The sequence below is a fragment of the Pyrus communis genome, chromosome 6 (assembly GCF_041283825.1).
Source record: "Pyrus communis isolate YQ-2024b chromosome 6, ASM4128382v1, whole genome shotgun sequence".
NCBI classification, from domain to species: Eukaryota; Viridiplantae; Streptophyta; class Magnoliopsida; order Rosales; family Rosaceae; genus Pyrus; species Pyrus communis.
Window position 1 is genome coordinate 22,667,322 of NC_142570.1, and position 55,821 is coordinate 22,723,142.

Genomic DNA, 55,821 nt, shown 5'->3' on the forward strand with positions numbered 1-55,821 from the left:
CGTTGATTGAATGGGCATCATAAATGAAGGATTGTTATTCCCCGTATTTAATATTCTTGTGAAAAATGTAAACCTCTCTTTGCGAATTTAACAAAATGACTACAGTTTGACAAAAAAAGAAAAGAATAATGCTAGGGAAATAAGCACGTTAATCAATACTTAAGTAATAATTCAATTATCAATATCCACATAATTTGATTTACAAAGATTAATTTAAAAGTTTGATCTCCCAAACATTACCAAAAGTAAATATCACATATCATATCATGGTCAGAGACAGGGCTAATTTGGGTCTTTTGTTTGCTTCAAATAATCCATTAGTCCTTGTCCAAAAACAAAGTAATCTAGTAGTCCTGTGATAATCATTTATTTATGGCTTATAATATTAACATTCCACATATGTTGAATAAACCTTACATACTTAATACACCTCATATTTGCTTTTCCAATTGAACATTATCTTAAAACACCCCACATACTTCCCCTAATATCCTCACACCTCACATTCTCAACATACACATACATTGTTTTACATAGACCATGCATTTTCTACACACCCCACATTCTTCACATCTTATAATACTTATTTTTAATTATTATAAATTAAATTGTAGGAGTAAAAACCCTAACATCCTGCATGGTTAATGTGGAGAGAAGAAAATAGACACTTGATAGGCACCAATTGAATGGAATGAATTATATTGCCGTAATTCACCATTGAAAACAGTAAGTGCATCATGATATATGTCTCTGGCTATCAATTACTAAAAGGACCGAAGAATCGGAATATGGTTAGAAGTTAAACTTGACAGCACACAGAAAATATAATGCATGTTAACTTTTACAGAAGTTCCTAAGAGAGATGTATTTAGGTAATAATTTTGTCACTAGTATTTTGTGAAAATGCAATGCTGAAAATTTATTTAAAATTGTTGAAATTGGGAAGTTTGGTTTCCTGCGTTATTGGGTAGTATAGAAAACCAAAACACTTTGCGTATATTAGAAAACAAAGTAGGTATTTGGGGAATCGCAAGCGGGGTTATGAGAACCCATAAATATCCACAAGTACGTTAGAAAGGCTTAAATAACACAAGTTTATAGCTTAAATAATGCAGCTATTTTAGAAAGAAAAATTAGGCTTAAATAATTGCCGATGTTCGAATCACTAAAAGAACAAAAAATATAAAGTCTTTACTTCATGTGAAGTTCGAAAAATATGCATAAACAAGGTCTGCCTCTGATGAGAGTCGAAAGAAGAAAGATGGGCCGCCTAGGGTTAGGATTAGGATTCTTCTTGGGGGTAACCAATTTCTTGATTTTGGCCCCCTCTAAGCTAGTAGGATGGCTAATTAGTTAGTTAATAGGGGAAGGGATAATGATTTAGCGCGCTTTAGGGGCAAATGATGTAATGAAATACGTACTTGATTGGTTTTGGGTAATGGAAGAGGAATCGATGTTTGATAATAATGTTCAGCTTAGTGTCCTCTGGGATGAGAGAAGGTCATTTCATTCACACTGGGGGCACTGGGTTGCTGAGTTGAAGTTCCCCTCTGTTGATTGCGTCATTCCGCCATGGGCACGCTGGGATTGGGAGTTGTGTTTGGGGGAATGGGATTTAATTAGATGGATGCTGATTAATGGCGGCATAGCTCTGATGAGTGATGGTTGGAGAAGTAATCTCAAGTACCTAGATCTATGTATGGGGGATCCGAATCGGTGGTGCAAGTTTGACCAAAGCGCTAAGTGTGAGGGTAATTATTATCTCGGTATTGTCTTAATGTTTTTTAAAATTACTTTTTTCTTGTGAAATGTGGCTTATTGAGTTGATTGGGTTGTCTATCTCGTCAATCATTACTGCTAATTACTTGTGCTTGGCTAAGAGTAGTGTGGTCTATTTTTGTCTTCATTTCTTACTTTTGATTTTCCCAAAGGTTTGTTTGCTTGCATTTCTCTTGGCTTGCTGTCTATAAATGGGTTGCTGTTGAAGGTTTTTCTTACCTTTGCCTTGTGTCTGAAAACTAAGCCTTTAACCATCTTACCCAAAATGACTATTATCTCCTAGCTTGAAGCTTCGCCCTCCAGACACCCTAGGATCCCTTCCGATCCCAATTTACCTTCCTGGTTGAATAGATTCGCTTCTCCTCAACCTAGCCAACCCCTTGTGGTTGTTGAGGGTTCTAGAGGTACCTTTACTCTTAAGAGTGGAGTTACTAACGTTTCGACTAGTCTCTACTCGAACCTCAATGTGGAACATATGGAGAGTAGGGTACTCATAGGAAAGCTTGTGGGGAAGCAAATCGAAACTAGAACTATTAAGTGGATGTTAGGGCTTGCTTAGGGTTCGGGGGTCCAGAATCCCTTTATCTTGATCAATTTAGATACCATTGGTATGCAGTGGAGTTTACTGACCAAGATGTGCTTGAGTATATGTTAGACAATAGACCTTGGTATATTAGATGTCAAATTTTCCATCTGGAGAAGTTGACCACCTTTTTTTCATGATATGGAGATGATTTCTAGTCTTAGAGTCTGGGTTTGTATTCCAAGGCTTCCGGTGCAATATTGGGATGTTGAAATCTTGTAGGTGATTATGTAATATGAGGGCATTTTCATTAGGGCTAATGAGAATTTTTTTTTGGGTCTGAATGGTTTGTTTGTGAGGCTTGAGGTGGATCTAAGGCTGCCTTTGAAGAGAGTGATGGTTATAAATGATGAAGAGGATAACTCAGTGTTGCTGAGTTATGAGAAGTTGTTCAAAGTTTGTTTTTATTGTGGTTGAAAGAGGTCGGAGGGCCATAAGTGCCCACTATAGAGGACAGAGATGGGTGGCTGCTGGTGGATAGGCTATTTGAGGATGAGCCGCTAGTTTATCCGACTGGTGCTGAAATTTCTGAGGAAACCATGCAGGAGTTACATGGAGGAGTTATGCTGGTATTCCCTCAACCGGTGTTGGGGGAAGATGTGATCTCTAAAGATAAGGAAGAGCTGGAGGTGAGAGAACAACCTAGAACTCGAAAGGAGAATATGAGTAAAGGTTGAAATATTGTGGTTTCTAGGAAGAATAGGTATACTGGCAGGGGTCGTAATGATGGTAGGACTTATGACAATATCGTTAGGGGCAACAAGACTTGGGTCTCGAAGGCAGACTTAGTGTCCAAGTGGAGGCTTAATTGTGCTTTAAGCTCTGGTGCAACTGTTGGGGGTGGAGCTAAGATTACGTCAGATGTTGACAAGGGTAAAAACACGATGAAGGAGGATGAGGAATTCATGGAGGCTTAAGAGGAAAACAATGAGCAGGTGCAGTATCTAGGGAGTAGGACTAGGGGTAGAAACATGGGTAATGGTGATGTTGGGGCTAGCTATGTTGTTAAGGATGTTGATTGATGAAGTGTCTTGTCTAGAATTGCAGGGGGTAGGGCAGACTAGATTTTGTCCCTCAGTTTAAATTTATGTCTAGTTTAATTAAGCTTGATGTCATTTGTGTTCTAGAACCTAGGTCTGGTCTCAGTAAAATCTTTAAGATTGTTTTTTGTAAGTGGTTTAATGAAATGTTTTTTGTTGAAGGGGATGGGCAAGCTGGTGGGCTTTGCCTGTTCTAGCATAACCAAAACTTATCTGTCAATGAAATTGCCACCTGCTTCATATTTATCCATTGTAGTATTAAAATCTTAAATTCGAGTGTTAATTTTTATGCACTTTTACTTATGTCTTTCGCAAAAATGCATGCAATCTTAACTAGGGGATGATCTGTTGTGTCTCTATGGTATCAATACTAACTCATAACCTTGGATGTTGATTGGAGACTTTAATAATATCCTAAGTCTTAGTGAAAAGGTTGGGGGGGGGGGGGGATAGAAATACAAATGTGCACATGGTAAACTTCACTGAGTTCTTGAAAGTTGGAGGCCTTGTTTTTCTCCCTGCTTCTGGGGTTCCATTTACTTGGACTAATGGGCACAAAAATAACACTTTAATTTTTGAAAGATTAGATACGGTCCTTGTAAATGCAACCTGGTTAAATACATTTCCAAATGCTAATCTCCATAGTTATCCGATTTTTGGTTCAGATCATAGTCCTATTTTGTTAGATTGCCTTCCGAATAACCAGTGTAATGTTGTTAGACGGTGTGACTTCAAGTTTATGGCTATGTGGTTGAATCATACAGAGTTTATTAATATTGTTAAAAAGGCTTGGAGTATAGATTTTAATGGCAACCCTAATGATAAGTTGAAGGGGTTGTCTAGGAGCTTTGAAATCTCTGGCTAGAGTTTGGAACAATGAAGTCTTTGGTAATGTCCATGAAAGAGTGTGTGAACTCTTTGAGAAAATTAATGTTCTCCAAGCCCAGAGTATAAATGATCCGAACAACCTTCATTTACTAGCCGAAGAGGCAATGTTACGAAATGAGTTAAATAAAGCTCTTAGTAATGAGGAAATCCTTTGGGCTCAAAAAGCATGAGTCAATAGGCTCCAACTTGGGGATAAGAAAACCAAGTGTTTCCAAACAATGACAAATGTTGGACGAAAGAGGAATGAAATTTTGAAAATTAAGGATAGTATAGGGTTTTGGAGGTTGAAGGGGGAAGAAATGGAACGGGTTTTTGTGCAGGATTTTAAACTGTGTTTCGCTGGTCATCCTGGTTCGAATAATACTATAATTTCAAGTTTCATTGACATTATTGATTCTTGCATCACTAAAGACCAGAATAGGGCCTTGATTAGCCCTGTTAGTGATGACGAGATTTGGAAGGCTGTTAATGGCATTGGAGCCTTGAAGGCCGCGGGCCCTGCTGGCTTTCATGCCTTGTTTTACCATAAGTGTTGGGATGTTGTTGGTCCTTCAGTCATAAGGTTAGTTAAAGACTTCTTTACGAATGGATCGAGCCTGAGGCTAATTAACCATACAAACATTACGCTCATTCCTAAAATGGAAAATCCAGAAATAGTGGCTAATTTTAGACTTATTAGCTTGTACAATGTGACGTATAAAATAATTACGAAGTTGATGGTTAATAGACTTAAACCGATCCTAGAAACTTGCATTTCTAATAACCAGGGGCTTTTGCTCTGAATAGGTTCATTCATGATAACATCCTTATTGCTCATGAAATCCTTTCGTCTTTTAAACATAAAAATGGGAGAACGGGAGCGATGGATGTTAAATTAGACCTTGAAAAGGCTTACGATATGTTGAGTTGGGATTTCATTAGGTTGGTACTTGCTAGATTTGGATTCAACGATCATTGGATCAATCTCATAATGGAGTGTAATACATCCACCTCTTTGTCCATTTTGATTAATGGTAAGGCCCATGGGTATCTCTACCCTTCAAGGGGAATTAGGCAAGGGGATCCCTTGTCTTTGTATATTTTCATTTTATGCACGGAACCTTTAATCAGGCATTTTAATGCTCTAGCCTTATCTCCTAGAACTAGCGTTGGACTTCTGACCCTAGAGGTTTCAAGATTTCCAATTTAATGTTTGCTAACGATTGTCTCATTTTTGCTAAAGCGTCAAAAGGTGATGCTAGGATTATCTTGAATGTTTTGAATACGTTTATGTCCGCTTCTGGACAAAAGATAAATTTTAATAAATCTTCTCTCTATTTCTCGGAGAATACTACCAATCACGTTCGTAATGAGATCGCTAAAATTATCCAAATCCAACACAAAACTACAATCGGTAAATATTTGGGTATTAACAATATTATTTGTTGGAAAGATCTAGTAAATACAAAGGAAATTATGTTAAGAATAAAAAATAAACTAGCAAGATGGAAAGCTAACACTCTCTCAAGAGCTGGTAGAGTTACACTGATTAAGTCCAACCTTAGTGGTATGCCGAATCACATGATGGTGTGCTTTAAATGCCCAGATAAGTTTATAAAGATGCTTGATAAAGAGAACAGAAAGATCCTTCGGGGGAGGGAAAGTAAAATGAACCCTGTTGCCTAGAATAAGGTGTGCCAGCCCAAAAGCAATAGGGGTTTGGGGATTAGGAAAAGTGATATCTTCAACAATGCTCGTCTTGCGAAGCTTGGTTGGAAGGCGCTCATAGATGATCAGAATTGGTGGGTTCAATTAGTTAAACAAAAATATTTAAGGAGGGAGAATTTTATGGAGGCTAGGGTCAGGCACAATTAATCGGTGGCCTGGAAAGGAATTTTGAATGCGAGATCAGTTATTGAAAAAGTTTTACAATGGATTGTGGGAAATGGGAGGAACATTTTGTTATGGACCCACAACTGGGTTTTTCCTTTCCCTATCCTTAACCTTCTTTAAGAGGATCAGTTAACTTCTCTAGATTTAAGTCTGAAGGTGAGCCAATTTATTATGAATGGGTCTTGGAATAGAGCGTCGTTGAGTGAGTTTGTGGACGAAGAGATCACTAATAAAATATGTAGCATTCCTTTACCGCTCTATGACAAGCCTGACTCCTTATGTTGGGGCGTAAATGCAAATGGTACTTTCAGTGTGAAGTCTGCAACTTGGATTCAAAACACCATGATCAATGATGACTAGAAGAATAAGCTCCTAAAAAGAATGCGGAAGTTAAATATCCCTAATAAAATTAAGATCTTTAGCTGGCTCTTAATTCTAAATAAGTTTCAAACTAGGAGTAAAATTAATAAATTCATTAACTCGATCGGTGATATTTGCTTGTTATGTAATGTGTGCTTTGAAGACCAAAATCACCTATTTATTCACTGTGTGTACCAAGCAAGTTTGGATGTATAGTCCGAAAGTGAAACCTCTAGCTAATCAAAGTAATTGTAGTCTGTTTGAGTGGCTCTGTTCCCTTGATTACCATGATAATGAGACTTTGTCAGATCTTGGTTTAGCCCTCCTCATATGTTGGCAAACCTGGAAGATGAGGAATTTGTTTTTAATAATGCCAAAGCTTATCCTTCTAGAGTGGTTTTGCTGGCCTTTAACATGGCGAATGACTACACTGATGCCAATAAGAACAATCTTATAGCTAGCATGAAGCAACATGGGCTGATTAGATGGCAATCCCCTCGTGGTGATTTCTTCAAACTGAACTTTGATGGCTCTGTTAAGAACTCTGCGGCGGCTGCGGGATTTATCATAAGGAATGATCACGGAGAACAGGTGATTGCCGGAGCCAGGTCCTTGGGGGAAACTTCCATCAATGTTGTGAAACGTCTTGCTCTTAGGGATGCCCTTGGATTGCGAGGAGTACAGGCTTTCGGAAAATCTTGGTGGAGGGTGACTCAAAGCTGGTTATTGATACGGTGCAGGGCACGAGTGGTGTTTCTTGGCGGGTGAAGAATATAATTGAGGACCTCAAAAAAAATTGCTAGGTCCTTTGATGTATGCAACTGGGGCATCCTAACAGATTGGTAGATTTGAACCTTGTTCCTACATGACCCGATCAATTCGGTCAGGCACTCGTCATCTATTTTCATTGTTCAACTCTTTGACAGCACGAAAAACCATTGTTCAACTCTTTGACAACATGACAAACCAAAAGCTCTGCCCTCCCCTCTATCTATCCAAGGGATGGAAGGGCAGAGGCCTTTGGTGACCCCTCCAGTCAAGAATTTGGGCCTCACAATCACTAGCGAATATGCTTTTCTCTCATGCCTTTCTTCGTTCATGGTTCGATATTCTGGTGTCCTAGGCGTAGAGGAACCACACCAATCCATCCCGAACTTGGTGGTTAAACTCTACTGCGGTGACAATACTGTAGGGGAGGTCCTGCGGAAAAATAACTCGATACCAGGATGATAAAAAGCTTAACACCTCTCATTCTTATTACTTTTTCAATATGAAAAAAAAATTGAAAATGAAAATGTCGTCTTATTCAAAACCCCAATCCAATTATGAAATCCCTTCTCTCCTACTTCACACCTCGGAACGCACCGTTTTTATATAGAGAGAGGTGCTTTCACATCTCCTTAACTGGAAACGGCTGAGTACATCTCTTGGTCTCATGTGTTCTGTGAAGCAATGTTTGTGGTAAACACTATCACGGATGCAGGTTTTTAGCATGCAAACCTTCATATTTGGGATAGATCTTTACCGTTTGTTGCTTGTAGAGCTCTGCTTTTTTATTGTATTGGAACTGGGTATACTCAGAGAACTTCTCTTTAATCTATTGTTCTTGTTCATCAAAGATAAAAATATATATATATATATAAAATAAAATAATAGAAGTTCGAAACTTGTTTCTATTTTTTTTTTTTTTTTTTAATTCTCAATTAACATGTTTCTCGTTTGACTGATTAATGTTTTGTTCAACAATAAAAGATGAGAAGAGTTTTGAGAGCTGGAGAAATACCTTAAAATGATTCTAGGTGTATTTAGAAATTTCTTAATTTTTTCTAAGACCTAATATAGAAATTGTCATTGCATAACAGAATAAATATGTCATTTAATGTTAAATTTTAATGGTAGATTCATTCAACGTTATGTTATGGGAGGTGCTAATAAAAACAAAGAAAACTAATGAGTTTTAACGATAAATACAAAATAAAGGATAAAATGAATAATATCAAGTTTGATTTTTTAATGTAAAAATATAATTTTTCGTTAAAATGAGCAGTACCACTAGTTTCTCGTTAAAACTCTTAATAAATAAAAAAGCTTTTATTACTTATTGATCAACTAAAAGGGAAAAATAAGAAAGCGCTTTCCGAAGTAGGAACACAGGAAGAATGGCGAGCTCGACCGGAGGTGGAAACAGCAGAGGGAATACAGCAAAAGCCTTGGTATCTGATCAGATATCTCAGGCCGTACAGTCCACTTCCAACCTCCTCCACCTCATGCAGCAATCATCTCCTTCCCAGGCATACCACTCCTACTCTCTCTTTATTTTCTATTTCTCAGTTTCTCTATCACAATATCTATGCGGCAGAGGATAGTAAGCTTCAGTGGGCAATGGTTTAATTAATTTATGGGTCTCTCTTTTAATTTTTTTTTCGAAAATTAAACCAATTTGGCTTACTGTGTTTTGGTTAGATTTTGGGAAGGGTGCTGATTTGGTCGGCTTACTGGGTCTCCCTTTTATTGTTACTTTTCTTCTGAACTTGGTTATCCCATATACTGGTGCTGATTTGATCGGGAAAAATAAGATTAGTCAAGCAAAAAAGGGGAAATATATTTGTAAAAATGAAATTTTGGAGGAGATTTTTCGTGGCCCAGGTGGTTTACCTCAAAGATTGTACAATTTTGGAGGCAGAAATGTTATGAAAAACTATGTGTAAGAAGGAAAGCGGTCATTGATATGTATCTGGATACAAAAAACTAGAATTGGCTACAAAATAATGCCCAAATTATCAGATATGCCCTTCCTCCTGAAGGATTGTGAAACCGATACAAATAGTTGGCCAATCTGTAAAATAATGAAATGGTTAGTTAGAATGTGCAGAAAATGCAAGAGTTTCCGGGGGCCGGTTATTAATGATAGATTTTTGTGGAACAGGGCAGGAATGGGGTACATCCCAGAGAAAATTATCAGATGCGCCCTTCCTCATGAAAGATTGTGAAACTGATACGAATATTTGATGGATCAATAAAAGAATGAAATGCTTATTTACAATGTGCTTTTCCAGAGTCCGGTTCATTAGGATAGATTTTGGTGAAACAGGACAGGGATGGGTACATAAAAGTAGGTTTTTTAGAATGTAATCTGAATTTTCTTGCTTTTGAAGATGAGTGTTAATGTTTTGTTTTGTGGTGAGGGGTAGGGCCTTAAAAATGAACACATTGGGATGGAAGATGGGAGTGGAGGTGCACTGTTAATTGATTTGTGCTTTTGGCATGGTTCATATTTCACAGTTTTTGTAATTTTTGAATTATCCTTGGCTATCAACTTATCAACAACAACAACAAAGCCTTTTCCCACTACGTGGGGTCGGTTGTATGAATCCTAGAATGCCATTGCGCTCGGTTGGCTATCAACTTATCAATGAGATTAATCTCGTGAAGGGTTTCTCCTTCCATGTTCCCAAACATGAAATGTAACTATAACTATACATCATGATGCAATGAGAAGTAGTCATTCTCATCCTTAATTTTCATCTTATCATCTGGATACAGTAGTTACTTTGAACAATACTGGAAAAGGCTTACTACCATGCAGTATGTGGTGATAGCCATGGTACGACTTTGCCTTATTGGCCTACTGCACATGGTTATATTTCTGATTTCTTATATTCTGCAGGCCCAACTGATAAAGCTTCCAAAGAACCTTTTGGTCAAAACATCTACAATTAAGAATACTGGACAGGTAATTTGATTACTTTCACCAAGATGATACTGACGGTTAAGTCTAAACATTCAAGGTAAATTTCATTTTCCTCTCCTTTGTATGCAGTTGTTGGGGCAGATGCCTCGAGTGATTTCATCCCTCGATGCATATATGGAAAACGGGTTACAAAGGTTGTGCACTAAAACTCATGTAGGCTTTATTTGGGAAAACCTTTTATAGCATGCAGTTATATACACCAAACCCTTGCCTGAAGCATCTCCTGTTTCATCAGAAAGAGAAGTATATATAGCTAACAGTTCTGAATCTTGTGTCGTGTCATCAAATGTTTTTGTTGGTATTTCTCCTCTTAAGAAATAAGGAAATACCAAACCAAATTTTGGACATGCATCAATGTGACTTTGGAAGATGAATGGTTGTGCGCATCCTGTTTGTCTGTTGAGACTATTTATAATCCACTTGGTCATACGGCAATATGACTTCGCAAGATGGTGGGCTTTGACACCAAAATCTTGATAACTGATTTGATAAATGAGCTGCACTTTTTGAAATTTTTTTCATCCCAGTGGCCGCAATTGAAATGATGGAATGCAACATATTGCATTTTATGGGTAGTGATTGTATACCAAAACCATAATTTTAACAGTGTTGGTTTGAAGTGTTCCCCATATCTTTCCACTAGTAACAATGTGCATGGCATCTCCGTTCTTGCACCCTTTGCCTGATGTATTTGTAATTTTTGCAGTGTTCCTCATCTGCAAACTGTAATCCAGTTACTTGAAAACATGGAAAGCTGCCAACTTAGTTCTCTATCTCAAGCTCATGTCCTTCAAGAGGTTAAAATCTCCCCTTCTCTCTTTGCGTTAATACCTTTTCCGTTTTGGTTTGAGTGAAGCATAATAATTTTTTTCAAGGTTAGCAAATATTTTCTACCGAAATTTGTTCCATAAAATCCGTCAGTATTTAGTTTAGTCTATTCATTGCATAAGAACTGGATGCCATGTCCTTTTTTCAACTTCCATACTATTCTCCTCCCAGGAGCATGAGGTGGAAAACGCAAAAGTGGGCTAACATTCCCAACTGTGTACCAATGTTGCTTTACATTGGCTAACATTGGAAAGAAACATTCGGAGTTCTTGTTCAGAATGGTCAGAGTAAATTATATGTGATCTCAATGTACGTAAACACGCAATAGGATTGTGGCAGTAGATTCAACATGAAGTAATTTTCTTCCTTTTTATTAACATAAAGTCGAAAGAAACCACTTTGCTTGAGCAAATGTGATCTGTTACTCTTGAATCTTTTGAATTTCAATTTTATTCCTGCATAAGATGTTCAATAGATATTAGTTTCGTAGTTAGTTGCTCATCCGTCTAGTTAACCCCGTTATAATCCTATATCCGACAAGTCTACGATGCCAAACTACTGCACACCTTCGAAGAAACTGATTTATACTTTCAGGGTCCCTAGCTTGTTGCTATTCCTTTATCCTGGTTTTTGGTGCTTCTGTCCTGTAAGTACTTTGTGAGGCGCGCAATGTGCATTATAATGTCATGTGTAGAAGCATCCCTATATACCATAACTGGAACCACATTCCCTGTGCCTTTCACTTCTTTCTATCTGATTTAAATGACCAAGATTGGTTTACCAACTTAATCGTAGTAATGGTGCTCCTTACCGGACTAAGAACAGTAAGGCGGCAATGGCTGAAAAGACGATCTCTACTATTATAAAGTCAGACTGTCCCTAGTTAAATTCACTAAGGTCCTCCAAAATTATGTTTTACCGAAAATACAACCGCTTTTAACTTCACTAATTGACTTTGTCAATTTGATGCCTGATGCAATGTTTTAGTTTCTGTTTTGTTTGGAATGCTTGGATTTTGGTTAAAGAATATCAATGAATGTCCTTAGTTTCATAGTTATATTTCTTCATGTCCATCCATACAATAACAACCAAGCCTTATTCCACTCAGAGGAGTCAGCTGTATAAATCTTAGAACGTCACTACGCTCTGCTTTGGGCCAAATCTTCCGTTAGTTCCAAGTACGCCATATCTTTTCTTATAGTCTCTTTTAGTCTTCCTAGGTCTTTCTCCGTCTCCCTCCGTTTCCCTTCATCTTATAGTCGCATCTTCTAACTGGAGCACCTGTAAGTTTTCGGTTCACGTGTCTGCATCTGTAAGTTTTCGATTCACGTGTCCAAACCATCTTAACCGATTTTTTCTCATCTTATAACTTTGCCTATGTAAGTTTATATTCCGATGCCGGTCCCAGGATAAAGGAGGAGAGGGAATATGAATCCTTCATGTCCTTCCATATTCTTCAATAATTGCATTGGTGCATTGACAAGGTTTTAGTGTTAGATTCTGTCTAACCAGTTTATTTACATTAAATGTCTATTTCCCTGACTCAATGATGAAAATAGATACAAAAAAGGGGTCAAAATTTCATTGTAGTCGACAACTACGTATGACTAAGACCTGCAAGCTCAACTTGATTCCGAACGGCTTCGCACTCTCGAGTCCCGTGATCTCTCCCTTTCCAATGTCGGAACATGTTTCACGTTCGAATCCTCCCTCTCCCGTTAATCCGAAAACAAAATACTTGTAGAGATTGGAATTTAAGTGCAGAACATATATTCAGAACAAACTCACAACAGTCATCAGTTTTATTGTACTTATCAATTGAAATTTTGTGATTGTATCCGCTCGTGTTCGTATTCCCCTTTTCATGGTTGGAAAAAAAATTGTTACTGCTTACTAGTTTTGGCTTAAAGCCGTTTAACATATCGTACGTAAAGCGTACAAACAGCCTTCACTCATTGACCTGAGATTGAGCCACTGTAGTATCAAAGGATTTCTTCCTGACCAAAAGGCAAGTGATCTTCGAAGTCTGGCCGTGAGAGTTGTCGATTGTGCACAGAACAAGGTCGGGCCGGTGAAGCATGAGATTCAAGTGATCCTTTCCGATTACCAGTGCAGTTGCATCAAGAAGAACATGCCATGAGTTCCGGTGTGCTTCCGAAACCCAATGTAGCGAGTGATGAACCCCGTTTACGTAAGCTGGATAGGAGAACAACCCTTTGAGCTTGTGTTTACTTTTCTTCCTGAAATACTGGCTTAGTTGTGAACCTTTGATCCTCAAATCTAACCAAGTCTCTGGTGCCAAAATCACTTTGGCTTCCTTGTAACCAGCAAAATCCTTAATGCAGTCTTGTTCGCCGATAATGGTCATGTAGTGGTTTCCGCGATAGAATGGGTAGCTCTCCGCCACCAATACCATGGCGTCCCTGTAGGTTGGGGTGAAGAGAACAAGGTACTCATCATCGGTCAATCCGCAGTGCTTCAAGACCTTGTTTCGAGCTTGTATCTCGGGGATTGAGATGAAACTTCCTGGGAAGGAGCATTTCGTGGTGAGGATATCAAGCAACCTTGATGGCTCCAGCTGAGTCCTGTCCAAGTCGGGAAGGTTGCTTCCGGCGAATTGTGTCGAGGACTCCCTCGGTGACTTCAAGCTACCCCCTGGTGACTTCCTCTTGTCATCGGGCATGGTCTCGGCAGATTCTTCGATGACGCAAATACTGGAGAGATCAAACTGTTCTCCTTCAACAAGGCCAGCATATTGTGGGTACTTTGCTAACACGTACTGTTCGACATATTCCCTTTCTGTTGGTGTAATAGGGCCTGACCATCTGAGCTCTAGACCATCACCATGGAGGGTTGATATGGCCTCGGCTACAATGTGTGCAGGAATCATATTATGTGCTTTCTGTTGCAAGTTTAACCAAACAAATCCAATCAGATACATATTTCCTTTAGACATCTCAAATCAAACATATACAAGAATATACTGTCTCTACAGTGCGATTAACTGCACTTTTAAAGTCAACCATATCGTTCGTATAGCGGCAACTATAAAGTCAATGTATCGATAATATATCCGTATTTTAAAACCCTTTAGTTAACCGTACTGTAGAAAAATTCGAAAAGATATGCTTTGTGAGAGTTCAAAGTTTATGTACCTTAATAACCATACTTCTTGGTCTGCCTTCATCTATGTGTGGTTTGTGTATAGAAGCAAAAAGGGATTTCTTGCATTGACCTTCTCCTTCCATCATGGCCTACATTTGTTTTGTTGTCATATTGCCATTAAAATTGTTAAAAACTTTAAAATACATACATATTTAACACTTAATTAAGAAGATGATCTGGATTATCAATATTTACCCCAGAGCCTGCATGTGAAACAATTTTACCAGTGTTCCTCCCCATGCTATATGAATCAATTTTCACCACTGCTCATTAGACCCAGAAGACATCGAAGTTTTGAAATAAGAAGACAATATTAGGAGCACAAAGTTTTGTATGAAAAAACGAACTTGGCTACAATACATTCATGTACTTAGTACAAACACCGATTAATGATCAAAACACCACAAAATCTCTATTGACAGAAAGATTTAAGAAATGAAAGAATCTACGGCAAGGACAATACAAGAAAGAAGATCAAGGTATTCATTGGGTACTAAGAAACTAGGACAAATTAACCCACTAAGAAATGGACAAGCAGAACTCACTGAAAATTAATTAGATGAAAAATAATGAATGAATCCCTAAACTGTCTCCATTTCAATGGTTCAGATCACCTCAAAATTCACTTAAAATAGAAAATTAATTTTACCAATGATTTAATTCATACAAGTCCAAGTATGATACCATGATCAAAAACACCAAAAACAATGAAGCATGTTACCCTTATTTTCCAATTCAACAGTGCAAATCTAGATTTGAAAAAGCGCCAAAGCTAGTGTTTTTCAAACTCTTAGGGTTGTTTGGTATTCTATTTGAATCCAATTTTTTAAACTTAAAAATAATTTTCTAGTTTTAGGCCTTAAAAACTTGTTTGGTATAACTATTTTCAAAAATTGAACTCAAGACTAACTCAAAAATATAGTTTATTATCTAAAAACATAAAAAGTGAGTTTTTAGAGTTTTTAAACTTAAACTCACTCCTTTCTTTTCTCTCCCTCCTCCCCTCTCACTCCAAATCTATCTCTCTCTCTTTTCTTCTTTCTCTCTCCTCTTTTTTTTTTTTTTTTTTGTTTTTTTTTAACCTTTCTCGTCTCTCCTCCAATCTATTCTCTTTATTCTTGCGGTTCTTTCTCTCACTCCTCTTCCTCTCTATCTCATCCGATCCTCTCTCTTATTTCTCCTTCCTTCAATCATCTCTTCCTTTCTTTCCTCCTCCCTCCTCTTTCTACCTTTCCTGCGACCCCTCTTGTTAGATCTCTTTGTTTAGTTTAAGTCGTAAGATTTAAAACCAATCAAGTTTTTTAGTCTAAAAAAATTGTTTTCCTTAAGAAATGTTTTAATAAGGGATAAAAAATTTCAAATACGAAACAGACCCTGAATTAGTTTCTCGTCCGTACTAATCTCTTTGTTTTTGTCCCTCAATTTTTTATTCAATCGCAAGAATAAAAACTGGAGATGCGCATAAGGAGAAAGAAAGAAGTCCAAGCCGAAAACACACAAAATCCAGATGGCAAAAGTCTTAATTCATACGTTTTTATCAGTTCAATGAACCACTAAAACCCACAAACCCTAAATAGAAAAAAGTCTTAATCCACAACAGAAAACATAGATATAGTAAAGAGGTGTTAGTTCATACCTTTTTGCTAGGTTGACAACCCTTCTCTTAAACCTACAGAATTGGAGCAAGCTGAGCTCTGTGAGTTTGGGGGATTAGAGAGGTTGAAAAGTGAGCTTATACTTTTGAACCACTCTTCTGATGATTCTTCTGACCAAACCACACCACCTGTTGCTCATTGCTCAACATTCTCTGACATTCTCTTGCTCAAAAGGGTACGACCCAAAACTGTATCTACTAATTCCAGAAATAACCGAAATACAATCTCCTTAAATATAATTTTTCTCTCAGTATCTATTGTAATTGTAAACAAATTGTCAAAAGACAGAGAGATATATGCACAGATGCCGTATGGAGATGCCGTGTTTAAGAGATTACAAATGGACAAACTCAAAACTTAATTAGTCTTAATAATTATTTTATTATGCAAATTGAGATTAAAATAACAAATACATGTATATATGCCTTTCATCTCTGTGTCCGTGGTGCTGCCTGATTGGAAGAATGCAGTGGGAAATTGTATAGAAAAAGATGAGGTGCCGTACACCGACCTATATTTCAGTTTCAGAATGCATTTTTTTAGGGTTTGTTACAATCTGCACATAACGTCTCTGCCTCTAAAGTGATTAGAATAATGAGTTATTAAGAGTTTAAAACAATATTTCTATTTATTTAATTATTTCGCAATGGTTGAAGTTTACGATATGAAGCTTCCGTGAAGGTCTTTGTTGAAAGGGACTAGAGACTAGACAGAGCCTTCACTGGTTTGGTGAGAAATTTTCAGCACAGAGAAAGGTGATGGGTCAAATCCTAGTTGTTGGTATGAAAGTTTCAAGAAATTGAAAAATAGAAATTGATGTCAAACGGTTCACAAAATAAGGGAAAAAAATGATTTTCTCTTTGGGTTATTAATCATGTGATCACGTTTGTGTAGTACGATTTGGCAACTTAAACAACATCTTGGAGAGTAAACCCTAGATGTAGTAGCTGGTTATTAAGTTTCCTTCTTACGAATCTAGAATAATAGAAAACGGAGAAGTGATCAGTTAGTTCTCCGGATAGCCAAAAGTGAAGCGTAGACCTCATCATGCCATGCTTTAACGTGTTTGAAACGTGTGAAATGACTTGGAAATAAAAAATTAATGTTCACAGAGTACCCAACCTTAGTCATTCATTGGGAAATACTGCGTGTTGAACACGAGCTATATTATTCATCCGAAAGCATGGATTCCCATAACTTAATCCACATTTGGCACCCAATTTCAACACGGTTGTGTTGACCCTAAAAACTACCAAGCATATGTGGCACACAGACTGAGTAATTAATAAGCTAACTACGTCCTTCGGTTGTGTGCGGGGCGTGCCAACTCATCGGCCAATCTCGGCCGGGGAGTAAAATGTGTTGATGTGGCGTTGGGCGCGTTGCTGACTTCTTAATATTGCGACTGAGACCGAGGAAGGAACACGTCTCGGCCTTCGGGTTCTAAAGCCTAAAGACAAGGCTGCTAATTCTGCAAAGTTCACAAATCGTCGGCGCCAAGTTTGGTCTCGGTAATTATATTCATGAGAGTATAAGTACACAATGGCAGATCCAGGATTTTAAACTCGGGGGGTCCCAATAATAAAGATCAAAAAATTTATAAATAAAAATAACATTGAAAAGTTAAATACAATATATTTGATTCAAAAATCATGTGCAAAACAACATTACAAGCTATAAAATCCTAATTCAAACGTCCACAACGAGGTTTCATAGTCTGAAAATGTTCCATGATAGCTTCATTACCAATACATGAAAAACATCTTTCTCAGCGTAAACAACTAAGCTGTCACTCAACCATTGATCTCCCATTTTGTTGCAAAGTGGACCCTTAATGATATTCATAGTGGAAAATGCCCTCTCCACTGAAGCAGTTGCAACCAGTAAAACCAAAGCCAACTGAACAAGCAAATATACATATGCAAATGTTCGATGCAACCCTTTCTCCACCATTTTCTTAGCAAGCTCGTTAATCCCCCGCAATTAAGAAAAATCATTATCAGAACGCACAAAATGAATGTAAATATCAAGTTGATCTTGAAGTGCTGATCTATCTTGATCTGTGAAATCTTTAGGATACATTTGAGCAAGGCGAACAAGCTTCTCTTTATCAAAAGCTACAAATGAATCATTCGGACTCAAACATGCCAAGCAAATAAGCAATTCGGTATTACCTTCAGCGAAGCGATCATCTAATTATGTAAGTTGGAAATCAATGATCTCAAAAAAGAGCTTCACTTTGTAATGATGACGATTGGTCTTTCTTGGAGTAATGTAATTATAATATAAGATTGGGTGGGATTAGAAATTTAGGGTTTTGGGTGAATATAAGAAAGCTGGGGATTAGGGGGAAAAGCAAAGGAACGGAACGGGGGAAAGGAAAAGGACTCTTGGGAAAGATGGCCCATGTAGGGCTAGCCATATAGAATAAGGGACAATTGACAGACGGTACCGTTTGTCTCATTAGTTTTTAACCAAAAAAAAAATTTAAACAAATTGGCCAAAACACTGCGTTTTGGACCAACTTTTTAAAAAAACCATGTTTTCTTTCTTTTCCCCTGCAGCCCCGCTGTCTTCTTCTCTGTTGCAAGTTGCAACCTGCAGCACAGACCTCATGTTCTCGTTGAGGGGTCTCTCAGAAAATTTCTAACAGCATTTTAGGATCGCCAAGGGGTCCTGGGACCTCCCAGATCCCTCTGTGAATCCGCCTCTGTAAGTACATTGAACTGGTACCAGACTATATAGACACAAGCACTCAAAAGAGATAAATGTCTTGATGGTAAATGCGGTTCAGCCGTCAGAACTCTAAAATGTACTTGCGAATATCCAATCATAAAATAAAACTCGGCTTTCAATGTGCCGAGCCTAGTAACTTGGTAACACCTCACTTCGCCGAAAAGGCTGATGAGATGACCTTTTCCAACAAGGACTCGAAAATCCTTGTCGATCGAGACTTGGATATTATCCAATTGGCCTTGAAGCAGTGATGTCTATCCAAACTAAAGGTGCTCCTCGATCGGCTGATTCTACGGCTCAAGTGTTGTCTATCCAAACTGAAGATGTCGCCGGTTGCCTTCACAGTGTTGTTTATCCAAACTGAAGATGTGTTGACGGGAAGAAAGGGGAAGGGGATAAAATCTCAAAGGTTGCTGAGAAGCTTTGCGCATGGCAATTTGTGTGTCGATTTTGAAGGGCTTGAATGATGCACTCCCTTCTCTATTTATAGTAGCGCACCCCCTTCATGGCCGAACTAGAACTGCACTCGGATTAGAACTCCTCAACCCAATCTGATTAGGTTTCGGCCAATGCTAACCCCAATAGAACTTTGAACCAAGCTCCTTAATGATCCAGGTTCATCTCCTAATTTTAAGCATCTTTAGCTTTAAGACTCCTTATTGCACTAGGGTTCGACAACCTCACCCTTATCTAAACCAAACCTCCTCGCAACGGGATTTGGCCGACCTTGACTGAACGGCCCATGACAAGATTCTAGATGAATGTTACTGGCCGAGGACGATTATAAGCTCGACTCAAAATATTATTTTGGGCCCAAACAGGTTGATGTAAATAATTTTAGCCGTTCAAGTTTAATTAGACAACTTCAACTTAAGAAAGAAAATGACATAGCAGAAGTTACATATGAAAGGGATTACAAGTAGTGGAAGCCTTTAAAGGAATGGATCCCAATTTTTCAAAAAAAATGGGGACATCCTCTTAACCGTTAGATTTGACTTTAATGAAATCATGTCGTTGAGATTCTGTGGCCTGTGATTTAATCTCAGGCACATAATTTCATTAAAGTCAAATCTAATGGTCAAGAGGGTGTCCCCATTTTTTTTTGAAAAATGAGGATTCCTTCCCTTAAAGGGCATGTACAAGTCGTCACTCTTAATAAGTTTCTAGAACACTAGAGAATTAAGAAAAGCACTCGAATTTTGATAAATAATATAATAAGATATTTACAATACAACCCTAAAGTTGTTTATATAGTCTTAGGAAAAACCCTAGATGCAAAAGGAAACAAACGGGAAAATTACAAAATTCCGGACCTTCAAACTTAAAAGCCGTTTTTAACCGTTCAAACGTTGTAAGATACTAAAATCCATCTTTTGCCGTGTCGAAGCTGCAAGTTGCATCCGTCTATTCAATCTCTTTCCGGAAATGTATCACGAATCTAAATCGGACACAGAAAACCTAAGAACAGTATTCACTGCAGAAGCTACTAGCCCGAACTCGCAGGTCGAATCAGCCGTTCCAGCCCATCGTTAGAAAACAGTATAAAGAACTGTATGCAGATCCTGTCCACAGGTCGTAGTTTAATATAGTAATATACAAAGATTGCAAACATCAAATGAATAAACAAAACAAAGTTGTCCCCGGGAAGGCGACACGAGAGTTGGATATTTTTTTTTTCATATTTTTAAGACCCTCCTCCATCCATGCTCCATCAACCTAATATTGATTATTTACGTACAGTAAATGTTGTTGGAAAGATAAACAAAAAGATAATATTTCATGAATAACCATGATTAGGCAACAGCTCGTCGCTCTTATCTTATTAACTAAACAATAGTCTCCTGCAGAATAGCAACACAAGCATACAACAGCTGCTGCTGGTTTGAGTAAGATCCGTACAGACTTAACACAGTTGGCTCTTCTCGTAATTGTCAGTTTAATTACTTTTTATTAGATAGGATATATAGAAGCATTTTAATTTTTTTTTAAACGATATTATCTACACTAAGAAGTGGGAGAGTGGATAAAGCCTTACCATTGCTAGCAGTATTGTGGTTTAAATTCGCTTTTGCCGACAATCGAATGTAAGACCTCTCTTATATGTGGAAAGGAATATCACTAAACCGTAGTATTAAGTAACGCATTTTAATATTTAAAGTTTAAATATTAACCAAACTCATGTTAATACTACTCTTTCTTTTAAAATTTAGGTTGCAGATAATTAGATTTGTTGTGCGTTCAAGCAGGAGTTAGATAATGTAAGACAGCAAGTCTCGCAAGGACCGAACATATCAACATAATTTTCATTTTCTAATTTAGATATGGAAGTGGTAATGAAACAATAACCTAAATCTCAGTAGGACGCATTATGTGTTTGAATGTTCTAAGAAACTAGGGCTGTTTGGTATCCGCAAAAAATTGGGAGGTCAACAAAAGATTTCGCAGGGGTGGAAGTTAACGGGTTAGATTGCATGTAACACATAATAAACATGAGATTTAAGTGGTTGACTTATAATTAGGCTACATCTACTTGTTGGGAGCTTGGACCCGGCCGTCTCCCCCTTCTTCTGGCTGCCTTCTATTTGTAAGCCAATTTTTAGACAACCCTTTGTGGGATGTGGCCTTTGCTTGACCATCCTTCATTTGAGAGATTGTGCTCCCTTCCAAGTCTACCTCAAGAAGACTTCTTTGTGTAGTGCTAAGCCATGGTGATATAGCCTCCTCCAAGCCACTAAATAAATATCTCACGTCTTAGTATAAATAACTCTCCATCTAATGGTGATAGAGCCATGAGTCAACAGATCCTCCATCTAACGGTGACCTAGTCTATAGTCAACAAGTCTTTCCTCATTCGTGATGCTCACAAGGATGCGAAAAAGCTTCCTTGATTTAGGGATTTTCATGTGCAAAAGCGATGGCAACAACAATATCTTTCTTGGATCCAATTGTTAGTTTTCAAAAATGATAAATGTATCTAAACTGCTTAATACTCATTAGTTTGAAAAACAAAACAAAAAATTAGATCATAGAAGATACCTAAGAAACCCTAAAACAGAGAATTATGACCTCGTTGATCAAGTTACTTTGTTGAAAGACAAAATTAAGCATGATTGAAACTACTCCGTGAAAAGTTGATATCATCTCAATCTCAGAAAGCACAAGTACTTTCATGAAAATATCTTAAACTCATCCAAAAATAACTCTGCCAAAAGCAAATAACTCTACAAACCCGTCTTCCTTACCCGCCGACGCCTCCCTTTGGTCGAGGTCAGTGACACCCATCTCTGCCCGTCTTCTTCCCTATTCACCCTCTTCTCTCTTGTGCCTACTTTATTATATCCCTTCTTTTATATTTTTGGTCTAAAGCTTGCGCCTCAGTTAACTGGTCTCATATTTGGCTTCTATGGTTTTTTGTCACCGCAAATCCAACCAGCTACCTCTGCTACTTAGGTCATCTCTGTCAAGGATCTCCTTTAACGGAAAAAACATATAAAAAGTTATTCAAGTTCATGATCCTAAGGTGAAGAAATTATTACGCAATACTGTATTACAACGTTATATGTGATACTCCCGTTTAAAATTTGACACGTGGACTATTTTATCGGATTTATAATTTATTTTAGGAATAAAAGAAATTTTAATTCTTGAAAAATAAAAAAACCCAGCGACCACCATCGTCATTGATAGGATTTTTATCATCTACAAAAGTAGGGATAAAAACAGATGAAATACTTGCAAGAATACAAGGCTATTGTAGTATAGATGCTCATGCAAGGTCGTTCTCCTCAAAGACTATTTGGATAATTTATGTAGAAACAATTCCTAATTAAATACTTAAAATTAAAAATTGAGAAAAGAGATTCTGAAATTGGGTAATATTAAAAAACGAATTTCAATTAAAAACTAATATGACAAAAGAAACGAGTTTTAAATACCAATTTATAAAAGCACTAGGGTTCCACCATCACCTAGCAATCCTATGTATTTTTACCAATTACTTATGATCTACACATGCCACTTTGAAGGTTAGGTTTTCCTAATTTATATTCTACTTGGAACCTCCAACATAGAACGTATATCTGACATGCAACCCATCTGGACGTTCGGATCGAATCTGAACATGAAAGACTCATTATGCTTTATGAAAACCCTTTGAAAAACCATGCAACCCTTAAGACGTGGTGTTCATCTTAAGTGAAATTACAATTATTAATCACAAGAAGTCAGCGTCAATTTCAGGGAACCTTTCGACCAAAATTGCATCAAATTACTTTTCTAAAGATCCTAATGGTGATCAAGCATTAAGACAATTAGATAGTTTTAATCACGGTGATCAATAATTCAAAGTATGCATGCAATCGATCATAAGCAATTAAATAAAAATCACATATTCATGCTAAGGCTTAAGGCTTCACCCTAGCAAAAGTAATTAGTTACGCATATTCATAATTGAAACCATAGAAAATATTATTAAGAATAAAAGGAATGAAAACACCTTAAAGTAGAAAATCTCCAAGAACCCTAGTCAAGTTCTCTGTCTCCAAAGTAGCATAAAATAAAGTGTCCCAAGATTAAGAACGGCAAAGCAATATATTTGCTAAGCCATCACACAAACCCTGAAACATAGGTCTCTTATTCCAACTAGGAAACTAAATAATAATAAAATATCTTAGAAAATAAAACCCTAATTAAACTAGGATAATCTGCCAAGTACTTGTCCAGCCACGTTTTAGCCTCAAATCTCCTTCGAATCCGGCCCATAATAGCTTGTTTTAAAGATAAGAACGTTCTGAACACATCTCCAGAAGGCCACGAACCCATCCGAGGTCATCTTGGGCTCCAAAAACGCAAGTTAAGACCAAAACGTCACTATTCCAGCACTGCGTATCGCTCCTTTATTTTATCGCCAGAAGATCATCGCTTGGTAGAAAAATATGATATTTTGATACCATCAAGCAAAGTGACTCACAGTCGTCCTCCAACTAGAATTACTCCAAAATTCATCCATATGGTCCTGTTTTGCTCTAGAGGAAGTCGAAAATCCTATATTGAAAATACAATTCAAAGTATCAAAATTCTTCTAGAATATTAACCAAAATATACTAAGAATAGGGTAAAATATATAATATGAAATTGACTCATCAGTCCTCTCCTCCGAAAATTTAATGCTGGATTTTTAATATTTTTTAAGTATTTAATTTATTTTTAATTCTTAAAATAAATTATAAACCTAGCTGTGATAAATGGTCCCTGTGTCAAATTTTAAACAAGAGTATCACGAATGACGTGGTAGCACAATATTACCTAATAGTTTCTCCCTAAAGTGAAACTAGTTTGGAAAGTAAAGAGAGTCGCACGTGCTTGGTTGCACACTCACATTCAACCCGTCTCCACTGGTGTTCGGACAATATCGATTTAGGGCTCGGGTTTTTGAGTTTACCGTGTTTGGGCCTGAACTCTTTGTTGTATTGGGCCTTTTTCACTGACCCAAAATAAAAGGAAACCAAAAGTAAGCACGTAAACATTACAAAACCCGACCATTTCGTCTTACTCCTCCCTCTTCGACATCTCTCTCTAACTCGTGTTTGGGCCTGAACTCTTTGTTGTATTGGGCCTTTTTCACTGGCCCAAAATAAAAGGAAACCAAAATTAAGCACGTAAACATTACAAAACCCGACCATTTCGTCTTACTCCTCCCTCTTCGACATCTCTCTCTCTCTCTCTCTCTCTCTCTCCCCCCTCGTCTCCCAATTTGCTCAGAGAAAATGGACGCCATCGACTCGGTGGTGGATCCGCTCCGAGAGTTCTCCAAGGACAGCATTCGCCTCGTCAAGCGCTGCCACAAGCCCGATCGCAAAGGTAATTCAGTATTCGGGTCGGATCTGTGTTTTCTCAGAAGTTATATTCTTTGATATGCATGTGTAATTGATGAGATTTGATGGTTGATTGTCGTGTAGAATTCTCCAAGGTCGCGCTCCGGACAGCGATCGGGTTCGTCGTGATGGGTTTCGTCGGGTTCTTCGTGAAGCTGATCTTCATCCCCATCAACAACATCATCGTCGGATCTGTTTAGGTATTTATTGTATCTAATCAATTGCATTGATTGGTTTGCTTGATCGATTTATGATTTGATTAGGTTGTTTATTAGTTGGAAATCGGATTAATTTGACTTTGGTAATTGTTGTTTGTTCAATTTTATAAACGAATCGAAAGTTTCGATGAGGAACGTAGTGGTTGAGTGCCATATAGATACTTGGTTTTTCTTCTATGACAATTTAGTTGAAATGGTTCTTTAATGTTGAGATTTTTATTACTCTTTGTTTAGCTGTGTGCATTGTTCTTGGTTTTGAGTGTTTCACCCCATTATGATTATTTTACTGGTTTGGGACGGATAGCTGTTTCGCGTTGCATCGTGATATTTGGTAGAAATGGATGTGGTGAATCTGGTGATATGATCTAAATTGGGAGATATGCTTGTGGCACGATTGATTAGTTCAAGTTCTGGTGTTACCCTGTTGGTCTATTATTCTGCCTTATGTATCTTAGGAAATTGATGTCGAATCAAGGACAGTTAACAGAAATGTTGATGTACAAAATTGGTCCAATGTTCTTGTATCTTGAATTTATTCATATGTAATAATATATGTAGACTAGCAAGTTGGTTAGGAGTATTTGAAACATATTTCTTATCTTTCGATGTAGAATCGTATGTGGATTGGGGACTGATTTTGTTTTCCCGTGTGGTTGCAGGTCATGCTGAAAATCAAGTTAGACGGATGATAGGTGCAGCAAACCTTAAGAAAGCATTAGCTTTTAGTTCTCATATGCTCCTTGTTTCTGTAAGACCATGATACATTCACTTTCTATTTTTGGATGTTTGGGACCTTGTCTCTTTCTCGTTTAATCAAAAATTTTGTTGTTCTGGATTCGTTTACTTGCTTGATGATTGTCATTGTACTTTTTAACCAATAAAATGTCGGAGGGATGATAGTGGCTAAAACAATGGGGAAATGTTGAATGGGATGGGCTCGAACGATGGATTCAGTAGCACATTAGTCATGAAGTTTATACAGTACGAATTCATACTGTATGGCTGTTTTTCCTGTTCGACCGCGTTCCATGATAAAGATGCACTACGATTACCACACCACTAATGCACTCGAAGTGTGATTCAGCCGTTTCATTTCGTGATGTTGGTATACCGTGCAGTACATGCGTAGCGTTCGTGTTGCCCTTACAGTTGAGGTTAAGTCTAAGTTTTTTATCGTCGCTCGTAAGTGAGAGGTTTTGTGTTTAATTTTTGCCAGAGGTAAATTTGGACCATATTTTTGCGAGCCCTAATTCTTAAATATAGCACAACAAAAATTTAATTTGTAAAATTCCTTTGGTCAAGCTACTTAGTAATACGATCAAGTGGTATTCCTCTTCATTTGTAACCGAGAGGTCTTATGTTTAATTCTTGCTAAAATCGAATTTAAATCATATTATTACTAGTTTATTATTAGGTTAAGCCCACAATCTTTCCTTTAGTATAAAATAATAATAATAATAATAATAATAAATAAAATTTTCCTTTTGTCCGTGATGCTCTTTATACCTGTATCCTATCCCATCCGGTCTACCAAACAGGCTCTGCGAGTCAGCAAAAATGGTGTGGTCATCAGGACAAATATTGGGTTGGTTCTTTGTCTCGTCCTGTTAATTTTTCAATTTTTTTAGGGGACTATAGATAAGATGCTCTATAGGAGACTTCAACAACCATATACTTGTTGTTGATCCGTCTGTCATCTTCTGTTAGTCATTTATGTATAGAATCGAGGGTAGTTTTGTGCTTTGCCCCTAAAACTCGAGTTTAATCGCACTTTTTGTAAGTGACACTGCAAACCCATAAACTCGAGTCTTAGGCCCACAGCCAAAAAAAATACACTCTAACTCGAATCAGTTTAGTAGATGCAATCATGTCTATGCATCACAGTGCAAGTTCCATCCCCACTTTCAACTCACCAAAAAAAGTTGATTATCAGTCACAAACTTTAAGCTAAAAATTATTCCAAGTTAAATAAGAGATGCCAAAACTTAACAGACACAGCTGGTTCAAGCTAATACTAGCACATAAACTAAAAACTTTTACATACACCTCTAAATTACACTCTTACGAATGAAAAACAGACGCTGCGCAGCCCGCAACTTCAATAACTTGATCTCCCATCGCCCTCCGTTATCACATCTTTGAAAGCACCGCCGCTCGGAATCATAGGCAGGACATGCTCTTGATGGGGCACTATTACATCCAACAAGTATGGACCAGGAGTGTCCAACATTTTTTGAATTGCTGCTTTCAGATCTTCCTTCTTTGTCACACGGGCAGCCGGTATCCCACAAGCATCTGCAAACTTGAGCATATTTGGGAATATCTCCGACTCATTTGCCGGGTTCCCCAAGTAAGTATGAGCCCTGTTTGCCTTGTAGAAGCGGTCCTCCCATTGCACAACCATACCCAAATGCTGGTTATTCAACAGCATTATCTTGACTGGTAGTTTCTCCACACTGATCGTTGCCAATTCCTGGACATTCATAAGGAAACTTCCATCACCGTCAATGTCAATGACAACAGAATCCGGGTTTGCAACAGCAGCCCCGATAGCAGCAGGCAATCCGAAGCCCATAGCTCCTAATCCCCCTGATGTCAACCACTGCCGAGGCCGCTTGTACTTGTAAAACTGAGCTGCCCACATTTGATGCTGTCCAACACCAGTGCTTATAATCGCATTCCCATCAGTTAACTCATCAAGAACCTGAATGGCATTCTGAGGAGAAATGGAGTCCCCAAAAGTCTTAAAACCCAATGGGAACTTCACTTTCTCCTCTTTCAGCTCCGCCCTCCAAGCTGAAAAATCAAGCTTAACCTTGCTCTCTTTCTGCTCCAATATCCTATTCAACCCTTCCAGTGCCGATTTTACATCAGCACAAACCGACACATGAGGCTGCTTATTCTTTCCAATCTCCGCCGAGTCAATATCAATGTGAACAATCTTAGCCCGGCTAGCAAATGCCTCCAACTTCCCGGTAACCCGGTCATCAAACCTCACCCCAAATGCAAGCAGCAAATCAGACTTATCCACAGCATAATTAGCATAAACAGTGCCATGCATTCCAAGCATTTGGAGTGACAGTTCTTCGTCATTGCACGGGTATGCCCCGAGACCCATCAAAGTACTAGCCACGGGGATCCCCGTGAGCTCCACGAACCGCCTCAACTCCTCACTGGAGTTCAAACACCCTCCACCAACATACAAAACCGGTTTCTTGGACTCGGACACCAACCTCACAATCTGCTCCAAGTGACCCTCATTGGGGGACTTGGGCAACCTAGACATGTACCCAGGTAACTTAATGGGTTGATCCCAATTGGGAACCACAAGCTGTTGTTGCACATCTTTGGGTATATCAATCAAAACCGGGCCAGGTCGACCGGAGGTAGCTAAGAAAAAGGCCTCCCTAACAACCCTAGGAATGTCCTCCACATCAAGAACAAGATAATTGTGCTTAGTGATTGACCTTGTTACCTCAACAATTGGGGTCTCCTGGAAGGCGTCAGTGCCTATCATTCTCCGGGGTACTTGGCCGGTGATTGCCACCACCGGTATGCTGTCCATGAGCGCGTCGGCGAGGCCACTAACCAAGTTCGTTGCGCCGGGGCCGGAGGTTGCAATGCACACGCCGGGACGACCCGACGCGCGGGCGTAGCCTTCAGCTGCGAACACCCCGCCTTGCTCATGGCGCGGGAGGACGTTGCGGATGGAAGAAGAGCGCGTGAGAGCCTGGTGGATCTCCATTGATGCGCCGCCAGGGTAGGCAAAGACGTCGGTGACGCCTTGGCGCTCGAGCGCCTCAACGAGGACATCGGCGCCTTTTCTGGGCTCGTCAGGGGCAAATCGGGAGATTGGGGCCTCTGGGTCTAGAGGGTTGGTGGTGGTGGTGGCGGTTGTGATTGTGGTATCGGTTTTGGGGGAGAGGGAGCTGGAGATCCGGAGGTGGCGGAAGGGAGAGGGTTTTTGGGGAAGAGGAGAGAAGGGGGGGTTGAATCTGGAAATGGGGTGGTAGGATTTGGCTGAGGAAGAGAAAGGGGAGGGTTTTGAGAAGGAGTAAGAGGAGGGTGGAGCAATGGCCGCCATTGTTGGAGAAGCTGAGCTTGAGAGTGAAATGATAGTTTCAGTAGTGGCTGCTAGAGCAGGGAGACTCGTGGCCAAGGGATTCGTATCGTAGTTTCGCACTTATATTTCCTTTCAAAGGGAACGTCTATTTACATTTTCGTCCCCTTGTTTGGTCCAATTTATGATTCCATTTCTCTTCTGATAAGGAAAAAATGAATTACACGACAATTTTATCATTTTATATCTCCTTTATTTATAGTTGTTAAATTGAATACATCAAATGAAATTAAAAATTAAAAATAAACAAAAAGATATGTGAAATTAAAAAGAGTGCGTGAAAATCATCTTTTGATTCTTAAATCCTTTTTGTCTCAAATAAGCTCCTAATTTGTTCTTTTTAATTCTTAAAATGTGTTTAGTTATGACGATTAGTGACAAAATTTGAATTACCATTTAGTGAAAGACTACAAATTACAACCCTCAATTTTCCCGTAAAATTAAAAATACTTGTTTGTCTTTTAATGTATGATCAAATAAAACTACCAAGAGGATTTCTTCGAATCTCAAACCATGAATATCATAATTTGCGTAAAAAATACTGAAAGGAGAAAATTTGCTAAATCATGTACATGATTGTATGTCATAAACCCTCCCTCTTTTTATCTCTAAATTTTTTATAGGCGACTCTCTCTCTCTCTCTCTCTCTAAATTCCTAACAACTAAGGAGGTCGCAATTCATTTTTATCTTAAAGTAGTTACGTGTAAGTGTTGACATCACAGCACCGAATGGAGAAAAAGCAAAGTAGACTAGCGTCCAAGGATCTAGACATGTCCGTTGAGTATATTGAACGCTGCAGCACAGATACAATAGCCTAAATTACCACATAACCCATTGACATAAGCACACGGTTTCGACTTAGGAGGAAGAAGTTGCGAGTGCTCAAAGCAATATAGCATTTTGGTCTTTTTGTAAAATGTTATAAAAAGGAGAGAAATATAAGGGCATGTTTGTTATCCTGCTTAAAAATTTAAATTGGTCTTGAAACTAACTTTTAAGAACATTTCTTAGAAACAGTTTTTTTTAGGTTTCAAAAACGTGTTTGGCATTGAACTTAAAAACTATTTTTGATTCTAAAAATTTGACAACTTGTTTGGTTTAACTCTTAAAAACAACATTTTTTTTTCAATTATGTATTTGTTTTAAGATATACAAAACATATGAAATTAAACCTTAAACATACTATTTTGATATTCATGTGCTAATACAACACATATATGCTCGGTGATCAAATTAAACTTCAAGTCTTAGACAATAAATATTACATTAAAACATTCTAGAAAACCAATAAACTTTGAGACTAATTGTTATTGACGTAATCAAGCCACATTGATCCGGCTATGTGGTCTCTAACATCATTCATAAAATTGTCGTCATTCAAATGCATGTTTTCCCCTTCTGAACTTGAACCATCCAAATCAGATGATGAATCACTTTCTGAACTTGAACCAGTGTTGTCCACTTCATTTGAATCCATCCTATATAGACAAACCAATAATTATATTCACTTATGAATGTACAAAGCTAAAAGCTACATTCACTTATGAATGTACAAAACACATATATACTCAGTTCTATGTAGTATGTACTATGTACTCAATTTTCACGAACTAGATGATAAATAAAAAGGCATTTTATGCATGCGAATATCAAATAAAATAAGAGCAGTGTGACCTAAGAGTAACTCATTTACCTCTTCCAAAGACACAGGCATGATAATACGACTCCACGCAAGTCCACAGTTGAAAAGACAAGGTTAAAGGAAATCTCAAAAGAAAGGGGACATAGTTTTTGTATTGCAAAAGTCATACAAATTTACCAGAAAAATGAAAGATCAAAACTTAAGTAGCATTCAGTTCTAATTAGCTAAATATGTAATGAACAAGAAGAATAAGGGCAACCCTAAACCAACAAGTCTCCCGCTTTGCGAGGAACATAAACCCCCATGAATAACAAAAAAGATTGGAACTTTGCCTCCTATTCATTGTTCTTCATTCACCAAATTAACCCTTAATTTGTAACAGATTAACAAATTTAAAAACAAGATATTCACAAAGGCTCCTATTGAAATTTGTAGGTAAGTAGATGCTATTTGTACCAGAGAATCCAATGTATCTAATGAATAAAAACAAGATATTCACAAAGGCTCCTATTGAAATTTGTCAAGTTCGGTTAGATGGGAAGTGCTTCGACCACTGCACTCATCCCGTCTTTCCAGCCTTTGAACATGATGAATCAAATGGAGAATCAAAGCAAATCAAGGGTTCCAAAAAACAGAAGGGTACATGAGAACACAACTGAAAATCACTACCCTTGTTGAATTCCAAGGGTTAAAATCCAAATTGCACAATTTTCGACACCAAAATGAAAACGAGACTTCTCTTATTAAATCCAAACAGGAACTATCGCTAAAAAACACAATGTAATTCAAAGACCAAGTCTGTCATTAAAGCATTCACAGAGAAAATATGAAAAATTCATTTTTGAACTCAAACATTTGACATTTTGGCTACTCCAAAGACCCATCCAATGAAACAAGTATATCACATAATATTACTTGCTACATACATGTAGCAAATGTCAGAAATCCATTCTATGAAACAAGCAACCATATGAATTTTGTAACCAACCACATATTTACCATGTCAGCATAAAAAAAGGATATGAACCCATCAGCTAATTCGTGCCATCTATCAATTCAAGATAGCAAAAATCCAGCTTAAAAAGATGATTTTCAAGCTCGTAGCCATCTAATAAACAAACCCCACTTCCAAAAACTCCTCAAAAGTTGAGTTTGAATGGAAAAACGGATAGCAAATTATGACCATCAGACTAACAAAGAATGGATTTTTTAATACACTTTTCATGTAAATTAATCACAACCAGATGGTGGTTCCCAATCCTTTTCTGAAACTAACTACGTAAAATGCGAGTGATGAACAATCAAAGCATTAAAGCATGGTTTTTTTTTTTTTTCTAATATATATATATATATATATCAAAGAACAGAGAAGATGAGGAGGAGGACCTTGTTCGATGATCGGATTCTTGAGCTAATAAGGCTTGTCCAGAACGCTCTCCATCGAGAACGAAAACGACCGAGTCCGATTTGATGTCCTTGTGAACAAAAGCTTGTATTTGTTCTTCCTAGAACCGAAATCGATCAATTTGGATTGCGATTTGCAATGCCACACTGTCTCTGCTCCGCTGCTATGAACGTATATACAGTACATAAATGAATCGCACCAATTAGATAGATAAACTCAATTTCTCACAACCCAACACATAAATCCAACTTTCTGATCATTTTCTCCATTCCGAGGAACCAAACAAAATAGTAAGAGAAAGACCCATTACCTTGATTGTTCCTGACAGTGAAGAGAATGACCTAGTCTCATCCCCAATCAACCACTCAGAGATTCAAAGCTTAAAGCTATTCGCCGGAACCTTCACCCTACTGGCCGAAATCTCTTGGTCGTTCGTGGTTGGTGATGCGGAAGGCTTGTTCGTGGTCTGCGCGACGCAGGTCACTCAGACCTCCATTGCGATTTGAATCTGTGAAAAAGAAAATACTAAAACCTGACTTTTGTTGTTTTCAAATTATAATGGGCTGTTCTTAAATTTTTTTGAGTCCAGTTTTGCAAAATGGGCTTACCAAACGGGTTTTTTTACTTTAAAACTTAAAAATTGTTTTTGAGTTAAAAACTTTGGACTCAAATTCAATACCAAACAGGCCCTTTTAGCTCTTGTCCAGATTATAGCCCTACAAAAAATTATTTTTTAATGCACTGTCAAGTCATATTTATATATCATCTCCAACCGAAAGAGGCTATTTTTTAGCCCCTCAATAATTTATTGTTTTTTAAGTTTGTTCTTTAACTTTATTGGTTAATTGAATTAAACTATCATATTTATAAATGAGTAACTCTTCATATTTTTTATCTTTATTTATGTAATCTTACTAATTTTTCAGAATGCTATGTTTGTTTTGCTTGAAAAAAATAAAAAATAAAAAATAAAAAAATTGGATAGGAGTTTACAGAATGCAAAAAATTGAAATAAAGTGATGTAAGATACTATGGAAGGGTGAAAAGGATGTGAGAAATGGCTTAGATATTTATAGGGAAAAAAAAATAGATTTTTAATTTCATCTTAAAAAAAATCTCAAATCTAACTGCTAGTTGACGTCAGCTAGCATGTGTGCTACTGACAACTAGACCCAACTTTCGGGCTGGCTAGTTGGCTTCAAATGTCCAGCCTGATGACCATGGGCTAGAGTTTGGCCCAGTGGGTCCCCTTTTTTCTTTGGCTTGAACCTCCGGTAGAGAGGGTTTTTTCTTTATTTCGCGCTATAAAAGAGCCTATAGCCCTATGGCATGATCCATTTGAGATGACCTAACATTTTAAACTTGGAGCCATGTAAAGGGCAATCAAAACCTAACTTGGACCGCAATGCAACTACAGGAAACAACTTTTCTAGTGGCTTTTTATTCAAAATAGTCTATGAGATTGTCCACTGTTAATCATTTTGGTCATTATGTGAAAAACTCAGTTACATTGAAGATCACCAATTCAAGCAGAGGGGTTGATTTGACAAAAATACCTTCAATTTAATTGAGTTTTTTTACAGAATGACTAAAATAATTGACAATGAATAATCTCAAAAACCAAATTCAGAAGTTTTGAAATTTCAGGACAATTTTGTTTAAAACCTCCTTTGTAGGAGTGATGGATGAGATCTCCACCACCATCTGAGAGCCTATGACTTGGCAAAACCCAATTATAGAAAAACCAACCGTTGGATCACTTGAGAAGTTGAATTGAGGGTCGACAGCCACCTCACGTTTTACGATCAATTTCTCAAGTCAAACAAAGTATGCAAGTTGATCATCTCTTGTCTCCGTATCCCGATATAGTATTAGGCATCTGGTTGTATCTTGAAACTCGATTTTCCAAACTCTGAACCATCGCCGCCGCTGCCACAAGTGGCAGCAGTACATAGAGCCCACAACTATGACCTATTTTTCGAAAAAAGAAATCCATGTATTTTTTGAAAGATTTATTAATGTGTCGGGAATATGTTTGTTACATCAAGTGTAATAATATAATCAGTTTGAATTCTAAAAAAATTCTAACAAATTATATTATGACATTTGGTGTACTGAGTTGTGTTTTCAGCTATCTTAGCTTAGTTTTTGGAGATGTGATTGATTGATTGTTAAAATGTATTTGGCTGACACCTAATTTGTGAGTAGTGAATATCCAACTATTGGTTCGTTGTTAAATTGTTTGAGTTATGACCTATAAGTCAAATTTATAACATTAGTCAATGTAGCAACTCCATTTTATGTAATTAATAAAAAGAAAAAGTTTTAATAATCACGAGTTTAGCTTCATATTATGTCGATAATATCCTATGAATGAGTTAATCGGACTTAAATATGTGGAAACAAGGTCTTAAACGATGGTAGGGCAATGAAACTTGTATTTCATAGATATTTAGTCTTTACACAGTTTTTTTTTACTCTCATTACGAAGTCAATTGGACAATAATTGTCTGAAAAGGTATACTGCACCAAGGTTAGTATGACCTCATGCTACCATTCAGGGGCGGTGCCACCAACGAATTAGGGTAGTCTCAAGCGCATCCTGACTTCTGTGAAAGGTGTATGAAATCAACCAATGACCTCAAGTTTTTATTTGCAGAGGTGTGAACCTCATGGAAGAAGATGAAGCAAACGACATCATTAGGTTGCTTTGGTTTTGAATTTATTTGACTGTTTAATGAAACGATGAGTTTGGTAGGGGAGTTTTTAGAAGAGAGGTGCAATTTCATTTTAAATGGAAAAATCAACCCCACTACTGGTTTGATTCTCTTAGCTAACCCCCCTTTCTCCTTACTTGCAGACCTCTTCCCCTAATCCTTATTTTTCTACTTCTTTGTATTTTCTTTAGCCTTCCACAGTCTACCTCTTACTTGGTTATCTAGGTTTGTACATATTTTTCTTCTTAGCATTGAATTTAATAGAGGTTTTCAGTTTTGTGAAGATTACACAAATTGCATGTATTAACATGTTATGAATTCAACTTTTACACACACGCATATATATATATATATATATATTTATTTGTGAAAGGCTCATCCTCACTTAGAATTCTAGCTCCGCCGCTACTATTATTTTTAAAAATGTGTTATACCATTCACTCAATAAGTTATAGATGGAAACAAGGATACTTGAGCTTCAACTCCCATTTATGCTTACTCTTTATAAAGGAGTCTAATGAGATGGAAATAATACTCTAATTTGTCTTCACTATCTCTCTTTTTCTCTCTCGATTTTATAGTTTATTTTCAAAAATTTTGACAATTTTATGTTTTTTGCGTTTTTGATAGGTAAAGAACAGTCACAAAGAAAATGCCCGGAAGGGAGGGCAAGCAAAACCACAAAAAAAATTCAAAGTCAAGAGAAACACACCACAACGCGAACAGTTCGCCACAAGACCCAGCTCTCAAGGAAGACAAACTGACAATGGCAAGAACATCCTCCACGAAATTTACTTTACAATAATTGTGACGGAAATAGATAGTCCTGAAATTTGCAAGCCAATTTTGAATATTTTCTGCTGGTTTTTTAGGAGTGAGGACCCTTGCAGGTTTCTTTTGTGAGGATTTTTGGAATTCTCAAATCACATCTGTTCATCATACATCATAGGATAAGAAATCATTGTAAATTTTTTTATTTAAAATTAAATATAACCAGTACTTAACGAAAACTAATCGCACAATACACGATGAACGAATGTGATTAGAGGATCTGAAGAGGATCCTCTCTCTCTCTTTTGGGAGTTTACCATTAAACGCTTTGACTACTTTGGACTGATTTTTTTTTTCCACCATGAAAACAAAGAACTTTGTTTTTGGGCCTATTTGGTGGGCTGGGTAGGATTAGGTAATAGGGATAAAATTGGATTGACATGATTTGTAAGACAAACTTGTAACTCATAATGTCCAGTCATATTTATCTTATAGAAAAACCAACCGTTGGATCACTTGAGAAGCTGAATTGAGGGTCGACAGCCACCTCGCGTTTTATGGTCAATTTCTCAAATCAAACCACGTGTGCAAGTTGATCCTCTCGTCTCCGTATCTCGATAATAATATTAGGCATCTGGTTGTATCTTGAAAATCGATTTTCCACACTCTGAACCATCGCAGCCGCTACCGCAAGTGGCAGCAGTACGTAGGGCCCACAACTATGACCTATTTTTCGAAAAAAGAAATCCATGTATTTTTTGAAAGATTTATTAATGTGTCGGGAATATGTTTGTTACACCAAATGTAATAATATAATTTGTTTGAATTTTAAAAAATTTCTAACAAATTATATTATGACATTTGGTGTACTGAGTTGTGTTTTTAGCTGTCCTAGCTTAGTTTTTGGAGATGTGATTGATTGATTGTTAAAATGTATTTGGCTGACACCTAATTTGTGAGTAGTGAAGATCCAACTGGTGGTTGGTTGTTAAATTGTTTGAGTTATGACCTATAAGTCAATTTTGTAACATTGGTCAATGTAACAACTCCATTTTATTTAATTAATAAAAAGAAAAGTTTTAATAATCACGAGTTTAGCTTCATATTATGTCGATAATATCCTATGAATGAGTTAATCAGACTTAAATGTGTGGAAACAAGGTCTTAAACGATGGTAGGGCAATGAAACTTGTATTTCATAGATATTTAGTTTTTACACAGTTTTTCTACTCTCGTTAGGAAGTCAATTGGACATTAATTGTTTGAAAAGGTATATTGCACCAAGGTTAGTATGACCTCGTGCTACCATTTTGTAAAAATGTTTTATACCATTCACTCAATAAGTTATAGATGTAAACAAGGATACTTGAGCTTCAACTCCCATTTTGTACAAATTTTATTTTTTTTCGTTTTTGATAGGTAAAGAACAGTCACAAAGAAAATGCCCGGAAGGGAGGGCAAGCAAAACTACAAAAAAAAAAAATCCAAGTCAAGAGAAACACACCTCAACAGGAACAGTTTGCCACAAGACCCAGCTGTCCAAGGAAGACACACTGACAATAGCAAGAACATCCTCCACGAAATTTACTTTACAATAGTTGTGACGGAAATAGATAGTCTTGAAATTTGCAAGCCAATTTTGAATATTTTCTGCTACTTTTAGGAGTGAGGATTCTCGTTGGATCCTCGTGAAGATTTTTGGGATTCTCAAATAAATCCGTTCATTATACATTATGCGATCAGAAATCATTGTAATTTTTTTTTATATTTAAAATTGAATATAAACAGTACTTGACGAAAACTAATCTCACAATACACGATGAACGGATGTGAGTAGAGAATCCCCGGAATCGAGGATCCTCTCTCTTTTGGGAGTTTACCATTAAACGCTTTGACTACTTTGGACTGATTTTTTTTCTACCATTGAAAAAAGAACTTTGTTTTTGGGCCCATTCGGTGGGCTGGGTAGGATTAGGTAATAGGAATAAGATTGGATTGACATGATTTGTAAGATAAATTTGTAACTCATCATGTCCGGTCATGTCTATTTTATATTTTAACACAATAAATACAAACTAGATTCAAATGTATTTTAATTGATTATAACCTACTCCATTTAGCCAATCAAACAAGGCATTTGGTGAATAAGATTCCATTTTAGTTGGCAAAAGATAGAAACTAGTAACAAAATTCTAGCCACCCAAGACAAAACTATCACCAGTCACTCAGTACTACGGTATGGTGATATTCTTTTTCGCCTAGAAGTGAGAGGTCTTAGGTTTGAATCTCGGAGATGACAAATTCAATACCAAATTTGACTACCCATTGTGTGGTTTAACCAAAATTTTCCTTCATTTAGTATAAAAATATCGATTTACTCAAAAAAAAAAAAATATATAGAAACAAAAACAAAAACAAAACGTACCACATTTTTCATACCAAAAAGGCAAGAGTTGTGTCCTTTTAAAAAAATTAAAAAAAAAAGGAAATTGTGTGTGTGAATAGGAGAAAAAACATAAAGGGAAAACAAAATATGAAAACATTAAAGTACATGGAATTGGGACTTGAATCGATTGCCGTTCATCCATTCAAGATTCCCGGCGTCTCACTTCACTTGGATTCGCTGGCCCCATCTCCCTTTGGATAACGACAAAACCTACCCTCAGCCACTCAAAACGGTGTCGTATTCTTATTCCGTGTTCCCACCGTTTATATCTTAAGAGAAAAAAAAAACATGAAAAATCCGAAATTCGTGGAAAACAGAGACCCCCGCCATAGATAAACAGCCACCGAGCTCTTAAAGTACACAGAGAGGCAGGCTCCTTCTCCTCTTTTCCAAAACCCTAACCCTAACCCTAATTGTTGGATTGATACAGGAATGGCTGCCTCATCGTCTTCAATGTCCTCGTCGTTTTCCTCTCTCTTCTCTCGCTGCTCCGTCAGCCATAGAACTCTGCTGCCCAATGACTCTGCCTCTCGAATCTACGCTCCTAATAGCGTCGTAAGCAAGCTCATGATTTTATGTTCTTATTCGGCTTTAAATTCCTGTTTATTATTTTCTGCTTTACTTGTTTGGTTTTAGGCTTACAGCAAATATTTTTATTTTGTTTTTAAAAAGTAAATTTCTTTTAGGTGTTGGATTTCTCCATTTTTAATACGAATTTTGTGCAAATTTTGTGATTTTTTGACATGTTGGGTGAAATGCTGGTAGTGGGTATTGGTGTGCAGCTAAAGAAATTTGTTGTCTTCGTTTTCATTTTCTACATAAAATTCTAATGAGGTATATGAATTCCTTTTCAAATTTTACTAATTTGTGTGTGTATATAATTGTGGTAGAAATGTGGTATGCCGGAACCAATTAAATACGGAAATGGGAAGCCAATCATTCCGATTGTTAACGAACCAACACTGCCTAAGTTCTTGGAATCGGCACGCTTGGAGAAATCGGTGAACAGAGATAGTTCCCGGCTCAAACTGTTTTCTGGAACAGCAAATCCTGCTCTTTCTCAGGTAATCAAAATTTCGTTTATAGTTTAGTGTATGTATGCTTTCAATGAGCATTTCCACTTTCCCCGTTGGCATATAGAGCAAAAAGTGTTTAGCGTTTTAATGACGATGATATACTTGAGTAACTAGCACTCTTACAGAATTCTTGCTATACATAGAACCAATATTTATTAATTTTCCAGAAATTGTTTTAAGTTCTTTCCTGCATTTTCTGCCTGTTCAGAGTATCCCCGGTTGAGAATATAAACTATTATGCCTTGTGTTGTAGAATATAATGTCTTGGACCTTCCACTTAGTAGTTTTAGAATGTGCCCTTAAGGCTTCCAGTCCAGCCCCTTAGTGGTTAATTGTCGTCGTTCTAGCTACTGTACATACTTGATGTTCTTTGCACAAGAAAGAAGCTTATCTGAGTTTGATGCACTATTTCAAACCTTCATTACAAATACAAGACTGAACTTCAACATTATCTGCCATCTTAAATTTATGAAGCTGTTTTTGACATTGAATTACAGCAATACAGAAAGTCTTTGTATATGTATATGTGTGCACACATTGCGTGGGCATGTGTGTTTTTGTTTGTGTTTGCTTATATGCTGCATATACTCAGTACTGTTCTCTTACCAGATGTCTCGCATGTTAAGAATCTGGACCACATCCTTAGGCATGATTTGATATAATCAATGGTTTTGATTCGAAATGTAGCACCATAACACATTCTTAGGCATGTGTATGAGAGGCTAAAATGGTGCGTGTTTATCATTTCCATATTTATATCTTGAAAAGATAAGGATAAGCCATGCATTGTATGTCTTTTGTTTTTGAACTATTGTGTATTGCTTCAAAAATTTGTTAAGTTTGTCATTTCAACACAATAAATCTCTTATAGCTCTTGAGGCCTTTTTCATATGATTTCTAACTCTGAGATGATGCGCAGGAAATTGCTTGGTACATGGGATTGGAGCTTGGTAAGATCAACATAAAGCGATTTGCTGATGGTGAAGTTTATGTTCAATTGGGAGAGAGTGTTAGAGGATGTGATGTATTCTTACTGCAGCCAACCTGCCCTCCTGTAAATGAGAACTTCATGGAGCTACAGATAGTAATTGATGCTTGCCGGAGGGCATCGGCCAAAAACATTACTGCAGTAATTCCATATTTTGGATATGCCAGAGCTGATAGAAAGGCAAGTTTATATTCATCTGTGTTGTACATGAACTTGTCTTGGATATCTATCTGTCGGAAATATATGGAGATCAAAGATTACAAACAAAACTTGGGAAGTGTTGCAGTCTCAGTGGTTTTATTCATGCTTTATCAATGGGAGGGGATATCAATTAAGTTTGCGACCAGAGCAAAGTTTCATATTTACAGTTATTCACATCTATTTTAATTGAGGCATGTCTTGTCTGTCATTTGAACTGAATTATACTTATAGAGACGGATAAAGTATTATTTCTTAATTTGTATTCTTCTATTTTTCTCTAGACTCAAGGGCGTGAATCCATTGCAGCCAAACTGGTTGCTAACCTCATAACCATAGCAGGTGCAGACCGCGTTCTTGCTTGTGACATTCATTCTGGGCAGTCAATAGGTTACTTTGATATACCAGTGGATCATGTATATTGTGAGGTATTCAGCTCAAGGATTTTTTTTCTTTGTAATAGTTTCGTGTTCTGTAAAACTTACGGTGTTTGTCTCGTGCAATGAAGCATGTGATCCTTGATTATCTTGCAAGCAAGACAATTTGTTCAGATGATTTGGTAGTGGTGTCCCCTGATGTTGGGGGAGTTGCAAGAGCACGTGCTTTTGCAAAAAAGTTATCTGATGCACCTTTAGCCATTGTAGACAAAAGGCGTCACGGACATAATGTTGCTGAGGTAATCTCTTCACCATAACCCTGCTTAGATCTTTGTATAGCGTATAATGCTTGACATGCAACATTATATTAGGAGATAGATATAATAAATTGTGTGCAGTCGTTCTCACAGAAGTTTTTATTCTCATCAATTGACTTCAAGATATAAATCATGTTACTTGTCACATTTCTCTGTCATTACCCATCCTCTTAAAAGTAGTTTCCACACCCATGACTTTCTATGAGGTACATAGTTATTTTGGGATATTAAAAAATGTTAGGACAATCTATTGGTGCACAATGGCATGATTGTCAAAGTTATAGCTCCTAGTGTAACTCACAATTCACAAATAAACGTCTTCGATATTTAACTCAAGTGTCTTACAGAGTGTGAAACTGACTGATGTTAACAGCCAGATGTAGCATGTCTGTGAACTAGTGAATATTGTCAACGCCCTTCTTCTTACTTGTATGAATAAACATCTCCCAATCTTTCCTCCCAAGTAGTTTAGCGGGAAGCGAGGGAACATTTTCTATTTCGACATATCAGAAAATGTATGACTAGTATGGTTCAAAACTGCTAATGAGCAAAGAATTGTTGCATTTTAATATTTACCTTTATAGGTGATGAACCTGATTGGCGATGTAAAAGGAAAAGTTGCGGTTATGGTGGATGATATGATTGACACTGCTGGTGAGTCAAGTGACCTCTCTTGAACCATTTCATGTGGCATATATCATTCAAAAGTGCTGGCAATTCTCACTTTCTAAACGAGTTATACGTTGTAGGGACAATTTCAAAAGGTGCAGCTCTATTACATCAGGAGGGGGCAAGAGAAGTCTATGCTTGCAGTACCCATGCTGTGTTTAGGTACCAACTTCCTTTGTAGTGTTTTATCTTCTTAATCTATTTCACTAAATAACCTTCGTTGTTATTACTTCTTTCTAGAGATAACCTTCGTCCCCTCATTTGACTGGTATAACTTGGATTTTGGTTTTCCTTTTGAAGTTGATAAAATGGCTTGTAATTCTAGCTGGCAGTTACTGATCCAAGTTCCACCTATACTAAATAAGAATTGATAATCTACCTTATCTACTAGCACCTGTTAATTTTCAATGTGATATCGATATGAACCAACAACTGAGTTTATTTTGCTGGTTGTTTAATCATTGTGTAACGTGGTGGTGTTACCGTATCAATCATAAGATAATGATCTTGTTGGTTTTTCTTCACAGCCCTCCTGCAATCGAAAGGTTGTCAAATGGCCTGTTTCAAGAGGTGATTGTGACAAACACAATCCCTGTTGCAGAGAAGAATTACTTTCCCCAGTTGACGGTCCTTTCAGTAGCAAACCTTTTGGGCGAAACTATATGGCGCGTGCATGATGATTGTTCTGTGAGTAGCATATTTCAGTGACCGAGACCCTTTTGGGCAGAACCATATGGCGCATGGACGATGATAGGCAATGCCAGTGACTGACTCCTTTTAAAATCTATATTATGCTGTTTTCTATATTTCGATCCACATTGGTTTACCCATCCAAGGTTTCTGATTTATTAGTTCTCCACAGATTTTTCGGGTGGGGGTGGGGGGAGGAGCTAATGTCCCCAAGTAGGTCTCAGAATATAGGTTGCGTTAAGAATTGTAAGAGTTGGAAGATTTGGAATGGAGTAATGTAGAAAGAAATGTCAATTCCAGGAGATGGGCTCCTAAAGGACATCCTGCTTTCAAACCCAAATTTTGACCTAGTTCAGTGAGCTTATAGCTTATACAGCCCTGGAAGTTTCAGCTGTTAGGGTTGATGGAAAATCATAATTTGTTATCAGGTGTGTATCCTATACAGAGTGGTTGTTGGCCATTAGATCTCGGGCATTGGATCCTTAACCAAGAATTTTAATGGTCAAAATCCTATTGTACCATATTTCGAAGAAAAGAAATTGTACAATGCTCTGGTGTATCTTATACATCGAGATTTTTGACCAATAGATCTTGATTATTGGAACCTAACCAAGAATTTGACTTTGCAAAATTTGGTGTATGGGTTACTACGGAGCATATTAGAAACTCTTACGAATTTGATATGTGATGGAAGTTGCACTTATTAGTACAAGATGACAATTTTGAAGTGGTGATGAATTTATTTAAATATAGCAACATTAATGTAATAATTCAATTTGTAATCGAAAACAAACACACAACATGGTTGCTAAAATAAAAAAGAAAAAGCACAAAACATTTTGAAAGAAAGAGACGGTAGGGGATAAGCTAAGCTTGGAGCCTTTGAGCCTTTGAACATGGAAATCAAATTCCGCAATATTCCTTGACAGAATACCCCACTCCAACATTACGATGATTGTCCAGAAAACGTAATCCAACATATGCAATGGCTTGTACTTCAGGGGGTGGTCCTCGGCGTTAAGCTCGTCCGGTGCACGTATCACCCCTTCCAAGTACGAAAATAGTCCAAAAGAGGATCTTACCTCATTTCTGTTCAGACTGACTCTATGTTTACAAAATGATATTCTGTCGTTGCTCCAAACCTAGGCAATAAAAAACAAAGATTATTTACGAGATTTGAACTTAAGATCACTCATACAGGTGAAGAGGGAAGTTAATCCATATAGAAATAGAGCCCCTTTTAGCCTATTACATAGCCGCGTTTATGTCCATGAAACAGAAAGATTACTGGAAGTGTATGGTGGCATACCTGAAATCCTTCGCACGCCATGACCAGGAAAGATGAAGGCAAAGGATCAAAACCAATCCATTTGTTATCTTTTGTACATAGTTCAAGACCTTTGACATGATTTTGGTGGAGTATGGTAGTAAAAGTCTTGTCTGCATGCGCGGGTAGACCCTGTCCAGTTCCGGTTTTCTGGGGTTTCTTATATTTCATAAAGCGGAGAGCGGATACAATCGATTGGACGTGATCATCATGGCATTTTTCTACATTATAGTTTTCGAATACCATTCTTGTCACCACTTGATGTAGTTCTGCCATCACTTTTGTATACGCATCAGCACTCTCACTAGACAAAACTGTTGGGGATTAAAAATGCTTCACTACTTGGAGATGTTTATCTCACAAAGGAGATTGTAATGCAGCGGAATTTGATAGGCAAGAGAAAGAAAAAATCACTCAAAGTGTTATACAAATTTTTTTTTTCTCACACAATCTTAATACAAGAGGAAACACTCAAACACACTCACACTTCACTCTTTTTCTCACTTCTTGCTCTCTTTCTTAGTTCTTGCTACATGGCAACACACACACACACACCTAAATTTATAGGCATGTTTGCCGACTTCACTAGCACTTTCTAGTGCATGTTAATGCACACACTGCACCGACATATGGCTTATGGCCATATAATATTACAACTTGCTAGAATTATCTAGCTTATTATGCATGCCTAATGCACCGACAACCTTTTGCTAGAATTTTCTAGCACATTTCATGAGTTTTCTATGGGCTGGATCATCTTATTGGGCTGAAGACAAGATTACCATTCAACATCCCCCCTTAATCTTGTCTTGTGACGCCGATTGAGTTTCTTAGTCTGACAAAGTCTTCTTGTTTGAGGGGCTTGGTGAATATGTCTGCGATTTGGTCTTGAGACTTCACGTATTCCACTTGCACATCCTTTCTTGCAATGCACTCTCTTATGTAGTGATAACGGGTATCTATATGTTTGCTCCTGTTATGGAATACTGGATTCTTTGCTAGAGCTATTGCAGACTTGTTGTCGACATAGATCTTTGTTGGCTCTTCTTGTCGCATTCTTAATTCTTTCAGCAAGTTTCTCAGCCAAATTGCATGGCAGACACATGAAGTAGCAGCTACATATTCAGCTTCGCAGGTAGAGAGAGTGACAATCGGTTGCTTCTTCGACATCCATGTGAATGCAGTGTCTCCCATGAAGAACACAAATCCAGTAGTGCTTTTTCTATCGTCGGAATCTCCTGCCCAATCACTGTCGCTATATCCAGCAAGTTTGTAGTTATCAGAACTTGAATAAAACAAGCCAAAGTTAACAGTACCTTTGAGGTATCGAAGAATTCTTTTGGCCGTTTTCAAATGTGTAGTTGTGGGATTCTCCATGTGGCGACTGATTAATCCGACAGCATAGAGAATATCTGGTCTTGTGCAAGTCAAGTAGCGCAAGCTTCCAACTAGACTTTTGAAAAATGTTGGATCTACGCTTTCTCCTTTGTCATACTTGGTTAGTTTGACTCCGCACTCCATTGGCGTGCTCACGGGCTTGCAGTCGTCCATTTTGAACTTTTTCAGTATCTCCTTTGTGTAGCTTTCTTGGGAGATGAGAATTCCTTCTTCGTTCTGCTTGACTTCAATGCCTAGGTAATATGCCATCAACCCGATGTCGGTCATCTCAAATTCTTTGGTCATCACTCTCTTGAACTCTTCAAACATGCTTGGATTACTCCCAGTGAAGATTAGATCATCCACATATAAGCACACAATCAAAATATCTTCATCTTTGACTTTGACGTAGAGAGCATGTTCATGAGGGCACTTGATGAAGTTGTTTTCCTGAAAGTACTTGTCGATGCGACTATTCCATGCTCGTGGCGCTTGTTTTAACCCATAGAGGGCTTTCTTCAGCTTCAAAACTTTGTCTTCATGCCCTTTGATCTCATAGCCTGACGGTTGCTGAATGTAGACTTCTTCTTCAAGGACTCCATTTAGGAAGGCGGACTTCACATCCATTTGTTGAATCTTCCAACTGTTTTGAGCTGCCAAAGAAATTAGTAATCGTATAGTTTCCAACCGAGCAACGGGTGCGAATACCTCATCATAGTCGATTCCGGCTCTTTGACTATAGCCTTTCGCCACTAGTCTTGCCTTGTATCTTTCGACCTCTCCATTGGCATTTTTCTTTGTCTTGTACACCCACTTGACTCCGATGGCTTTGTGTCCTTTCGGAAGAATAGCGAGTTCCCATGTATCATTCTTCTGGATTGCTTCAATTTCTTCATCCATTGCTTTCCTCCACTTAGTATCTTGCACTGCTTCTTGGAAGTCGACTGGTTCACAATCAGCAAAGAGACAGAAAAGTGTAGGATTATCAAGTCTTTCAGCTACTTCATAAAGATCTCGTATACTTCTTGTGCGTGGTACTTCTCTTTCATTTAGACTCCCACTTGACAATGCTGATGCTGATGAATTACCATGATCGGTTGATGTTGGTGAAGCAGGTGGAGTAGTGGATTCTTGTTGAACCTCTCTTGCTTGCTCCATCATCCCTTGTTCATTCTCTTCTTCAAATTGAGGAAAGAAGTGAAGATCACCTGCATGCGGGCCAAAATCCCATTCTCCTTCTTCATCGAACATCACGTCTCGACTGATCACCGTCTTCCCATTGTTTGGATTATATAGCTTATAGCCTTTTGAATTTGTGTCATAGCCGATGAAGATGAACTTCTCACTTTTGTCGTCGAGTTTGATTCTCCTCTCGTCTGGTACGTGTACATGGGCTATGCTTCCAAAAACTCTTAGATGAGAAATACCTGGTTTTCTTCCACTCCATGCTTCTTGCGGAGTTTTTCCCCACACACTCCTTGTTGGAGACCGATTGGATAGGTAGACAGCACATGCTACAGCTTCTGCCCACAATTCCTTAGGCAATTTCTTGCTTTTGAGCATGCTTCGAGCCATGTCGAGGATGGTTCGATTTTTTCTTTCCGCCACTCCATTTTGTTGAGGGGATCTTGGAACTGTCAAAGGTCGACGAATTCCATTTTCTTCACAAAATTCTTGAAATTCCTTCGAAGTGAATTCTCCTCCTCGATCAGATCTCATGGCTTTGATCTTGCAACCACTCTCCTTTTCTACAGCGGCTTTGAACTTCTTGAATGCTCCAAAGACTTCTGATTTCTGCTTCAAGAAATACACCCAGGTTTTTCTTGAAAAATCATCAATGAAGAGAAGGAAATAATTATTTTTACCCAAAGAGCTTGGTTTTATTGGACCGCACACATCGGTGTGAATGAGCTCGAGTGGCTTCTGGGCTCTTGTGGTCGACTCCTTTGGAAAGCTTTTCCTGAACTGTTTCCCAAGTAAACATCCTTCGCAAACTTGATCAGGGTGGCTGATACGCGGTAAGCCTCTCACCATCTCCTTCTTGGATAATAACTCCAATCCCCCAAAGTTAAGATGCCCAAAACGAAGATGCCAAAGCCAAGATATGTCTTTGTAACATATCTTGAGACACTTTGCAACATCGTTTTGAATGTTCATGGGAAACATCCTATTCTTTGACATTTTCGCCTTGGCAATTAATCTTCCTTTGTCATCTCTAAGAAAAAGGATATAATTTTTCGTATGAAAATCATAACCTTTTTCTAAGAGTTGACCCAAACTCAAAATGTTGCTTTTCATATTGGGCACGTAGTAGACATTCGAAATTAATTGGTGACCCCCATTTTCCAGGGGAATAAGGATGTTACCTTTTCCTTTTACGGGTATTTTGGATTCATCTCCAAAAGAAACGTTACCACTCACTGATTCATTGAGCTCTACGAAGATGCTTCTTCTTCCGCACATGTGGTTGCTGGCGCCGGTGTCAAGGTACCATGTATAGTCTTGGTCTCCATCATTGTTCTTGCATGCTAGTAGCACAACACCATTCTCTTCTTTCTCTTCTTTCACATAATTGACCTTCTCATCAAGTCTGTTGTTTGGAGCTCTACATTCCCAAGCATAATGCCCAAACTTTTGACAATTATAGCATTGAACTTGAGATTTTTCATACCTTGAGTTTGAGCGTCCTCTTCCGCGACCTTTTGTTGAGCTTTCTCCTCTTTCGTAGTTGCTATGGTTGTTTAAGTTCCAACCACATCCACGCCCATGTCCACGTCCGCGACCTCGACCACGACTTCTTCCGTATCGGCTTCTCTCGTTGTCGAAGCTTTCTTCTTTCTTCTTTGGCTGAACATGCGTCTTAAGGAGCTGCTCATCATTCCCTTGCCTCTTCTTATGTTTCTCTTCATATGCTTGTAGTGAACCCATTAATTGCTCTATACTAATTTCTTCCAAGTTTTTAGTTTCTTCAATCGTCACGACAATGTGCTCGAACTTGGGGTCCAACGAGCGTAGTATCTTCTCCATAATTCTAACATCTTCTAACTTTTCTCCGTTTCTTTTTAATTGATTGGAAACGGCTAAGACTCTTGAGAAATAATCAGAGATTGATTCAGACCCTTTCATTTGTAGAGATTCGAACTCACCTCTTAATACTTGAAGACGAACCTTTTTCACTTGTTCGGCTCCTTTGTAAGAGGTTTGAAGCTTCTCCCATGCTTGCTTGGCAGAGGTTGCACTCGAGACCTTCTCAAAGCCATTGTCATCTAATGCTTGGTAGATAAGGTAGAGAGCCTTCTTGTCTCTCTTTCTTGAATCTTTCAAACTCTCCTTCTGGGGTTGAGACAGAGTAGCTTCATCTTCTGGCTCAGTGTAGCCTTTCTCCACGACTTCCCAGACATCGTGTGCACCCAAAAGGGCCTTCATTTTGATACTCCAATTATCGAAGTTGTTGCTGTCGAGCACTGGAACTTGGAAGGCTGCCATAGCATTGCTAGCCATAGCTCTGGTACCACTTTGTTGGGGATTAAAAATGCTTCACTACTTGGAGATGTTTATCTCACAAAGGAGATTGTAATGCAGCGGAATTTGATAGGCAAGAGAAAGAAAAAATCACTCAAAGTGTTATACAAATTTTTTTTTTCTCACACAATCTTAATACAAGAGGAAACACTCAAACACACTCACACTTCACTCTTTTTCTCACTTCTTGCTCTCTTTCTTAGTTCTTGCTACATGGCAACACACACACACACACCTAAATTTATAGGCATGTTTGCCGACTTCACTAGCACTTTCTAGTGCATGTTAATGCACACACTGCACCGACATATGGCTTATGGCCATATAATATTACAACTTGCTAGAATTATCTAGCTTATTATGCATGCCTAATGCACCGACAACCTTTTGCTAGAATTTTCTAGCACATTTCATGAGTTTTCTATGGGCTGGATCATCTTCTTGGGCTGAAGACAAGATTACCATTCAACAAAAACAACAATGTAAATGGTGAATCGATATATTCCGAACTCAATCATTTAACAAATGTAAACAAAACCATACCGATATTGATCATTTCCATTAGGCCAAAAGTGATGTTCGAATGTGCGTGGCTTTTCACTGTCTGTACCAGCTGCCAAGCTTTCATGGAAAGGCGTAGATGTATAACCATCAGTTACAGGTTTTTCCTGCGGAGTTTGGGCTTTAGTTTCAATTGGGAAATCAAACAGCTCTTTTAATGTCCCAAACATGCTGTCCTGAAGCTCAGGTGAAACTTTGTTGGGCAGGACTGCCATGAAACAGCCAAACTCTTCGAGTGCGCGGCAAACATTCCCACGTACTGAGAGCCAAGAACTTGTCCCTGGCTTCAAGCAACCCTCTTGGGAGAAATCTACTACTGGAATTTTGGGTACCGTTTGGGTAACACTTGTGACACTCCTCTTTTTTCTTTTCACAAGTTAAGAGGTTTTGAGGGCTCTAAGGGCTGGTTTGGTATTGCTGTGCTTTGAAAAAAAAATTGCTTCTGCTGTGCTGTGAGAATAAGCAGCTGTGAAATAAAGCAGTAGAGTGTTTGGTAAACTTTTTTGTAAAAGTGCTTTTGAAAAAAAAAAGCAGTATTATAGTGTTTGGTAAACTTTTATGTAAAACAGATGTGAAAAAATACCGGTTTTTCAAAGCTAGGTTTTGCAGCTTCTTGTTTTTGGCTTTTTTTCACCCAAAACTGTGAAAAAAAACTAAAGTTGAATGTTTACCAAACACAAAAACAGCTCCCAGCTTTTTTTTATACCAGCTTTTTTCAGAATCACCTCAGTACCAAACCAGGCCTAAGGATATTGAACTGGAAGCTGTAAGTTCTCAACCGATTAAACTGATATTTACAGAGTAGCTAAGTTGTGTTTTTCTGATTTTTTTGTGAACTATGGTTATCTGTTTGCTCACAACTTAATTTAGAACTTCAACATCTGCGCCAATGCCAAATTAGGGTTTGATACCAATTGTTGTGTCAGAGCTTCATGAGCGTAGGATTTTATCTTAAAAGACCTCAGTTTAATCAAAAGCGAACCACCTACATTGTCGTAATTTGTACTTCTTCGATGTTGGATTCTCTTGAAATCCATGTTGCGGCCAACTTAACACCAACATGAACATCAAAACATGTGATTTATGTCGAATATTATTAACTAGCTACCTACTTTCCTTTATAAGTTAACTTGTGTTCTAATATAGGGAGTTATTTTTGGCACTCCAAAAATGTCATGCACTTCGAATTTGTAAAAATGTAAGAGAGCATTTGTAAAGAAATAGTGCTAGATGGCCTTTTTTTAATGTTAACGACAACATCGGAATTATATGCTGGCTGCAAATTGAGTTGACTTGTGTTCTTGTAATTTAGTGACCAATCCCTTTAGTTTAGTTCTAGGGCCAATTTACATTGTTAGATTATTTTTGTCTATAAGGAATAAAAAGTCGGCATATTTTGGTTGAAGCATTTGGCCTTCATAGCTTATATATTTGTTTTACAGAAACCATCCGGCGATGAAAAGCAAGGGCGAGAATAAGGTCAAACCCTAAAGCCCAACTTTGGCAGGATGTTCTCAATGAAACAAGGGTGAACAACCAGCAAAGTAACAATCACTAATTTATAGATAAAAGTAATCTAACAATGTAAATTGCGAGGTACTTTGATATTCGTTGTGGGCAGTCATTGGGTTACTTTGATATTCCAATGGATCATGTATATTGCGAGGTAATTCAGCTTAAGGATTTTTTTCTTCACTTGTAATAGTTTCGTGTTCTCTAAAAGTTATGGTGTTTGTCACGTGCAATGAAGCATGTGATCCTTGATCTACAAAAAAAAAAAAAAAAAAAAACAAAAAAAAGTGGGGTTATTAGCAAGGGTCAAATGTTGTCGGTAAGCCATTTTGCCGTTGCAAATACTTATTCTGACGGTAAAAAAGTCCTCGCTTGGCTGCGTAAATTTTTCCATGTAAAATACTTTTTTTTGACCAGCAGTTGAAAATACTTTTTTATCGACGCACAAAACTTGTCCTTAGTAGTTAGTTTTCGTCAGATCAAAATTTGAAAACAACAAACTTCTTCATTTCCGACATGCTAATATGGTCACAAATACTTAAATGATTCTTAAAATTACTTTCCATATGACATCTATTTTTTCGCGATGATATATTTTTGACAAAAACTTGAGTGTCAGAAATTTTATTTCCAACAGTGAAATATGTATTTTTGACAGCCTAGCTTGTTGTAAATATTTATTTTTGACCATGTTCAGTATTCTCCAAAATTTTATTCTCCCGCCTCTTTCAATTTTTTTTTAATTATGTATAACCATTTTTTTTTTTGTCAAAATGTATGATTTTGTTTGAATCCATCGTTTTGACAAGATACACAATTTAAAAAAAATAATAAAAATCAACGGTCCAACTGTCAAAATTATTTGTTTATACTCCAATATCACACATCAAAAATCACAAAAGATAAATATTTAGAGGTTAGGTAACGGGACAAAAAAATTTCACGGTTATAAACAAAAAATCACGATTTAAAAGTTATTTTAGATCCGATTTTTATGATTTTTTTATTTTTTTATTTTTTAAATATTTTTTTTATAGCTACACTCCTCCACCCTATAAGAATACAATGAACGAATTCGATCTTCAATTTAAAATATATACACTATCGGATACCACAAAATCTTATGTTATACCTAATGGAAATATTGTTCTAAAAATTGGCCTAGGTGGCTGCCTAGGCGTTGGATGGTCAACGACCACCATGATTTACACCGAATCGGTCACAAAATTGGAAACCATATTAGGCGGATGCCTAGGTGGGATTAGGTGGAGCTGACGGGACTGGCGGTTAGCTAGGCGAAGAACTTTTTCTTACAATTTTAATCCAGGCCATGAACCAAGATCATTATTGCTTGAACTTAGTGGCAGCTATGGCATTAAGGGATTAAAGTGATAGTAAAATACATGCATATTTAGAGATAATGCATGTATCCTGCTTTAATTTGTGACTTATGAGATCTAGTTTAACTGAAATCTTTTAGTACTTTGGGAGTTTTATTGTAAGTTTATTTCATTTGTCTTTTCATATTTTTCACTTTAAGTTTTAAGCCTATAAATACTTGTATTTGTAGGGCAGATAAAGTTGAAGTTGTTTGAATTATCATATTGAAATTAGAGTTGTAAATTCGTTTTTAAGTGTCTTTGGGCTCGTTTGAATGTGCTTTTAAAATGATTGAAAGTGTTTTTAGAATAAATTAGAGTTGTTACTTTGTTCTTCTAGTTGTCTACGTCGTAGGCATCTAGGGTTTTTAGGTCTCTCCTCGCACTAAGAGATAGGGGACCCTACCTATCCATTTCATCTTTTCATTTTCTCCCTGCTGCGCCTTGCATCAAGTTCAATTCGGTTTTCCAGGTTCATATTCCAATAAATTCGTAAGTTTATGTATGATATTGCAGCATTTTATACTTGAAATATGGACTTGTAATTGCACCTAAACTTGAGGATGCAAAATATAAGTTACCTTTTAATGTTATTTTGCTGATTAATTTATTTTTGAGGATTAATTTATTTTGAAGACAAGAACCGAAGAGTGATTGTTACTTCGCCGGTTGTTCACCCTTGTTTTCATTAAGAACATCCTGCCAAAGTTGAGCTTTAGGCTATGCCCTTGTTCTCGCCCTCGCCTTCATTGCCGGATGGTTTCGGGAAACAAATACATAAGCTCGGAAAGTCGGGCCAAAAATGGTATGAAGAAAAGTAGTCGCCCAAAGGAAAAATATGAAGAAAAGTTAGGCCATAATATGCCGACTTGTTATTCCTTAACGCATCATAATTGATAAGAGAAAAAAAAAAATATGCCGACTTGTTATTCCTTAACGCATCGTAATTGATAATTGATAGCGATAAAATAATCTAACAATGTAAATCCACTCCAGAACTAAAGGGATTGATCACTAAATTACAAGAACACAAGTCGACTGAATTTGCAGCCAGCATATGATTCGGGTGCTGTTGTCACCACTAAAAAATGTCGTCTTGCACTTTTTTCTTTACAAATTTATTTTTAATATTTTTACAAATTCGAAGTAATGATGATATTTTTAGAATGCTAATAATAGCTCCTTGTAATAATATGAACACAAGTTGACTTATAAAAGAAGTAGTAGGTAGCTAGTTAATAATATTCGACATAAATCACATTTTTTGGTGTTCATGTTGGTGTTAAGTTGGGGGCAACATGGATTTGAAGAGAATTCCACATCGAAGAAGTGCAAGTTACAACAATAAAGGTGGTTCACTTCTGATGAAACCGAGGTCTTTTAAGATACAATCCTATGCTTATGAAGCTCCGACGTCACAACTATTGGTATCAAACCCTAATTTGGCTTTGGTGCCGATGTTGAAGTTCTAAATTAATGTTTTCTTTGGTATCTTCTATAATCATGAAAACGTGTATGGCCGTCTTCTGTCCACAGAGCAATAACTGTTGTGAGCAAAAAGTGTTAAAGCGATGGGCCCACTTCAACAACACCGATACTATCCCCACTTGGTCAACTATCCATCAGGTGTGGGGTTTTATTGCAAAAAGTCTCGGTATTAGTTAGAGTGGGGTAATTCTATTTAAAGGGCTTGTTCTCAAGCCTTTTGGCCGATGTGGGACAAAGGAATTCTAACAAAAAGATAACCATAGTTCATAGACAAATCAGAACCACACCACTTAGCTACTCTATAAATATCAGTTTAATCGGTTGAGAACTTACAGCTTCTAGTTCAATACCCTTACAGCTTCTAGTTCAATACTCTTAACTTGTGAAAAGAAAAAGATGAGTGTCACAAGTGTTACCCAAACGGTACCCAAAATTCCAGTAGTAGATTTCTCCCAAGAGGATTGCTTGAAGCCAGGGACAAGTTCTTGGCTCTCAGTACGTGGGAATGTTTGCCGCGCACTCGAAGAGTTTGGCTGTTTCATGGCAGTCTTGCCCAACAAAGTTTCACCTGAGCTTCAGGACAGCATGTTTGGGACATTAAAAGAGCTGTTTGATTTCCCAATTGAAACTAAAGCGCAAACTCCGCAGGAACAACCTTTAATTGATGGTCATATAACGGGGCCTTTCCATGAAAGCATGGCAGTTGGTACAGACAGTGAAAAATCACGCACATTCGAACATCACTTTTGGCCTAATGGAAATGATCAATATCGGTATGGTTTAGTATACATTTGATAAATGATTGAGTTTGGGATATATCGACTCACCTTTTACAATGTTCTTTTGTCTAGTGAGACTGCTGATGCGTATAGAAGAGTGATGGCAGAACTAAATCAAGCGGTTACAAGAATGGTATTCGAAAACTACAACGTAGAAAAACACCTTGACGATCACCTTCAATCGACTGTGTCCACTCTCCGCTTTAACAAATATAAGAAGCCCGAGAAAATCGGAACTGGACAGGGTCTATCCGGGCATACAGACAAGACTTTAACTACCATACTCCACCAAAATCATGTCAAAGGTCTTAAGATATATACAAAAGATAACAAATGGATTGGTTTTGATCCTTTGCCTTCGTCCTTCCTATTCATGGCATGTGATGGATTTCAGGTATGCCACCATACACTTCCATTAATCATTCTGTTTCATGGATATAAATGAGGCTGTCATAGGCTAAAAGGGTTTCTATTTCTAGTGATCAACTATAATCTATGCTTTTTCTTGCCTAGGTTTGGAGCAATGACAGAATACCATCTTGTAAACATAGAGTCAATTTGAAGGAAAATGAGGAAAGATACTCGTTTGGACTATTTTCATACTTGGAAGGGGTGACACGCGCACCGGACGAGCTTACCGCAGACGACCACCCCGTGAAGTATAAGCCATTGCATATGTTGGATTATGTTCAATTTTATGTGGCCAATTATCGTAACGTTGGAGTTGGGTTTTCTGTCAAGGAATATTGCGGGGTTTGATTTCCATGCTCGAAGGCTTAAGGCTCGAAGGCTCCAAGCTTAGCTTATCCCCTACTGTCTCTCTTTTTTTATGTATTGTGTTTTTTCTTTCTTGTTTTAGCAACCATGTTGTGTGTTATGTCATTAATGTTGCTATATTTTAAATAAATTTATCATCACTTGAAAATAGTCATCATCCTGTACTAATAACTACCAATTTCCATCAAATATCAAATTCATAAGAGTTTTTAATATGCTTCACAATATCCTAGCCATACATGCACCAGAAATTTTGCAAGTTAAATTTTTAGTCAAGTTCCATTAACCAAGATTTCACGGCCAAAAATCTTGATATATAAGAAATAATAAAGCTTCTTGTATAACTATTTTCGAAATACAGTACCCTAGGGTTTTGACCATTAAAATTCTTGGTCAAGGATCCAAAACCCGAGATCTAGCGGCCAAAAATCACTCTCTATAGGATACACTCCTGATAACAATTTATGATTTTCCATCAAGCCTAACAGCTGAAACTTCCAAAGCTGTTTAAGCTATAAGCTCACTGAACTAGGTCAAAATTTGGCTTTGAAAGCAGGATGTCCCTTTAGGAGCCCAACCAGCTCCTGGAATTGACATCTCTTTCTACATTACTCCATTACAAATCTTCCAACTCTTGCAATTCTTAAAAAGCAACCTAGCTATATCCTGAGACCTACTTGCGGACATTAACCCCTCCCCCCCACCCCCACCCAAAAAACACTTAAACATATGTGGAGAACTAATAAATCAGAATACTTGGATGAGTAAACCAATGTGGATCGAAATATAGAAAACAGCATAACATAGATTTTAAAGGGAGTCCGTCACTGGCATTGCCTCAGAGAACAATCATCATGCACACGCCATATAGTTTCGCCCAAAAGGTTTGCTACCGAAAGGACCGTCAACAGGGGAAAGTAATTCTTCTCTGCAA

At 37.6% G+C, this 55,821-nt stretch overlaps 6 protein-coding genes, 1 long non-coding RNA gene and 1 pseudogene across 9 annotated transcripts; 4 read left to right on the top strand and 4 right to left on the bottom strand.

Moving 5' to 3' along the window:
* The first annotated feature begins 8,619 nt into the window (after positions 1-8,619).
* Positions 8,620-11,564, top strand: TOM2B (tobamovirus multiplication 2B). Its single transcript, XM_068450408.2, has 5 exons — positions 8,620-8,813; positions 10,190-10,255; positions 10,343-10,407; positions 10,980-11,070; positions 11,273-11,564. The coding sequence occupies exons 1-5, from the start codon at positions 8,682-8,684 to the stop codon at positions 11,303-11,305; spliced, it is 387 nt and encodes a 128-aa protein (XP_068306509.2). The 5' UTR covers positions 8,620-8,681; the 3' UTR covers positions 11,306-11,564.
* A 1,309-nt stretch (positions 11,565-12,873) lies between these two features.
* Positions 12,874-16,494, bottom strand: LOC137709858 (uncharacterized). 2 transcript variants are annotated; one of them, XM_088696019.1, is made up of 4 exons: positions 15,903-16,494; positions 14,462-14,529; positions 14,257-14,355; positions 12,874-14,003 (listed from the first exon to the last, which is right to left on the bottom strand). In XM_088696019.1, exons 2-4 carry the CDS (start codon positions 14,504-14,506, stop codon positions 13,050-13,052), a joined length of 1,098 nt encoding a protein of 365 aa, XP_088552145.1. In that variant the 5' UTR covers positions 14,507-14,529; positions 15,903-16,494; the 3' UTR covers positions 12,874-13,049. The 2 variants fall into 2 exon arrangements, with proteins under 2 accessions (XP_088552145.1, XP_068304940.2); XM_068448839.2 differs by lacking the exon at positions 14,462-14,529.
* Positions 16,495-24,345: 7,851 nt separating this feature from the next.
* LOC137711120 (protein transport protein Sec61 subunit gamma) lies at positions 24,346-25,585 on the top strand. The gene is made up of 3 exons (XM_068450326.2): positions 24,346-24,516; positions 24,615-24,730; positions 25,408-25,585. The coding sequence occupies exons 1-2, from the start codon at positions 24,423-24,425 to the stop codon at positions 24,728-24,730; spliced, it is 210 nt and encodes a 69-aa protein (XP_068306427.1). The 5' UTR covers positions 24,346-24,422; the 3' UTR covers positions 25,408-25,585.
* Positions 25,586-26,689: 1,104 nt separating this feature from the next.
* LOC137710339 (acetolactate synthase 3, chloroplastic) lies at positions 26,690-29,031 on the bottom strand. Its single transcript, XM_068449289.2, has one exon. It carries the CDS (start codon positions 28,830-28,832, stop codon positions 26,847-26,849), a length of 1,986 nt encoding a protein of 661 aa, XP_068305390.1. The 5' UTR covers positions 28,833-29,031; the 3' UTR covers positions 26,690-26,846.
* Positions 29,032-30,244: 1,213 nt separating this feature from the next.
* LOC148696456 (uncharacterized) lies at positions 30,245-32,351 on the bottom strand. Of its 2 annotated transcripts, none has more exons than XR_015963831.1 (3): positions 32,227-32,351; positions 31,898-32,076; positions 30,245-30,347 (listed from the first exon to the last, which is right to left on the bottom strand). It is a non-coding gene; the product is annotated as an uncharacterized LOC148696456 (long non-coding RNA). The 2 variants fall into 2 exon arrangements; XR_015963830.1 differs by having other exon boundaries at positions 31,898-32,079.
* A 5,764-nt stretch (positions 32,352-38,115) lies between these two features.
* On the top strand, positions 38,116-42,892 carry LOC137710739 (ribose-phosphate pyrophosphokinase 1). Its single transcript, XM_068449849.2, has 8 exons — positions 38,116-38,405; positions 38,741-38,914; positions 39,846-40,094; positions 40,397-40,540; positions 40,621-40,788; positions 41,391-41,460; positions 41,556-41,637; positions 42,003-42,892. Exons 1-8 carry the CDS (start codon positions 38,283-38,285, stop codon positions 42,181-42,183), a joined length of 1,191 nt encoding a protein of 396 aa, XP_068305950.1. The 5' UTR covers positions 38,116-38,282; the 3' UTR covers positions 42,184-42,892.
* Positions 42,893-42,935: 43 nt separating this feature from the next.
* On the bottom strand, positions 42,936-49,989 carry LOC137711297 (deoxypodophyllotoxin synthase-like; annotated as a pseudogene).
* Positions 49,990-53,690: 3,701 nt separating this feature from the next.
* Positions 53,691-54,913, top strand: LOC137709871 (deoxypodophyllotoxin synthase-like). Its single transcript, XM_068448848.2, has 3 exons — positions 53,691-54,104; positions 54,183-54,504; positions 54,624-54,913. The coding sequence occupies exons 1-3, from the start codon at positions 53,728-53,730 to the stop codon at positions 54,867-54,869; spliced, it is 945 nt and encodes a 314-aa protein (XP_068304949.2). The 5' UTR covers positions 53,691-53,727; the 3' UTR covers positions 54,870-54,913.
* The last annotated feature ends 908 nt before the right edge of the window (positions 54,914-55,821 follow it).

Bases quoted from the DNA above. Each gene is read 5' to 3' on its own strand.
- LOC137709858 (XM_088696019.1), bottom strand. From the start codon at position 14,506: ATGGGGAGGAACACTGGTAAAATTGTTTCACATGCAGGCTCTGGG. The intron at 14,356-14,461 runs GTAAATATTGAT...AAACAAATGTAG, and splicing joins TTTCACATGCAGGCTCTGGG to GCCATGATGGAAGGAGAAGG. The intron at 14,004-14,256 runs GTACATAAACTT...AACTTGCAACAG, and splicing joins CAAGAAGTATGGTTATTAAG to AAAGCACATAATATGATTCC.
- LOC137711120 (XM_068450326.2), top strand. From the start codon at position 24,423: ATGGACGCCATCGACTCGGTGGTGGATCCGCTCCGAGAGTTCTCCAAG. The intron at 24,517-24,614 runs GTAATTCAGTAT...ATTGTCGTGTAG, and splicing joins CCACAAGCCCGATCGCAAAG to AATTCTCCAAGGTCGCGCTC.
- LOC137709871 (XM_068448848.2), top strand. From the start codon at position 53,728: ATGAGTGTCACAAGTGTTACCCAAACGGTACCCAAAATTCCAGTAGTA. The intron at 54,105-54,182 runs GTATGGTTTAGT...TCTTTTGTCTAG, and splicing joins AATGGAAATGATCAATATCG to TGAGACTGCTGATGCGTATA. The intron at 54,505-54,623 runs GTATGCCACCAT...TTTCTTGCCTAG, and splicing joins TGGCATGTGATGGATTTCAG to GTTTGGAGCAATGACAGAAT.
- TOM2B (XM_068450408.2), top strand. From the start codon at position 8,682: ATGGCGAGCTCGACCGGAGGTGGAAACAGCAGAGGGAATACAGCAAAA. The intron at 10,256-10,342 runs GTAATTTGATTA...CTTTGTATGCAG, and splicing joins CAATTAAGAATACTGGACAG to TTGTTGGGGCAGATGCCTCG. The intron at 11,071-11,272 runs GTTAAAATCTCC...TTCTCCTCCCAG, and splicing joins AAGCTCATGTCCTTCAAGAG to GAGCATGAGGTGGAAAACGC.
- LOC137710739 (XM_068449849.2), top strand. From the start codon at position 38,283: ATGGCTGCCTCATCGTCTTCAATGTCCTCGTCGTTTTCCTCTCTCTTC. The intron at 40,095-40,396 runs GCAAGTTTATAT...ATTTTTCTCTAG, and splicing joins ATGCCAGAGCTGATAGAAAG to ACTCAAGGGCGTGAATCCAT. The intron at 41,638-42,002 runs GTACCAACTTCC...TTTTCTTCACAG, and splicing joins AGTACCCATGCTGTGTTTAG to CCCTCCTGCAATCGAAAGGT.
- LOC137710339 (XM_068449289.2), bottom strand. From the start codon at position 28,832: ATGGCGGCCATTGCTCCACCCTCCTCTTACTCCTTCTCAAAACCCTCC.